This window comes from Falco peregrinus, chromosome 1 (assembly GCF_023634155.1).
Source record: "Falco peregrinus isolate bFalPer1 chromosome 1, bFalPer1.pri, whole genome shotgun sequence".
NCBI classification, from domain to species: domain Eukaryota; kingdom Metazoa; phylum Chordata; class Aves; order Falconiformes; family Falconidae; genus Falco; species Falco peregrinus.
The window spans coordinates 122,241,909-122,313,997 of record NC_073721.1 but is presented as its reverse complement, the minus strand read 5'-3'; the positions used below and the strand labels follow the sequence as shown (position 1 = coordinate 122,313,997).

Here is a 72,089-nt window from a genome sequence, read left to right as displayed (position 1 = left end):
AATACAAAGTTGATAATATGCTGAGTATAATTATAGTGAGGATTGATTAAGTTGGTAGCCAAAGTACAGTAGCTTTATATCTGAGAGAACATCATAAAAGAAAACCACATTAAAAGTTTTGGAAAAAAACTATGCACAGGGATTGACAACTAGCTCCCTAGTGAAATAACATCAAAGCTGATATATATTGTATGCAAAACAACCCACAAACAGAGAAATTATTATAATTCTTTTAAGGGTTCCATGTCAAAAACTTAAAATCTGCATACATTAGATGCTGCAAAAGAGAATAAAGTATTGACAGCTGTAGCTATTCCATGCAATTAAGCTCAATGTGCCCCCTTTTTCAGTGGCTGTTGAACAACTATGTTTGCCTTTGGAATTTTCTTATTAGTTTCACAGGAACATTTGGCAACAGAAACAATTTTTGAAGAAATCATTTCAGGAACTGATTCATCCCTGATTCTAGGGGAATTACAAGAGCTAACAGTATAAGGACTCGTTAATCCAGTCCACTGTTTTAAAGTATTTCCTCCTTTTGTTTTCTGTTTTTATTTCACATTTACCTTGCAGTCCTGCTCTGGGTCTGACATTTGCATGTGTTCTGCATTTATAACAGTGAATCAAGCTGGCTGAAGCCAGCCAAAATCTGAACATTTCACATGCCTGAGTCCTGCCTCTCTGACAGGTAGAACTCATGGATACAACTGCTTAATTATTATTTCCAAATCACGCTCACTTAAAAAAAACAAAGCAAAGAAACAAAAGATTATCTGTACCCATTGCTGTAAAGTGCAATGACCACAAAGACTTTTGAGCCTGGTTCTCTGATGGGCTGAAATACTGGTCTCAAAACAGCAGTGAACTTCTTAAGTGCCTCCCTTTGTAGAGAATTATTCCATGAGTGCAGTTGTGGATGCCAAAATTGATGGAATTATTCAGATGCTGAACTTAAAGCATCTGCTTTGAAAGACCCGCATTACCAGACCAGCTTGCTGCAGGGACAATATCATTCTAGTCTGAAGTATGAAATATATTTGTTTTCTTTCCATTTTAACTGTATAGCAGGTATGGTATATGACTGTGAAATTACAGGGGGGTTTTAGGAACCTAGGACCTTCTAGTTCAGCAAAGTCATGTCCCAGTTACTGCAGGCAACTATTTCATAAAAAACAACTTTAAAATAGTTCACAACTCATCTTAATGCTACCAAAGCACTTTCCCCCTATTCCTTCGTTCTTTGATTTCCAGCCTCAGTATATTTGTAGCTTATCATATCTATCTGTCCTACTGTTCTTCCTCTGTTCTAATACTATCCTGAGTTATGAAGACCTGGGATAATGTCTACATTTTTTAAAAAATATGCAAGAATATATCTGCATGATCAATGAACAGGTTATAACCATTTGAAAAAAATCCATGGGGCAGAAAGGATGCTAAGTGTCACTGAACTGGATATTACTGTGTTGATGTATAGATGCAGCATAAAAAAAGGTAATGTTGGCTTGTGCAGCAAAATTATATTGACACAATTAGTTCAATGCTGGTTTTAGAGTTTACAGAATATGACCTCTGGATTTTTCATCTTCAAAGGTTACTTCTAATTAGCATCCAGTGATAACATGTTAGAGATGCTTCTTTAAAAGATATCATAGCTCTAGCAATGAGTACTGACATGGTATCTATCAAAGTCTCATGGTGCCTGCAATTCTGACAAAAGGCACTCCAAAGGACTGGCACGTATCACCTCATTTGCATTTTTGCATTTCATTATGCTCATAATTGCATACCACCACAGCCATTCTTCCCCACTATCTCAGAAAACATTATCAGCAACGTCTGAAATAAATGCTTAAATGTCAACAATTGATGAGCAAGAAAAGCTGACCTTTGCAGGATCTCATTCTTTTGAGAATTGCCCTGGTATGACTCAGTCCATAACTTTCTGTTTGTGTTTGATAACACCAGAACATAGTTGCTGTATGGATTGTTTTTATGTATTGGAAATAGAAAGAAAGTCAAAGAGCTGTAAAAATACAATCCATTTATACTAGCAGTCAGCTGGGATTGACTGAACATTTGCAGTGGCAATTCTTAAAGTCACCAAAACATTAAAGTGGACATTAACATTAAGCTACAATGGAATTTCTGTGGAAATATGTGTTACATGCACATTAGAATTAAAGTTAATTTATCCATAACTGATGTTATGATAGTGAACAAAACATCCTTCCTTCCACAAACATTCTGGTTTACACATTGTGAGAAGTGTTCGAGAATTATAAATCTCTAATCTAAAACCAAGGAAAACTATTCATAGTCATCTTACATATACTGCAATATTGACTGGCCTTCACTAAATTGACCTAACATTTTACTCTAGTTTGTTTTTCTACCATCATTTCATGGCTCCATTTACCTTGATTTGCATAGCAATTTTGGTGCACATTTTTCAAAAAAACACTAATCAATTTTAGTTTAAAATAAATTACACCACCACAGAAATTGCTGCCACTGTCCAAAAATGCTAATCAATTTTGAATATCTACATCATGGCTTGCATCCCAGATTTTTTCCATCCAATCCACATCAAAAAGAAATGATAGAAAATTATGTTAACATGTTTGACTGCTTGTTTGCTTGTTTTAGTTGAGGCATTGGTTATGCTTCAATGGCAAACTAATCGCCTGTTTGGAATCTCATCCAGTTTGTGTTACTTTTTTTAATGGCAATATGGAGATACTGCGGAAGATTTCAACACAGTCCATAGTGAAAGTTGTATATTCTCTACCAGGAGCATTTTTCTACCTCATTTTCAGAGGTATTTATAGAAAGCAAATTAAACTTTTTGTTTTGACCAGTATTACATTCTTCTGTGGAAGGACTTCATTTCCCTGTATTAGAGTTTGTTCTAATGAGGCAGAGACTAGAAGAACAGTTCAATCTGAAAAATAAAGAACCAAAATCTGAGGAGTGTCATTTTTTCAAGGACTATAAAGCATCATTAGTGGGGTTTTTTTAATGTTTCAAATGAAACAATTATTTTAAGCTGCTATTTTCATCCACTTCATGTCTTTGGTACACTCATAGCTTTCAGTACCGAGTGGGTTCCTTTTCACACAGCTTTCACACAGGTTCACACTTATTCCTAATTACTATCTGTTATGGTAACAAAGCTACCTGCACCTCAGTCCCCACATCGGTTCTGTCTTGTGGCTACACCTTTTGTGAATATATAGGGACTTTTTTTCCTTACGATAGAACTATGTAGTTCAGTATCCTGTAGAAACAGCTGAGCTACTTCAAGATTAATTAACCTTAGTGAATATATGCTAACAGAGCTATTGAGCTTTGGGTACTGCAGCTAATTTCCATTTCATGGGTGCATCGCCTCCAAGTGAAACAGTGTACAGATAAAGTAAGCACCAAAGATGAGCCCAACAGTATCCACAAATCCAGAAAGAAAAAAAAATTAACTCTTGTTCTCTGCAATTAAAAGCATCTTATAGAGATTCATTTTCACAGCCAGTACTGTAGTTCAGTCTATTAACTGGTCAATCCCTATTTTGAGGAACGTTAAACAGCATTAGTATGTCAGTGTTCATACGTAGGTGTATGCTGACTTGACTTTAAGGGACCAGGATATCACCCGAGGTGACTAAGGACCTGAGAGGATCACACTCGCAGGTAGATTACTTTCTGAGGTTTTCCTGCACATTACTTTGCAGACAAAAGAGCTCTACCTTTAGAAATAACTGGTAAAAGGCATGTGGGAGAAAATCCAAGACAACTAACAGAAATATGCATTAAGATTTCATTTAAAAGTCCTATTTTGCACATGCGACAACACATGAAAGAGGATTATTCTTCCAAAACAAACCATTGTATTGCACCGAGTCCTGAGGAGCTTCCTAATTCATTGATTCACCTCTTTTGAACTACACATCTTTCCTATTGTTGTAATAAATGGCACAACCTCCAGACCTCTTTTAATATGGCTCATGTGAAATAAGGATGCACAAGCACTATATATTGCATTGTCCTTTCCTTGTTTAAATAGGGGGGGGGGGGAAAGGGAGGACAATAGCAATAGGCTTGGATCCACCAACTATATCCATCATCCTTATGCAGTATAAAATACTAGAAACATTTCAGTAGTACTGACCAGCATTTTCTAAAAAAATATGTATTGGTTCCCCTATTTTAGACATTTGAAACATCACTTTTTAAAAGCACTTCAACATGATTTCCATTTTTAAATCTCCTAGACCTCATTAAGATCGCATTCTTTGTTTCTGGCTATTGAGAGAACTTGAATAAAGCCGAGACTCCTCATTATAAAATTTTCTGCAACATGATTTAAAACAAGGCATGAAAAACTATCTATAAAAACAACTTCCCACATGGATATGATTAACAACCAAGATGGAAGCATTTCTTGTTGTCAATAACAACTTCCAGTAATGATTAAGATGGGCCATTATAAATGGGGAAAAAAACCATAAAGCAATCCCCACATAAAAAAAAATAAATCAATATTTCATATGAAAAATAGCACTGGGATTATGTAAAGCAATTCTTAGGTTTATGTCCTTTTTGTCCAAAGTTGGAAAATGAATCTTTTTTTTAGTTATGGTGTGTTTACTATAAAAACATTTGTCACTGTTCTTCATTGAGAGATAAAATGCTGGAAATACACAGTGCACTTATTGGACAATTTAACATGCTGGGGTCAGGCACTCTGAGACTTCACAGTAGCACAACAAGAACAGATATTGAAGATGCTCGAAATCCAGATTATGGCTTTCAGAAGACATGGCGTATTGTTCACCCAGGTTGAAAGCAGATGTATGTTTATATACTTTAATCTTGGCTCAGATGTGAGCTACCATGTTAACAATTTTGTTGCCATACCGCCCTGGCTTGGGATTTAAATAAAAACAAATTACAGGTCTTAACAGTGATAGATGGACTTCTCTTACATTTGTGTAGAGTATTTTTGCCTTAAGATTAAAGGCTTACGCATTTATCTGCATAAACTAACCCCTGGAGTAGGGTACTGCTGACATTTTCCAAGAAAAATGAATATCCTAACTTATTCCAAAGAGAAGACTTGGTATTTGTATGGCCAGAGTGACCTTTGCAAGTGCCCTTTCAGATTAGGTGCACTACATGGAAAATTGTGCTCTTACAGTACTCCATAAATCATACCTACCAATTTTCTTTAAAGGGGTATGTAAATATCAGTGTACCAGGTGGGTAAACAACACTAACCTCATACAAATGGCTTGAAAATTGAAGAAAAGCACCTTATTTTGCTGCTGAAATTGCTTTTGAAGCCCAGCATTGTGGCTTGGGTTGTAGAATACATGAAATGATTTGTGCACTGGGAATAGAAAATGGGTTGATGATAACCACACTCGACACAGTTCCTATGTTTCTGAGTTCTTTCGATGATCAAAGATATCATTGCTGTATATTACTTTTCTTTGCAGATCCCAAATGCATGTGAATTTCAAGTGACACACATTATCTGCGTGTTCCCAAAATGGACAGACAGCTTTTTAGTTTGTATTTCTCATTTGAGCTAGTTAATGTTTCTGGTCCAGTTTCAGTCTGAGCCTTCTTGCAATAGTTATGTAGCATTTCCATTTAACAAAAACAAGGCAGAGAAGTTCATGTGCTAAAGAAGAAAAAAATATGAAGTTACAGCCTTTGAAACTGTCAAAAGTGTTACCTGAGTAAGTACTGACTATGAAAGTGAGAAAATGTGTTAATTGTTGTTGCGCTGCAACAGGTAATAGAAAAGATTCTGGATGGAGAAAAAAGCCCTGGATTTAGACACATCAGCACGGTAACCTGTACGCCACGGATATCGCAGCACCTTGGTGAAACTCCACGAACCAACCTCAGATGTGATCCACACAGGCTGATTTCAGTTTTAACTTCCGTAACTTTTATTAAATCTGAAGGTGTCATTTCTACGCATGTGCTGTTGTCATTGCATTGCTTATCCCACAACATTCTAGATGATTTAGCATAAATATCTACAGCAAACATGGGTAACTCACTTTGTAATGATATTGTAAGAGCAGAATTTGCAGCATTCTCGGCCAAGGTCTATAATCTCAGCCTTACCTTTAAGTACCTGAAGAGACCAAATGCAACTATCTGGTTTATTGAAGGATTGCTTTGACAACTAGCAATCAGAATTCATGTAAGTCACATCCTAAATACCTTTCTAATAATTTTTCAGGCCTGATTCACCTGTGTCAATAAAATTATTCAGGATCCTCCTTTGGCATGGCAAATGGCAACAGCAGGAATGTACAAATTACATTTCCAGGAATTTCCAGTCATTTTGGCTTTATTTTTACTATAGAGATGGACAGCATTTATAAGTCCTGGGCTCGCTCACCTTCAGTTGCACCGATTGATACTCAAACCCCCTGAGGACCAGGCTTTGTGTGTCAACATGGTGCCAAACCCCAGACCAGCTCCTGGGTTGTTCTGAAGTGCGGACCTCAGTGGTGCGATTGCAATCCTAGTAGTAGTAGAAGCTGAGAGCAGACACAGGATGCCCACTTCATGACGTTGAAATAAGCAGATGAAAATTGTAATCAGCCATTTGGAAAGATGAAGTGTGAGTAAAGAATAAAAGCCATAATCCATTTTTAGCATACACTTAAGAAGGTGCCTTAGAGTTATATTGTGTATCAACATTTCCAGTGCCCTCCTTCAAAATCCTTAAATCAGCTCAGCTCAGAGTGCCTTTGGGGCATAAGACAGAAGACAGAATTGCTCACAGGAAAGTATTTGAAGCATTTCTGAAAACAGATTTATTTTTCACAAGGGGAAATAAACCCAACAACAGAGGAATATCATCTACCTCCCAAAGAAACACAACACTGGAGGGAGAAAAGAGCTGCAAATGCTGTAAAACCAAGCTTGAAGCATTTCTGGTAAATTTGTTCTCACTGAGAAGGGAAAAGAGATCACAGAGGGGAGGAGGGAAATGTCTGAGGACATCCTCAGCCTACACACTTCTGAAAAAATCAGTGTCTATCTCCCAGAGAAGCCTCCCTGCCAGCAGCAGATCACTCACTCATATTACCACTGGTCCACCCAACAACAGCTTCAGCAGGACAAGTCTACAGAGGAGATCCAACAGCAAATCCAGCATGTTTCAGGCAAGATTTAAAACCAGCTTGAAACACTTATAACATTTCCAGTCACAAAAGGCCACACAAACACCCCAGAGATACAGACTGCCTTGCTGGGAACATGCCACGTGTTTATCAGCTGTTCTCACCTCCTCGCAGCCTATGACTTGATGTGCTCAGCAGCACTCTGAACTTCCAAGAGGTTGGAGTTTGGAGAAACAGTGATACTGAATTTCTGCTCTCAACAGCCAGTATCTTAAAGGCATTTGCTTCCTGCTGCTATTCTGTTTTGGTTTGGGGGTTGTTTTGTTTTGTTTTTTTTCTATTCCTGTTTATACATTGCATTAAATAGGGTTAAAAATGCTCTGAGAAGATGTTGCAGTGTCACTAATGCACTGCGTGGAAAAACTTTGGGAACAATTCCATTGGTTTGGGGTTAACAGACAGAGGAGTTGCCATAAGTCAGGTCCTCCACTCCATCTAGAATATAAGGACTTAGAATTTCTTTAAGATTAAATCAGAGACAAGCATACTTCAAAAAGGGACAACACAGCCCTGTTTTGTTATGATAAAAGTATGCAATGCATTTAAGGAAAATATTTAATCCTCAGAGCCTTTTGTTAATGGAAGTCTCAGTTCTCATCTGTGTTTTGCACTGACGCTGATTTAAGACAAGACCAGGAATAATTAAATTCAACACAAAGACTCACATTAGTGTCTGGAAACTTGCACCATTTCATCTAGCTCTGAAAGGCCTCATTAGAACGGAGCAGTGAATTACCCTTAACTTTAGAAATCATATGGAAACACCTGAGAAAAACTCCATATTGTAGGAAAAGGAATAGTTAGTGGGGTTTTTTTCAGAAATGCCTATGTGAGTTAGGTAGTATGGGAGCTTATTAAAAACCACTGATGTTTGTATGCATGAGCAACTGAGATGTTTTTGAAAATTCCCACCTTTTACAAACATGTTAAGGTAGTAATTTTCAAAGGAGCTTATGGATTTTACAGAGATGTGTTCAGTTATTGGTAGATTTAAATTTACTCACAAGTTGTTGAGAGTTCAATGTGATTACTCTGAGGTATAAAAAGTAAGCAAGTACACACACGTTTGTAGGCTCAAGGCTGAAAACAACCCTGGACTCAGAGGCAGGCAGAATACGAATATTTTCAAGGTGACTTCTTCATGTTAGAAGCATTTTTTGAATGCAGCACAATGTTACATACGGCATAATGTTGGAGGGGCTATGGAACACGTGTTATTTTCTCTAGTGGGGACAGGAAACAAATATAATGCTATTATTAGTTATCCATTTAAAGCACTTTTGAGCTTAGGAGGAGCTGCATCATGCCAGGCTTTAGAAACGTCTATCTCCAGTCTCTCCAGCTTCCAATATTTAAGGTCTCGTTCATTATTCTAAAGCCTAACCCAGTTCCCAGCAAAGTCACTGGTTTCACCACACTGTAAGAATGCTACTGGAGCCTGCATCCAGCTTTCACAAAATCACTAATTAAAAAAGAAAGTCTGCTGGCAAAAATACCATCTTAAAATGTCTGTTCTGCAAATACCTTCGTAAGCTATAACTCACTTTCTGTTTACTGAAACCTCAAAACATCACATGACCTTGCATCTACTTGCACAACAGGGAATAAAAAAAAGAACTGTATTTGACAGGCACTGCTAATAATGAAAATGTTTTTAAATGTAAGCTCTAGCTGTGTACCAATCACTGCCTAATCAGGGTTATGCTTTTCAAATTATATTGTGTCTTCTTTCACCTCCCGCCTATTATGTGAAATAAAAAGAGAAGTGCTTAGGCAAATCCTTGATCTGTTCACATATATTTTTAATATTAATATGTCAGAGCAGTGGCAATAATGATATTAGGCAAATGACGGAATTCTCCCCCAGCTGGACATGTTAATTGAGAAGCCAAATTTTCGAGGCAAAGTTCACGTCTGTGCAGATGGCAGGACAATGCCGGATGGCAGGCCTAGGTCAGTGTCAATCCCACACCCGACTTTAATGGCTCACTTCTCTGCTTTTTCAACATCGGCTGGTCCCTGTGGGGTGTATAAGTTGGGGAAGTCTGTGTCTGCGGTTTTTTTCTGCCCTTGACTCTGGTGCACTAATTTCACGCCGAGAAGATGCCCCTGTGTGTGATAATAAAAAAAGAGGAATTTGCACTCAGAAGCTCAAACGAGAGAGGTGGGTCCAGCATTGCCCTTAGAGCTGAAGTAGCTGCCTTAAAACCAACACCATACTCTTGCTCTGGCAGCCCTTCATCCAAAGTTTGCTGACATCAAGGGGAGCATATTCCCCACTAAAATCCTGGTATTTCCTTAGTTTAGTAATATTTTTGGGGCAGGGTGGTGGGGCTGTCTTTATTTACATTTATACCTAGGCCACTTAATATTTTGGCCAGACTGGTCAGATTTCAAGATGCTTTATTCTGCTGCAAGCATATAAAGGTGTTTTGCCCTTTGTCAAAAGGACATGAATATTGTTCACAGTTATATAGGTATTATATTATATCCTTTAATGTGATCTGTGATTCTAAAGCTGGATGTATATACTTATATATTTAGAGAGATATATAGCTATACCGCGTCACAAAAAAGACTTCAGTAGTTTCAGTTTCCTAAGTGATATAATTATTTATTATCTCTAATTAAAATGCAGAGCTTGGCTTTCTGCATGAGACTAGATGAAAAGCCTTTTTAATGAAAAGAGCAACTATGAGCTCTAAACTTCTTTATGGAAAAGATAACTTATGTAATCACTAGTAACCTTTTTCAAGAATATTATCTCACTGTTTATAAAACAATACCTTCTTTACTTTAGAAATTCCCATTTACATATGAAAAAGAGCTTTATTTATTGATGCCTTTGACTGATGTGCATTCCTCTTTCAGGAATACTCTCTTTTTGCCATCTTATATATGCCAGAGCACCTACTTTCCTTTTGCCGTTACCTGCAGTGGTATCTTAAAACCATTCTCTGCTTGAATTACCAATAAGAACAAAATTAGCTCATTCTTCAAATAAAATCACCTCATATTTCCTTGGTTTATAATGTTATATTTAAATGTTTTCTATTCTTATAGGTGAAAGAATGCCACCTTTAACCACTAGAAGCAGGTATAAACAAAAGCAAAAACATATTTGTTTTCCTTTCTTATTGTATGAAAACCTTTCCTTAACACGTCCTGCAACACACACACATACACACAAACACACACACATTTCCTGGTTTTATAAATTTAACTACTTGATGCATCAGGAGGATATAAGCAACAAAGAACTGAAAGTACATTCCAGTAAAACTTGCCCACATCTACATTAAAGATGAGTAACAAACTTATATATTAACATGATTTCTTTAATTTTTATATTGATAAATTCTCCCTTTTATTTCTAAACAAAGAGGGGATGCTATCATTTATGGAAAAAAAATAAAATATTTGAAGGCTTTATGGACTAGTATTTTTCTCATATTTGTGTAATTTCCAACATGCCTACAATCCAAAGCCGACCCACATTAAGCACTGCTAACATATTTTTCTGCTAAACTTACAGCAAAAATGTCAACTAGTTTTATATTAATAAAATACAAATATACAGTATCTCATACTATAGATTGATGTGCAGCCAAATATCTTATGGACATTTCACAAACATACAAGATTTGATTCAAAGCTCACTGTAGTCAAAGGAAAAGACTTGGACTGGTTCTAATGGCCTTTCAATCAAGCTCTCGACTATGTGTATTTTTTCATGAAATGGAAAAATTCATCCTCTGAGGAATTGCCTGGTATGACTGAAGGCAGCAAATTACTTCAGTGATGCTGCATTTGTGCAAATCTGGGCAAAATTTGACCTTGTATACTGACAAACAGGAAAAGAGGTAGGCAACGTGTTTAACTAAACATCTCTGTTGTGCTGTAATCATCTGGTCTTGTGTTTCACTAATTAATGGCTGTGTAAAGCAAGACCATTCAAATAAACATCATTTTAAAATCCATTTACTCTTTTCAGCGCTTGCTTTGTAACTTTTTACTGAATATTATCTTTTAACTTACCTCCTCTCTCAAACCAGTACCTCACCATAAGTAATTCTATTTCTTTTCTCCAAAAAAGAGGGCAACAATTTTGCTTAAGGACATAGTACCAGCCAGTGCAGATTTTATGCAACAGACTCCTAGTTATCTGACTTATATTTTTCGGGACCTCCTGTAAAGCTTCTGTAGCCCTCTCTGGGTGTGAATATCTATAAGCAAAGTACGTATGTTTTCAAGCATATACGTGCATGTACTCCATGACATTATATAGCCAATTGCACCATGTTTAATCTTACAACTAATCTAGTCAGCAAATGGAAAATAATAATCTATGTACATCAGTTTAAACTTGGATAGTCAATCAGAACAACACTGTACACAGGAAACAGTATGCATTGATAAAACAAACATTTAACACTGGTTCACAGGCAGCAGATGGGTTTATATTAAGTTGTTCTTAATTTAATTCACAATATTGTTAACAACATTTTATTCTACTAATGAAAATATAACCATATATCTTCAGGAAGGACAACCAACATCCGGGAAAACAGATCAAAAGAGCACAGAGTAATGTAAAAGCCATTCAAGTGAACAGAAAATAAAGACAGCTACTATTTACTTTTGAAAGTATTATTTAGATCAGTGATATTTTTATGTCTTCTTCAGATAGTTAAAAAACATATATGTGCATATTCAAGATGAACGGGGAGGGGGGAATCTTTCAGTAGTCATTCTGCGTACGTGGTGAAAGACAGACCTGATGCAATGCCCCAGCAGTCAGTAAAAAGCCTCTAACTCCAGTGGGCTTTAGATTGGTACTAAAACTACTTGACTTCCAAAATGGGTCCCACATAACTGATTCATGTATTTAGAGCTGTACATCTTTGAAAGAGTTCTATCAGATAGCATCCACTAACTACAGGCAGCTTTGCTTCAATTGTTCTTAATATTGTAACCGAACCTCATCCAGTTCATCGCATTTTCCTCTCCTATTAAAAGCCCTAAAGGTTAAATTCATCCCCTCCAATAATAAACTATCTTCGTAATTCACTTTAAGATGAGAGGTAAAGGATGGGCTTTGCATAGGACCATTAAGTTTACATTTGCAAACGCCTGGCTCACTCACGCAGGTTACTGCCAGCACATGTTGTTAGCTAGCATATAAACTTAGCTGTGAGTAAGCATGTGTTCATAACTGCATTCACTTAAACTGAAAAACCTCTAGTAAATTATGCTGGTCTGTTATGGGTCTGCTATTATTGTATAATAATTCAGATTCCACTACTTTTTGCGATTGAAGTCTTAAAAAATTTCCCGGTCAATTTAGTTAGGAGGAATCCATACACTAGAACTACTCAGGTTTGAGTTAATCTCAGATGATGCAGATTTGTAAAATCACACCACGAGCCAAAAAAAACCCAGGCAATCCAAGGAAATTTGGGGAAATTCAGACCATTCTTTCCATTTATAATTCAAAATAACATTACACAAGCTTAATATCTGACATCATCAGATACTTTCCAGCCTTTTTTCTGTTCCTGTTACTCTTAGCAACTGTGTTGAACACTAATGCAGTTTGTGTGTTATTACCAACAGGAAATCCCTGGCATCAAAGGATTAATTTTAGTCTTTGTCTTGCTTTAGTAATAGGAAATAAATTTTACCTAGTCATTGTCCTAGTCAAGTCAAATAAAGAAACTGTATCTGCTGACAAGCCGTTATTATCACAGTCAAATAGATTAGCATTGATTTACTGTAGGTAAGAGCTATTGAAGGGTCCGTTCTGTATGTGCTCTGTAGCAGCATGATTATTTACTGTAAACCTACCCTCTGATTTTCTCCTTAGGCTAGTATTGTTATTATTAAAGCTAATTCACATGAAATTATGGTAGCTCTCCTGGTCTACAGTCTTTGGTCAGAGACCTAAGCAGGTGTTTGCTTAATAATTTGGTCAAAGATCAGTGAGTGAAAGGTTAGGCCATAGAGGGGAAGAATGGAGAGGTCAGAGCACTTGCAGGAGGGGTCTGAGACTTGATCTTCCTGAGTCTGGAACGGTCGAACCTCAAGGTCACCCATTAGTGATCTTGCTTTAACGGACTGTGAGATGTCGACCATAAATTCACCATGCCAGCACCTTTAACCCTATTAATACTTCGACTACTGGAAATAAAAGCAAGGACCCAGAAGGAACCAGCCCATGGAGAATTATTCACAAAATGTCTATGAGATTAAATTTATCTAATAAACCTTACAACTCTCAATACAGCTCTCCAAGGAAAAAACTTTTCTTCATGTTACCCTCTTATGGAGATTCATTACATTCTATATAAAGATTGTAGATAAATAAAGACCCTTCACACACAACATGCACGTACATGTGATAGTCTCTAAATAAATATAAACATACTTTGCAATATAAGATTTTCTCAGATAATAGAATGAAAAATAATGGAAGCAGAAACAAAACAGAACCATCTGTTCCCAAAAGCTGTACCTGTCCATGTACAAATAGTCAAAATTTTGTAATGATCATCCAGAATCAGAGGCTAACAGATAAGAAGTCACCTGCCTATCGGAAGCAGACATGTTTTGTCTTTCATTGAATCAGTAACTATGTTTTAATGGTCAAGGATTTTCACATGTAGAAGTCTGGGATCACCAAACTGTAACTGTCAATTGGGAAAAATGATACTGCCTACTTAGGAGTTTCACCTTGAAAAGCACTTCTTCCACTCTCCAGCTCCACTTCAAGGTGGAGGCATTCATACTTGCTGAATCAGTCCTGAGCTGCAGGGATTCAAATATTTTTAATATCTTGGAACCAAACTGTTCAGACTACTTCAGCATTTCAAACAATTTCAGTTCAAAAATATGTGAAGCCACTTACTACCACCATATACCACAACTCCCTTTGGATCATCCCACATCTCCAGACCCTGGGAGAGTCACCTTTTAATGTGTCCAGGATCTTCTGGACTGCATGTGGCCAGAATGAGTTTATATTATTAATAGAAATTGTGCTAAATGTGGGCATAGCACTCCTCAGAAAAAATACAGATCCTAGTTTATCTAGAAGAGATTACAATCTACCTTAGAGCCAGAACAGTATGTGGTGACTGTTCACACAGAGGAAGTACTAAGGGATAGCTGATGGAAGGATTTCTCAGCCATCTGAGAAATCAGGGTATTCGGCTTGTAAAAGAAGTAACATCACAGGCCAGGCTAGGCAAATGTTTACTGCTGTTATGATTAGGATGTCCATGGGACAATGAGACAAAAGCAACAGACTGCTTCCCCAGAGAGTTCCCAGGGATTCCTGGCAAGCAGCTCCTTCCATTGCAGGATGAGGACATAAGAACTTACAGGCATCAAAGTATCATGAAAGGGAGCAGAAGGGTAGGAAGGGTGAGACATAAAGGAACCATCCACTTGAGATAAATGAAGACATCACAGCAGAGTAAAAAGAGATAACAACAGACAGTTAGGTGCAGAGTGCTAATTGGGAGTCTGAACTGAATCAGTGGCCCCAGCCCAGCATTAATGAAATATTCATGGACGGCCACACAACACACTGTCAGTAAAGGACAGGTTGCTTTGCCTTTTAGTAAGAAGAATTTTACTATATCACAGTCCCTTCTTTTCCCTACCCTCACAACTCTGAGGCTGTAGTAAGGAAAGGCATGCAATTGCTGTAAAGTGTGTTTTCTCCATGAAAATTTCATATTGGGTACCTTGGCTGTCGAGGAATAAAAAAAAATTAATTATATCATCCATAAAGGCCAACTACACCAGAAACTGAAACATCCTAGAACTTCACAGATATCTTTACTGAATGTCTAGTCATCTTTTCTTTGCCTTTTAGCAGATTTTAGCTTCCAGGTCTTTCTATCTCATGAAACCTCTGCAGACATCTGAACAGAAAAAGTTTTTCATATGTGGACAGGAGGGAACATGGTGTTTCAACAGAAAAGTAGCCTTCCTATGGACAAAAATTCGTGGGTATTTCAAACTGAGAAACTAAACCTGACAGAGGCTGTCATCTTTTACATGGTATAAAGTGCCCACAATCCCTACAAAGGATCAACAGGTTCTGGGCTCCATCCAGAGCCCCTCGGAACTGAGCCCTTCAGCCAGAATACTTGGCTTCAATTCGTATCACTTGAGCTCACATTGTTCAGATGAGCTTAAATCTTTACATAAACTGTTTGCTCAATTGCACTGCATACCGTGCATGCTGCTGTGTGCACCTGTTTGTTTTGATAGCAAGCACAATAGGATATTTTGTGGGTTGAAATGATCCACTGTAACAAAACAGTCTTTTTAATTAAAAACAATTCTGGAAATGAAGACACAAAGAGAATATGTAGAAAAAATCCTTTTCTAATGACTGAAAAGTAAAATGTGTCAAAATATTTTTAGAACCTTGCAAGCATTTTGGTGACAGAAAGTCAGTTTTCAGAGAGGAGTTCTGGTTTTAATGGGCATAAGCTTCTGTCTTTTAAATGATCTCTAAAAGATATTCTAAGTAAATCATTAAAGTATTCTGTTTTTTAAATAAAGATAAATTAATTATTAAAGGAGACTCTGTACTTACTGTGTTCCATGTTCTGCTTGCTAATTAGGAAGGAAATGCACTTTTAAAAAATCTGATCAGGAGATAAGATTTCCAGTCTACTTAATCAGTATGGGTTGGAATCTACTCACAGAAAGCCATATCTCATAATACTTCTCCATGTTGAGCTTTCATTAATTAAAAGAGGAATAACATACACAAAGCCTAAGCTGAAAGACAGACTGACCATGTTCATCTTTAACATGAAATCTTATACTTCAGGGGTTCTGTTTATAACTGCAAGTAAACAGTACCTTAAGCCCCGAGTTTTACACAGAACTCTACAATACATGAGGTCAAAATACAAAGCTAATGATAATCATGAATAATTATTTCCTACGAATCATTTAATATACTTCGTACCACCGTGCATTTAAACATGAATTAACACAGAAAACAGAGAAAATGATTCATGTAGCGTGTTGTTGCAATAGGTCATCTCATCCTATTCAGTGATGGTAGAACAGTCATTTGGACACTTGTGTACAGCAAGATCTTGAAATAGAAAATACCTATACAGGCATGGAGCTGTAAGGATGCATTAGTTTCCCTTCTAGATTATAGGCCAGAGATGAATAGCCATCTCAGAAATCTTTGAAATGACAGAGATAAAATTCTCTAATTTTCCTAATGCTCACCACAGAGGTAACATTAATCCAAGCTTGGAAGAGGACAGCAGAAGACAGAGAGAAATGTCAGCCCCAGCCCCGTGTCAGCCGTAAGGCAGAAGCTCCTGGCTCTGTAAGGCAGAACCATCGGCACAATGTAACCTCTCGCTACATCAGGGAAGGTGGATTAGCCACAAACCAGGATAGGTGATGTTCTATGGATTTGTTGCTTTCTTTAGAGTAGAGGAGACCGGTGTTGTCTTCCAGAAATCAGTTCACTGCCCAGCACAAAAGCTTTGCCCTTTTGCCCCCTTTGCACGCAGAGAGAGGGGATGCTAACATGGTAAAATTCACTCCTGGGCAAGAGGCCAGAACAGGGCCTATGTACTATTAAGCCTTCAAAATAGGGTTTAAGTGGGACTTAAGTGGTGCATGAGCCTTTTGTTGGCTTTCTGCCCAGAAATGAACTTTACCCACAGAGAATATTACATGTTGTCCATGCATTGTCTACCATATATGGGAGCAATGTAATTCCCCTTTGTCACCCTGACAAAACGCCCAGCATCACTTAAACTGAGTTGTTCTGAATGGTCCAGAGTAAATTATGCCTGCTGCACATAACGCAACCAAGCAAAGTACTACTAATGCAGGAAGCAAGTATGCCTTGATGGTGAAGGAAATTTCATCTTCTCAGGACTGCCATGCCAACATGGTAGACAGTATGGGCCCTTATTATAGAAGGATATGGTTTCCAGCATTTACATGTATAAAACAGCGTATAGATTTTCTGCAGGTCTTTATTTTGACCTTACAAACCAAAAGGAATCTCATACTATTATGTTTATGTAGCATTCTTCATTTTAAAATGTAGCTAGACATATTCCCACATTCTTCAGTGTGCTTAATTTTATGCACATGAGTAGCCTTTCAGCTTCAATAGAATTGCACAGGCAGTAGAAATAAATTAAAACACCGTGTACGTCTCTCAAGGAGCAAGGCCCAAAGTTGTACTTGCATTCCCGAAGTGAAAGCTTTTCACTTTTTTCATTTTATTTCTATGGTTTTTTGCTTTGGCACTAGGGCTGTCTCTTTCCTGATTGACTCATTTTCCTTTGAGAGTTGTTTAGATAGGTTACTAAGGAGGTTAGAAAAGACAAGAAACAAAATGACTTGCAAAATTATGCACAATATAAGAGAAATACATACACCCTGGACATTTCCCAGCCAGATACGGTCTTAACTGGAAAAGGGATGACAGGGAGGAAAGCAGAATTGGGAACAGAAACATCAGATGTCCTGGAAGGAATGATAAATCATTATTTGCTATTGTAAATTCTACTGGCAGCTTTTAAAAGTGACCACAAGTAGTCTCTCTGACATATAGTGAAGGCATCCAAAACTGCTGACAGGTTCGTGTATACCAAATTAATTAATACTTTGTATTACATAGACAATTATTAAGGGCTTTGAGTTAGAGTTCCTACATTGCTCTTACTTCGAAGCAAGCAGCTGCATTTTTTTTCCTGATTACACTTTCTGTAAACGGCATGTGGAACCTGATGATTATCATTCATTTTTATTTAGTTAGCAGATGGCTTCCAGCAGCAATTCCTTAAAAGTTTCCTCATTTATAAAATATGAAGTGGCTGACCTAAGTTAAACCAATTAGTAACTTTCCTTTATCATTTTTCCAGGTGCTTTCTTCATTAGAAGATATCAATCAACTGCAGGGCAGTAAACATGCTAGTTCTGGTATTTGTGGAATGCTCAGATCATCAATTGAAGTACACACAGTTCAAATCTGAAATATTAGCAGTTCAAAAATCCATTAAGATCAGTATCAGATGAGTTGTTACAATAGCCATATTGAAATGTGTTGCACAGAATCAGCTTGCGACACCTTGGAACTGAAAGAAAATATTTCCTGTTACTACAATGTTCATACAAAAACTCTAGATTGCATTCAGTGGGCAAGATAAAATGTTTTTCACCTGGAAAATGTTCTCTTTTAGTAATACCATCTTCATTAAAAATGTTCAGATTAGTTTCTTCAGCTGCTCTGTATCTCCCGATACAGAAGGCAGAGAAAATGTTTTAGGATGAAAGTATTCTTATGCAGTACAACTGAAAAGTGATTATCTATTTGTTAAAAACAGACAAAGATTTTAGCTTCTTTCTACAACCAGGATCTTTCAAGAAGATACCAGTTTTCGTTTCAAAAAAACCCAAAGCCACATTATTTGAAATAATGTACATGACTCAGACTTTTACCCAGTCTAAATTAATAACCCGAGATGTGCTTCTGTCAGTATTTCTGCATAACTGTATCATATACCTCTATAGTCTGAAAATTTCAACTATCCTTCCAATCACTCTGGAGTGGAATGCAGTTACAAGATTTTGTATCAAGTAGAAAAGAAAATAACCTGTATACTTTCTGAACTGAGGAATATTAGAAAAGACCAAAATCCTGATTCTGTAAATCTACACCATCAGGTAAAGCTTCAACTCATATGAGTAGGACCCTGGCAGGACCAGGCCAACCATTCACCAGAAATGTTGATGTAATAAATTTCTGTTTTGCAAAAAAAGCAGGTTAAAATTATAAATGTCAAATATTAGTAGTTCTTTTTAAAAAGGCATCTTCCCTGACACTTCACCCTCATCCCTTGCTCTCCTCCCCACGGATGGCAATGAGGTGCACAGTAAAAGAAATTAAGATGATAGTGTTTTGACAGGAGCAAGGACACTCCAGTTTTCATCCCTGCAGACAACAGAAATGACATCACATCTCCTCAAACTGACACATTAATAAATTTAGTATCACCTGAACTTTTCTGGAAAAGAGAACCTTTTACACCAGCAAGTTATCTGGTGTCAGTAATAATAGGATTCTGTATCATATTCTGCTCCATATATGATGGCAGAATTACCTTTTGGGCCCTAACAAGTTGACAGGGGTTCATTTTGCTTCCTCTTTTAATGACATCTTCTTTGCAGGTGAACTGCAGATGTAATGACTTCCTCTTTTGCTTCTGAATACTCTCGAAATGTCATCATGACCCAAGACATCTCAATCTGGCTTAATGCAAACGGGAAGCAAAGGGTTTTTAAAGGTGAAACTGATCTTGCTAATGAAGAAGTATCACTCTTCATCTGGACAGGGAGCACAAAGCTTGTTAGATCGAGCTAGGTGAATGTCACAGGTTAGAGTTCAAGCATAACACAGAATTGTGACTAAAGATGTTATCGTCTATTTATGTAGAGATGCACAATCAAAACAAAGTAATAGAAGTCTAAATCTAAGTATTTTGGAATGACCCAGCAAGATATGAAATAAGCAGTTTTTTGGAGAGGTCAGCATTTTGAGGACCTTAATCATGAAAAGTTCAAACATTTTAAAAAAGAAGACAATAAACACGTAAGAATATGTTTTACAAAAAGAGAAGGAATAAACAGCAAAGGGAGGATATTGGATGCTAGTGTAGCCCATTCATTGCTCCAAGCTGGAGAATTAATGCAAAGGTATCTGATTTGTATGTTTAGCTACAGCATTTCAGTTGATAAAAATGCTTTGTATTTGCCACTAAGTTGGATTATTCCCAAAGTATATACATATATATTTTTAATGCACAGGAGAGCCAATTAGGAGGCTCAAGCAATGTGAGGACTGTTTTTCAGTGCAAGTGGAAAGCAGCTTGCTCTTCAGACATACAAAAAGTTTCTTGAAGCCATTGGAAGCTTCTGGGAGGAGCGGGGGGGGGCGGGGGGGGGGGGGGGGGGGGGGGCTGGGTTGTAAACCAAAAACCAAAAACCCACAAATACCAAATGCAGTCAGATTACCTTTGCTGGCTGAAAGCAGGCATACCCGTACTGCCTCATCATCATCACCTTTGTGGGAGATGGCAGTCCTCTCGCTGAGGGATCTGCTGGGCTGTGGGAAGCATTAACTTTCAAAGCCTTTGCTGACTGTATAGAAATGGTAGTGGTAACAAAATTCAGCTTGCCTCTTTGCAGATGTTTCTTACATGTTTAAACCATTTAATAATGTTTTGCTTACAGTCCAGGTCCTGGTGATACTTTTCTATTTAAAGCAGCCCACTGTTTGCGGGATGTCTCAGATGGACACATTGTGTGAATGGGCCCAGATTGAAGCTAAGGCAGAAATTGTTCAATGATTCACCAAGAGGAAATAAAAAACAAAAGCCTACTGGATTCAAACGCTTGTCTGAATCAGGGAACATTTCAAAAAACACCACATGAATATTTTAAGTGCCAAAACTAAAATGGAGATTTGCAAATAAAGGCTCAGATTTTTGAAGGAATATTTGCACCATTCATGCAATCTTCCTGTCTGCTTGAAAACAAAAACTATTATTTTTATTATGAAGGTATATTTGAGATGATCTGATTTAAGTTTTTGAGCAGTTTTTTCACAGAAAAAGCAAAATATGTTTGCACTACATTTTGGTTTAGACACACTGTTTTATAAGAGCTTTTCTTTATTTACTCTTGCTTTCCCAAAGATGCTTAGTGGCGTTTACTAATATAGAATATAAAATCAGATAGGAGAAGGTCTAAAAAGAAGATTGATTGGTTTTAAAAACAATATCTATAACTATGATGAGCCCAGTCCCTGACTGAAATCCATTAAGATCCTCAGACAGAAGATACTACATAAATTAAACTACATCGTAGTAAATTTTACCCAAAACAACAGTCAGTGTTTACATTAAAAATAAAAAAAAAACCATGGTGTATCAAGTCTTAATACTAAAGGACTCAGATGAACCAAATGGAACAACTAGAGGTTATGCTCCATAGCAGTGGGTCAACTTTGCAAAAACTACTCAGCAGAGTTCACTAGAGGTCACCACAAAAGAAAAAAAAAAAAGACAGGTGAAAGAACAGTGGGTTCAAGAATCCAAACTCAATTATGGAGTCCAGAAACCTGCTGGCTGGCTTCTCCACACCATGTAGACAAAAAATGGCTCAAAATATATCAGAATTTCATACAAGCAGTGTAGTTTCTTATTACACAACTAGAAACAAAGGACAGCTTTTATGCAACAGCGAAAACTTCCAGGCAATACATCATGCAGTGGATTGATGCTAAGATTGTTTGCTGGAGGACAGCCTTTATTCATTCTAAATCAATGAGTGCTACAGAATGGATGATAAACTCGCACATCAAACTCTGAAGTTGCTATTCAAGTTCTTTTTCGAAAAAAGGTGGTTGAATAGATTTGATTATCTAATACCCAACACAACACAGAAAATGCAGTACCTTCTTTCTCACATGTAGAGAAATTGGCTAATGAGTTTAATCCACTTACCTTGAAAGAAAAAGTAAAGTATTTGCAAATAAGTTTAAATGAATTTTCAATTAAAATATTTATGAGTCACGGCCTCTGTGTTATTTTAGGAAAAACAAGCAATTACACTTAGTTCTAACAGGTGGAATAATGACTTCTTCACCTGTCAACTGACAGCTTAAAATTCCCACACATGTAGACCATTTCTGTTTCATCTTTTCTTTGAATTTCAGCTGCTTTGCTTTTCAATGCCTGTGCTTTGCTGGTGTCTCCTTTGTGTCTGAAACTCTCACACTGAGTTCCGCCTCTTTGGTGCTGGGCTTTCTTTTCACAGTGACATTTCAACATAAACAGTCAATATTCATTACCTCAAAGGAGACTTCCCTCCTATTGCTGACCAATTAAATACCAGCTGAGTTAGGCAGACAAAGGTAAAGAAGCTGTAACACAAGGCTAGCTTGGAGCATAGTTCTTCTCTCCTTAACAGAAAAAAAATGTATTCAAAACAAAGAATTGATATTGGGAAAATCCGAAGCAGAGCAAAACAGTTTCTTCAGAAGTTTATGCTCCTCCTTTTTATCTTACATGGTCCTTTCCTAGTGTTATTTAGTCTGTAGGCAGGAATAAAGATGCATATGTATCACAGGGACAAAGACAGATCACAGGTATTTCTCTACAATCCCACGTTTGATGAAATAACAAGGATGTAACAAAAAATAACATCTAATGTTTGATGCCACAAGGAAGGGGTTTTCCCTTTTCTTTTCTGAGATGTGAATAAGATTCAGATGTGGCTTGAATGTTATTGTATTATATACAGTTCAGTAAAGGCTGTTTAATTTTGTGCTATGTAAGGTTCAACTCTGAGAAGGAAAATGTCCACCTAAATAGATCATGAGCAAGGGTGAAGAGGTGCACTAAACTTACGGCTGATGAGAACAGCCTGCTGACAGATCGCCTGGAGGCTGATAAACCTCCTTCTCTTCCACAGAGTGGGAGGGGATGGGCATCAGTGTCATTCACTGTCTCCAAAATGTAGGTACAGCCTTTAGGGGAAGGAACAGTTCTACCCATGGCAATGCAATTCAGGCATGCACGTAGTTTCACCTCCAAAGTGCAGGAGCACTGAATCATAAAAATACCTAGCTGAAAAGGACTCGGAGAGATCATCTATACTGCATACCTGCCTCGAGGCAGGATCAGATACCTGAACTATTCCTGACAAGTTTGTCCGACCTCTTGTTGAAAACCTCCAGCAGCAGAGACACTACAGCTCCCTTGGCAATCCATGCCAGTGCTTAACTGTGGCTACAAGTTATTAAGTTCTTCTTACTGTCTAAACTAGATCTTTTTTGCTATGAATTAAGCCTGCATACACCCAAATTGGCACATACCCAAATGGAATCCAGAAAGAAGACCAGTGGTATTTTGTCCCATAATATTTTTCAAAGACCTTAAGCATATGCAGTAGGTATTGGGTGATGAGGATGTTCAGAGAACAATTTTTAAAAATACAGTAATGATTCATAATCTGAATCCAGAAACTTAATTATTTGTCTTAAGGAATGTATTAGTAGAATAACCTAGCAAAGACAATGAAACAGTTCGGAATATGAGGCTACAAAGATCGGTACCAAACGTGGTGCTAACAAAAATTAGTCTGAAATCAAAGGATTTAATGATTGGACAGTACAAGATCAGGCTGAATTGTCACAGTCTGAAATAGCGTGCTTAATGATATTAAATAGTTAGTGCATTTTTATATGAACATATAAGCATGTTTTGTTCCTTCTTGTGAAATAAAGAGATATTTCCATAGCACAAAGGGGCCCAATCCCACAGCCTATCCTCAGTGGGCAGTTTGCTTAAGCAAGAAATGCAATGTCCAGCTTTCTCAGAGGATAGAGACAATACAAAGAATTGGTGTAGACGCCTTATGTAAAGGTAACAGCTTGAATCCCTGAAAGCATCCAAACGATTTTTACTTAAATGGAAGTGACGCTGCCAAGAAAGAAACTTTATCCTCATGAGAGATCTTTATTAGCCAGGGTACTTAACCCTAAAGATGAGGAGAATTTAATAATCACAGGGTTGTTTTCTTCCTCTTTCTTTCATTTGTGCAACCAGCAGCTAGAGGGCACAAAAGAATGCTTTTACCTTATGATCTATTATATAAAAGAGCTCTACAGACTGAATAAACAAAAAAAGAAATCAGCGCTAATATCATAGTATACGACATATTTTGTTTGGAATCTTAATCTGTATTCTCTTGCGCAAGAAGCAGTAGCGGTTCAGATAGACAATGGCATGACAACAGAAGACTAATCAAAGACCTTTATCCCACTAAGAATATGTACTTAAACCCCAGAACATAGCAGGTATTTCACGCCGCAGACACTCTCTGTGAATATGGTCATCATTACTTGCCTTAACTGTTTTGCAAAGCTCTTTGTTTAAAACTAATATAAACACGTATTTAACCTCCTTCATTCTTACATCTTAAATATTAATGCTGGCTGTGATTCCGCATTAATAACAGCTATTATTTTTGCATTAATAAGGAGCTTACAAGAATAAACATGGAAGTCATAGTGCAGTCTTCCTGTCAATTAAAAAGAGAGTCAGTTGTAGTTGCAGAGTGCTTTATCTTATCATTTCACTCAGGACATTCCCAGGTTCGTGGATCTGATCTGAACAGCTCCAGTGATAACAAACATGTACGTACACAAAAAACCATCATGGCAAGAAAGCCACAAAGGAGGTTATCAGTGAGTTGCCAGTTTTGGAATCCCTCTACTTTGGAAAGAGCGTTATCACCATAAATTAGGTCATTTATGTGGACAGTGTGAGCACAGAGCTTGACATTTTTCCACCAGAGATCCTAATAACCCCAGGAGGGGTCACAACTGTTGCTGTGCTATAAAATGGGGTGGACCTTAATAGCAACGTGTGTATTTGTATGTGTGTATATATATACATATAGTTAAAAAGCAAAGCAAAACAAAGACCCTTTCCCTTCACCCCTAATGAACTGCACCAACCCCCTAGGCTGAAATGACTTGGATCCGGATAGAGTGCCATTTGCCAAATTGTAAATTGCCTACATTTATTTTGGGAGTGCACTAAACAGAGTGCTAATTGCCTTGTTTAGCACTTTCCCTTCTTTCATTTGCACTGGTGTAAAATCTTAGTAAATTAACTCAGGATTTTATTATGTAGGTAGCATTTGAACAACTGAATCAGTGAGAAAGCAGCATCAAAGGACTGATAAAAGAGGAGTTGACTCTACCCAGAATGCCATTTATATGTCCCTTGAATTAAAAAGGATGAAATTAACTTTTAATCCTTTTGCTTTTCATATAGCTGATCTTAACATAACATGTATTACTCAGTCATTTTATTTGCATTTACTCATTTTAAAATGTTAATAACTGTGGTTGCAAGCTTACTGTATGGGAATGTGCAATTGCTTGTATTCATATACATAAGTGTGTAGGATTCCTTAGTAATTTTTTTGAACTGCAGCCAAACACAGACTTGAGGCTTCTGTTTATTGTCAAAGAGAACACCCTGAAGAGCAATTCCCATCTAACTGTTCAGTGGGCTATGCAAAATTAGCTGGTGGCCTCACACTTGCCCACAGCACCAACGGTATCTTAGTTTTATACAAAGTCCAAAGAAAAAAGGGGGGCGGGTGGGGGGTGGAGGTGGTGATCACCATATTCTCACCTCTACAATAATCATCTTTCCCATAGGGAAATGAGAAATATATCATTTATGCTGGGAACAAATTCAATGACATTATATATAAAAAGGGTATTTTAGATTGAAATCTTGCACCAGAAACATTTCCTCTTAAAAGCCACAGGCTGAGGACTTCAGCGTGGTAGCACTATTGCTTGTGAACACAACTTCATCACAAAAGAATGCAGACTGAAGACCACAGAGTCAGCAGTGAGTCAATCTGGGCTCTGTTCTGAACACACCTGCTGGACAATTGCTCTCTTTAGATGATGGATTTCAGCAGTGAGGAAGTATCTGCAGTGTTCCACTGACAGAACCTTAATTTTCCTAAGTTCAGAAAACCTGGAACTTTTGGCCAAAAGCCTCATCGGTACAGAAATTATAGATAAAAGCCTGTTTGTTGCTGTCAGTAAAACACTGTTCTTCTCAAAATTTTATTTACTCTTTTCTCCTTTCAGTTTACTGTCTTTTCAAATCATGTATTTGCATAAGTGAGGAGCCCAGAATCATAAAATATATAAATTGATTTATTAAAGTTAGAACAAATTTAAGAAACTATTAAAACTCAATAAGTTTTCCTAGTTTCTGATAGATTTTTTTAAAGGCTGCTTTGCTGATTATTTTCCCCTCAGTACTTCTGATTGTAATGGGAACAGGTGACAAAAAACAAGTTAGTATCAGAAGTCAGCGAGTCCTGAATCCTTAGCTTCATAGGTAACTTTGAGTAAATAATGCATCATATAATTACAGGTACCCAAACCTCTATACATTAAGGTACCTTATCCAACAGAAAAAAAGGGTTTGATCTACAAAGCAGCTTTTTTAGTGATATTTTTAAATTCTGTTTCCAGACCAGCATTCTTTGGGAGGGTTCCAAAGAAGTATCTGAACTTTTGGATGCTTCTCCCAGCTGAACCGCCAAACCATTTGATGCAACTCTATTATTATTTAACACCTGGCTGCACTGCTATTAAGTGCTGTGTAAATAAAATAAGATATGATTTAGTGTGTGCTGGCAACTATTTGCTAACAAAACAAATGTTTTCTAATGATTCGCTGTGCATAATTTTATGATAAAGGACCAGAACTACTCCTTACTTTACAAAGGTGAATATGCCATGTTTCTATGACTGCACATCCAGGCACACTATTTAGGACCACATCTTCTTGCTGCAAGAGTTAGTGAGTAGGAAAGAACTAAGTTATACATTTATTTTTATCTGTGCAAGAATATCATGTTTAATTAGGATGTGATATTCTTGTTAATGTTGTGGGGGTTTGTGGGGTTTTTTTGCATTACAGGTAACATATAGCACTCATTCAAGCACTAGAACTCCAGGATGTTTCCTGCTGATAACACATGTAATGAAAATTTACTCTACATCTAGAACTTTTTCATTGTAATCTGAAAGCGGTTAAATTTAAAGTATTGAAGAACAGCTACAATGGACACCAGAGGCAAAGTAGCCACAGAATACATAAAGCTCATAAGCACAGTCTTTCCTCAAGTTGCTGTATAAATCTAGCAAAGGTTAAGTCGGTTCTGCCAATTCAGTGAAGTGAGCTACTAAGCCCATAAAGCAGGTAAGTACGTTTACTACAGAAGGAAGATCTAGGACATGGGTTGAATAGTCCTGAAAAAGGAGTAGTCAGGAACCTAAGGAAAGGATTTTGTTTTTAACTAGTCCAATGTTTGACCACCCTGGCCTCACAGTTTCAGGAATATGCTTTTAATTAATTAATCTAATACTGAAAAAGAAACTGGACAAAACAGCTGCTTTCAAGTCCTTTATACTTTTGTATTTAATCACAAAAACAGTTAATGCAGAAGAAAAAATACACAAAGGGGAAATCCTCTATGAATATAGTACAAAGATTTTTAGGTTCTAATATAGTCCCTGATCTCAGGTAAAATGAATATGCTGAAGATTCTCCACCAAAAGATTACATGCAGAGGAGCTGGCTACCATTAATGTTTCAAGCAAATGCTGCCCAGCTCCACTTTGTAACAGAAGACCATTAATAAAAAATATATATTATTACAGCTAGAAAGTGCAAAGAACTTTACAAGTCTATCAGTATAGTACCTTCTCCACAACAATTTTTACTTCATATTACCAACAGGATTTTCTCAAAAGACATAGTCTTCAAAATAGAAACAATCCAGGCATGATGGTTACACTAAGAACATAAAACTAACCCTGCCCAGGTATCCCACAGGCACCAATTTTGATATTCCTTCCTTGTTCAACATTTCTGTTGGCAAGTTAATTTTCAGAATCAGTTCTAGGATTAGAGCTTCCTCCATCGCCACTCCTAAGCAAACACTCTGCTGGAGCACAAGGTATTTCCTTTCTGAAACAAATTTCTGAAGTTCATTTATAGAACAGAAGTGAATAAATAGGTATGAACTTGAAGATTTTCTCAGAATCTGTTAGTGGTTCTTTTATATTTACATTTTACTTACAAGCATCTCTAGCAACTACCGCAACATATCCCTATTTAGTATATATATACATCCCTATTTAGTATGTATATATATATATATATATATACATCCCTGTTCAGTACATATATATACACACAGGGCATGCATGTAGATGCAAAAAAAACCTAATGGCGTGGGTTTTACATAGTGTCAGATTTGTGGGTGGCATTTCCCTTCGCCTGTGAAGGATGCATGCTAGTCTTAGAGTACCAATCACATAGTACTTTCTGCATAAGATCATGATCTTGCTCATGGTGAAATCTTCTACAATAATATGGCTAAAGGACATTCTACATGTCAATAAAATGAAACTTTTGTCTTAGCCTTATTCTCTAAGCACCATTTTATTTCAACTTTTAAACAAAATTAGTGTAATCTGGATGTAGAGGGAAAATATTTTGTTAAAATATTTAAAAGTCTAAGTCACGAACTAACAATGCTATAATGTAAAGTCTTAAGAACCTGAGGCATGAGTGCTGCTGAGAGAAAAGCCTACTGTGAGAATAAAATAATAAATACACCTGCTACTGTTGGATCAATCTTTTGTTGATAGTAAAGGATACAGGAGTAACTCAGTGAGGAGTCATTGTGTAGTGGCTCTTCCACCCACCTGGGCTTTTAGTGATGTTTTCCATCTTGCCACAGCCTTCCTCCTTGACTCCCCTGGTTCAGCTTCATACAGATAACTTTAACTCATTCAAATCATCATGGTAACTGGAAAATAAAGCACTCATTTTTAATCAGTCTTAGTACTTGTGACACTGAGTCAGCAGAACTTTGAGATGACTCTGCCTGCATCTTTTTCTTTAAAGGGAGCACACCAAGAACCCAGCACTATCTGTAAACACCACAGTTTTTCTTAAACCAGACACAAGAACGGTGAACTTCTTCAAATGGAAGAAACCTCAGAAAAAATAAGGAACACGGAAAAAGGAATGAAAAACTTGGCAAAATTCTCTCCCTGCCTCCTGTGTCCTTACAAGGTGGGTCCTTTCTCTCAGGCTTGCTCTCAGATCAGCAGCTCAGTGACTTTCTAAATTCTGACAACTTGCATGCAGTCCCCCGGCTCCTTATGAAGCACTGTGCTTTCACTGCCTCAAAGTCCTGTCTACTCCCCATCCTCAGCAGCATCTCAGCCTTAGCCCTTGCTGAAGGGTCCCTTTTCCCATGCCTCATCTTCTGTGATCATGCCCAGATGCTCCTGGGGAAGGAATGATCTCCCCTCAGTCCAGAGAGCTGACGCAGAGGACAGCAGTCAGAAGTTAAACACCTCCCTAAGGGAGCCTCACAGGCCAAACACACATACTGGCTCACACATAATAAACTCCAATAAAACAGGTATAATACAATGCAGTACCTCTAGGCTATTATTTCATAAATTATAACCTTTAAGAGATACCGTTTCAGTTTTACAAGTCTGCAGGAAAGCAGCTTTCCCCAACAGTCCTGCTGGAAATCCTGCCTCGACCTGGAGCCCCAGGGATGCTTGTGGGCAACCTCGGGGGAGCCTGGACTTCCCTTACTGCTCTCATCAGGTTCTTACACATCAAAACTAGCTAAGAGATCAAGTCACCACATCACCTCCATACAATACTGTCACACAAAACAGGACTGTTTTTCACCCACAAAGTGCTTCGCTGTAGAAATGCAATATATTAATGGAGAGTATTGGTGAAAGTGCTTGGTATTATTTACCATATTTCATGTCTGCAAATGTTGGCACAAATTTTAAATTATTTACCCAGTGCTGGAAACAGATTAGTGACAGAAACACAGTGGCACCCATAGGTCCTTACACCCATTTCTGACCACCCAGCAGCAGCCAGCGGTCCCTCCCAGGTAAACACTGGCAGCATTTGATGTCAGTCACAAATGATGGCAGCACCAGTGAGAAACAGCTAAAGGAGGTTTGATATTTCATTTCGGTGGGCAGGAAAATTAAATCCGCAGTTTGTGACTCTTAGGAAATTAAGTTTCTATTAGGAAAGGGTTAAAGACAGATTATGTAAATAGGGATATTGTTATTTGTCCCATATGTAGCACTGTGAAGACTGCTTTCTCTCCCTCCCTCCCTTCTTTTTTTTTTTTTTTTCAGTTTTTCTTTTCCACAAATTGAGAGATTAACCTGGTCTCAATTGAAATGGCAGCCCATATCATACCTTCCCTTGATCTCACAGCATGGCTAATAACAGCTGGGGCCTACCAAGCAGGCTTCTTTATTTTTCCTTTATTGTTCCAGGCCACACAACCGTGAACCTTCAGCATGTTATGTACTTAAGCATGGTCAGGTTGATGTCATTATTTTCTTATTGTTGTGGAGCTCCCTGGGTGTTTGCCCATATTCATAGAGAGGGGCTTGTGTGCTCTTTGTAGGTTAACCTTTTAAAAAGGAGATGCTCGACCACTTGCAAATGTAGCCCAGGGCTGTGACATTGCACTAGACCGATTGGTACGCTTCAAAACACATATTAGCACCACTTGTGCTATTTCATCTTTCTTTTTAATTTTAGCCCAGTCTTGTTAGATAAATCTTATCTGCACCACAAGTAAATGCTTGATAGAGCACATTTTTAAAGCCTTTAGAAGGAGGAGGGGGGGAAAGCGTGGTTTGTCTGGGTCACTGTGTGCTTTGTCTTAAGTTTCGGCATAGCTATTTGCCAGTTTATCTGTCCATCGTCCCTCCATCTCTCTCCAGCTACCTCGCAGCAAACAAGCCACGAGCATTAGCGCTGAATTGTGAGAGCTACAGGGGAAAGTGCTTCTCTGCATGAACCATAGCCACATTTAGCTTTTACAATCCTATAAAAATTGGTCTACTTGCTATCAGTTCAGCCTGGAAAGCAAGCAGTGGCTCTCAATTGCCTCCAGCTTTGATGTAAGCACCCCACAATATTCCCATTTAAACTGCAGTGGATAGAAGACACCTATAAAAATATTAATTAGCTCCAGTTGACACCAGATGCAGTTAACATACTGTGCGCCAGCTCTGAAATACTAGAGTTTTTATTAGGTAAGCTAATGTTTATTGCAATCATTAAAGCCTGAGTCATAAAAGGCTGAGCACAAGAAAGATGTTTCAGGTATTATTCCTTTCACGTATCAAACATAAGTTTGCTAAATCCTACTTCCAGGATTAATTATTTTGGAAGTCATATTGCAAATACTATCCTTCAAAGACTTTGGCCAGATTTTTTCATGTGCTTAGCGGGGCCGAATGTAAATGAGTAAGGGGGTGAATCTCCACTGGTTTCAATGAATTTTGGCCTTGTAACTTTAAATGAAGCAGATACAAACAGCAGCACAGATTACAGGCTTAATGTCTGAATTACTTCAGTAGTGTCAATTATGATAATGATAGTCCTGACACCAATGTATCCTTTGCTACACTTTCTTTTGTAGACTGGTTGATCCTTTGCTTTTTTAAACTAAGAGGTCAGGAAGGTGAGCTGTACAGCTGGGCAGCAAGCAGCCTTATGTATCTGGGTCAGTGTCAGTGCCCCAAAGGTGTATCTTAAGTTACTCGTGTAATGGGAAGCGGAAGGCTGCCTGTGCTCGTATGCATGAGGATTAGGTTTATGGTTACCACCAGTCTGGATGCACGACTTGCCCCTTCTGTAAAACCTGTGCTGCACAGGCAGGAGGGGAAACAAAATGATGTAGAGATCTTTATAAGACGGAGGCGGGCTACAATGGGTTTCACAGACCTAATGACACCTTTGGAACCTCCTTGTGTCTTTACTGGATACAATCCAAATTGTCCCATTAACATTTCTTCCTGCAGAAAAGAAAACCAACAATTAGGCTTAATTTTTTATAATTTTGGGGGTCCTTATTTATAACAGAGTTCTGACTTCATAAGCTACCTCAGTACGTATGTGTGTATGTCCAAGCAATAAGGATAGGTTTGTCTGAATCCTTTGCACATGACCACGCAGTGTGTTTGGCTGTAAGGAGCATGGCTGTGTTGCCTTACTCTTTGACTTGAGTTTATTGAGCCAAACAGAGCCAACCAGTTCTCTCTCTTCTGTCCATAAGGAAAGAGGTTGAATGTGAGCCACTTCTATCACACATACAAATCTCCCTGGACACCCTGGCTTATTCCAGAGTGCAGCTAGGAGGATAGCCAACATCAAAAAAGTTTGAATGGCCAGGGAGTTCAAGCCTGATGGCAGTCTCAAGTCCCAAGCCAACACGGAGGTGAAGGCAATACCAAACTAGCACTGTCATTCCCCTTTTTTATTTTCTGACTTTATTTTTTTGTCAAAAGCCCTTGTTTAGTCCACAAGACATTACAAATTTAGTAATACACTAAATTCATTTTTCTCTGATGTTTTGTACCTTAGCAATTTCACTTTTGCAGTGCAAGTAAACTTAAGTTCAGGTACAATAGTTATTTTCGTTTGAAACTGAAGCTGAATATTCCTTTCTATAATGAGACATTCTGAGTAAATGTTTTCATTTCCCAAAATGTGTATGTATATATTTGTAGGTATAGACACACATTTATGCCTCTGAAATATTAATGTGCAAAACATATCCTTACTTCAGTTTTCTTTAAGCAAATTTATAATCATAATCACAAGCGAATAGAAGTAAAATAAAATTAAGATCTCCCCAGATATAGATTTTAATGGTGTAGCTGTAGAGAATGACACACTGGCTTTTGGAGTACAGCAATGAACTGCGAATTCATTAAAACCTCATCAGTCTAATCTTTTATTATCTTAAGCAAGGTGGTATCCCCTGAATTGTTCTTTGTACATTTAAAATAATCCATTTACCTGAAGCTCAGTTTTTAAAACTACTTTAATCTATTCCCAGATAAGCACGGTTCAGCTATGTAAAACAGCACGTTGCATTAACACAGGTTTTATGTTGACTGAAGCCCTTCAGTATGTTGTTATGCCAAAATCTAGGGTCATATTGCCTGGTGTACGAAGCCCATAAAAATTAAATAAACCTGTAGGAAAATCAAGGCTTTCTTTCAAAACGTATTATCCTTATAAATTTTCTTATTTTTTGTGGACCAAAAAATATTCTGAATTTCACTGAGAAATCTCCAGTGTCTCTTTTGAAATCTTTTAGTTCCATCAAAAATGAAGAAACGCAACACTGTCAGAAGACATTATTTACTATGAACCATGGGCTACCATTTGGAAAATATGACTTGAACAGGATGTCCTTTCAGATAGCAGTGTGCTCTGGTTATGATTCCATAAGATCTTTACATATTTTAAATGATATTCAGAAATATGCTTATGCTTTTTTTTTTTAAGATCTTATTTTCTTACCTGAACTCTTTTAACAAAAGTATTACGGTAAGTATAAAAGCTGTCCAATTTTTTTCCAACCTTTTGCTTCTTTCTAAACCACAGTCATTTTGTTAGACATTGAAAATGTCTTGATTTAGTTGTCTTGCTATTTTGGGCCTGTCCTGCCCCCTGCAGTGGTAATAAGGATGGGGCTTCCTGCTGGGTCCTGAAGAATACCATTTCACGGCCGCCACATAGCTGGCGGCTTTTATTTATGGAGCCAAGAAAATGAATGGGTATTAGTGTCCAAACATTTCAACATGCTCCTGTGGCCATGCACAAAAGGGACTGATTTGCAGCAAATTTCCACTTATTTTCCAAAAGTATTTACCTTGCAGAAGCTTGGCTGATCGCTATAATGGCATAGCAGAGGGGAAAAATGACCATTTCAGAACCCAATTTTTATATATGTTTCTGAACCTTAAAAGTGCTATACTTCTGAATAAAGATAATACTCTTGGTTGCTAGGCTTTTATGGATATGTGGCTAATGCCAGCCCTTTTTTCTTGTGTGTCTTTACAGCAGATGAAATAGGCATTACCTAAGAGCAGAAAGCTTACTCTGCGATGGGGACTACATGGGTGAAGGTTCTTGCAAAAGACCAAAGTTAAGGTCCTTTTAAGCACTGTGAAGGCACTCAGCATGGCACATCGAAGAGGTGGTTTCGACACCTGTACTTTTACCTGCCTGCTGAGGGCAGCACAGGGTGTATTTTACATCTTTGCTAAACTACCCCAGGAAAGCTGGGGGAGATTTTCAGTCGGTGTTCTGCTGTGCGACGGCATGAAAAACCTGCATCACACTACTACACTGACAGAAACTGGTGACATCCGCACCACAATACTATCCTGACAAAAACGGGAAAGATCCACACCACAATACTATACCAAGAAAAATTGGCGAGATTTGCATGCGCCCTGTAAATCACTGAAATGCAATAACCACGAGAGGTTATTGAGATACGGTTGCTGAAAGTTCTGACCAGACTCTACAAAGTTCAGGAATGCAATTCAAAGTCTTGTGCTCATGTCCTCTTAAATAGTTCCAGATGAGCCTTGTGGCAGCAAACTTTAACTGCAGCCATCATGTGGGTGCTAGGTGATACAAAGGCTTTGTTAAATAAAATGAAGACTGTCCTTAGTTCTGCAGGTGTTTGCAGCTACCAAATTTCAGGTGCAGTTCCATGTATACACACACACAGGTGGAGATTGTGTATGCCTGAAGATCCCCACCATAATATTTCTAGGAAAGCCACAACAAAAAGGAAAGCTGAATTTCTTGTACTGTAACATCATTTCTTGGAAGTTCCCAGCAGGTAAGATGTGAACTCTGGATAACAGAATCACAACAGTACACTAGCTGCTATACAAGTTTATGCAGGTCACCAGATATTGCAGTCTGCAACCCCTGACTCTGAAAGAAAGACTTCTCAATGACAATATCTTTGCAGTATTTTTTCCATTTTATAATTTTTTTTATTAAGATATTTTTTCTAAATATGAACCACATCATTACTGTTTATGGTTGGCTCACTGCATTGAAATGGAAAACTATCAAATTATTTCCAAATTGAATAGTTCCTTGTTGTTATCTGTATTTGTTGCCTTTCATGCTGGAAAGTTATCTGGCAGTTACAACAACACTCCTGATTTAGCTCCTGATCTTAAGTGTACCTCTCTTTCCCCTAAAATCTGTTTACATAAATGACAAAACCAAAGTGTTATATTTTACCATAGTGTCTGAATACCTTATAAACAGACCCATAAGGAAAAAATTCTGAAATCCTAGATGTGTAACAGCACATCTGGAGCTGCTTCATAGTTACAGCAATTGCTCCTTATTCCTTTGCTTCCTATTTAGATTCGTTCTACTCAGGGTATCCATCTAAATCTATTCTCATTCAGGCAATCCCAAAGAAACAGTACACAATGTGGGTAAATCCTCTGCAACAAACGACTCTACCTCCTCCTGTTACCCTACCTTCAACTGCTGGTATCAGTTTCACTATATATATGAAAAAACAATGGAGGAATGAAGTGTTGGAATAGAGAGCAGATAAATAACCTCATCTGTTTCAACATCCTTTAAACTATGCATGAGGCATACCAAGAGAAAGAGCAATGGATACGTGAGAGATGCTTTTACCGTTTCTCGCTCCTAGGGTTTTACAGGATTTTGCTCCTCTTCACATTGCATGGCAGAATATGCCACACACCAGGACACTGTGTTGGAAGGAATAAACAAAAGGTGCTTCTGGAAGAATATTGACAAGTCTCTAGGAAAGGAAAGACCCTTTTTGCAGGCCTCAGTTTCCCCCACTAGAGAATGAATATAATAAGGCTCACAAGAGATTTTTGCGAGGGCTGCTATGAATTCTGGACACACTGAGTATTTTTGAAAGTTCCTACTCAGTGTCTGGTCCCTCTGTAGGTGTGTATGATAATGAAAACCTTAGAACACCTTTAGAAACTACAAATTACTTCACAGCTAATGTAACAATTTCATTTTCAGAAGCAATCAAGGCCAGTCAAATATCAGACATAAGTGACCTGTTTTATAACAAACTATAATCTTAAAAATTTTAAAAATAAGAATATGCCATTAATCCCCCTAGCTCATAACAGTGCAATTAAGACTGTGAATTGGTGAATTATTGTATTTTAATCTGGTTAAGAATAAACTGTCCTGAAAACTCTCATATCAAAGCTTGTACTTCCCACTAAGACTTGATCTCGTTCCTTTGTAATGAAGCAGGCAAACTTTAACAAAAAGAATACCTTGCATTCTTTTGTCCCCTTTTTTAATATATCTTGGTTTAGTCAATGATTGAGGAAGTCTATCAAACACTGCTCAAGGTCCTTTTTTCAATCATTAGATTTGAATCATACTTAAAGCCCCTCTCATTAAAAAAAGGTTTAATCTTGTCAGGTTAGCAAAAAAAATAAATAAGTAAATAAAAAAGAGAGAAAGAGAGAGAGAAAGAAGAAGAAAGGAAGAAAGAAAGAGAAAGAAAGGAAGAAAGGAAGAAAGAAAGAGAAAAAAGAAAAAGAAAGAAAAAGAAAGAGAGAAAGAAAGAAAGAAAAGAAAGAGAGAAAGAGAAAAGGAGAGAAAGAGAGAAAGAAAAGAAAAAGAAAGAGAAAAGGAGAGAAAGAGAGAAAGAAAAAAGAGAAAAAAGAGGGAAAGGGAGAAAGAAAGAAAGAAAGAAAGAAAGAAAGAAATTTTGCTTTTTTTCCTGGGGTTAAACATTACTTTTATCCGACAATGGCTTTGCATGTTACGGTATTAATTTTGCAATAAATTATAGTGCAGGTAGGTGGAATTACTCACATTGCTTGACCAAAGTGTCTGACCTAGCCAGACCTCTGATTGATGAATAGTTTTTCATTTTGTTCTACTAGTCCTATCAGACAAAATCGAAAAACTGGGTGAAAAAGATCCTATTTCATGTAATAGCATTTTGTTATATATCATTAGCACTTAATTCTGTCACCAGTGCCATGTCTGTGTTAACTAGGCCTTTCAACTTAATCCTTTCACACCTCAGTGTGACATACAAGGATGCCATGAGGTTATGCAGGGAGAAAATTAGAAGGGCCAAAGCCCAACTAGAACTTAATTTGGCTACTGCCAAAAGACAATAAAAAAGTGTTTCTATAAATACATTAGCAACAAAAAGAGGGCTAAGGAGAAACTCCATCCTTTATTGGATGTAGGGGAAACATAGTGAGAAAGGGTGAGGAAAAGGCTGAGGTATTAATGTCCTCTTTGCCTCAGTCTTTCATAGTAAGACCAGTTGTTCTCTGTGTCCTCAGCCCCCTGAGCTGGAAGGCAGGGACAGGGAACAGAATGAAGCCCCCATAAATCCAAAGGGAAATGGTCAGTGACCTGCTACACCACTTAGACACACACAAGTCTATGGGGCCAGGTGGGATCCACGCAAGGGTACCGAGGGAGCTGATACAAGTGCTTACCAAGCTGCTTTCCAGCTTTCCATCACTTACCAGCAGCCGTGGCTAACCAGGGAGGTCCCAGTTGACTGGAAGTTAGAAAATGTGATACCCATCTACAAGAAGGGCCAGGAGCATCCAGGGAACTTGAGACCTTACTGCTTTCTGCAGCTACCTGAAAAGTTGTAGCAGGGTGGGTGTCCGTCTCTTCTCCCAAGTAACAAGCGATAGGACAAGAGGAAATGGTCTTAAGTTGTGTCAAGAGAGGTTTAGATTGGATATTAGGAAAATTTCTTCACCAAAATAGCTGTCAAGCATTGGAACAGGCTTCCCAGGGAAGTGGTTGAGTGACCAGACCTGGAAGTATTTAAAAGACATGTAGAAGTGATGCTTGGGGATATGGTTTAGTGGTGGGCTTGGCAGTGTTAGGTTTACAGTTGCATTCAATGATCTTACAGGTCTTTTCCAACCTAAACAATTCTATGATTCATCTTGGACAATCAATGCACCAAAACTCTTGGTCCCAAGGAGACAATTCATAAAATACTGCTATTTAGCAGCTCAGTCCATGCCTCCAAGGAGAGGTCTCTTAGAAAATTAAAACTATGATTAGAGCATGATTAGAGCTACCTTTGGTCTAAGTTCCTTAAGTGTTAGTACCAGTGTATTCTCAATAGCTGCTTTAGGAAAGACTGCGTTCAAGCCCATGCAACTTTGGATATTCACCTGAGCAGCTATTGCATACTGAAGTTCAGGTGGGTGTTACTTCCCTATTATTGTTATCCAAGATACTCAGAGTTAATTCAGTTCAGATACATGTATCTGTAGTATAACACATATTTATGGCTGTAGACAGTGTCAAAAGTTTAGGCTTGTTCAGGACCTCTTTTTGGCATAGCTATTACATATTGGTGAACTTTGTGGTTACACATTGATTGTTTCTTCTGGGCCAGAACTCATGCTTAAGTCCAAGCTTTCCTTATAAGCACAACATTTAAACCACAGCCTGAAATCAGGCGTGGGCCTGGAAGAAGGTCTAGAGTACTATGAGTAAGTTCAGACTCACACTACCCCCCAACATGTTGTGGCTCTTGTCACGCTGCTCCAACCAGCAGTGTGGATAAGACAATCATACACATGGCTGTGGATGGTCACCTTGAAACTTTCATCTTTTACCTCATAAAGCTTCGTGGCAACATCACAAGCTCTACATGGTTTGCTTTACAAACTGGGTAACCATGAGAATGAAACTCTAATGCAAGTAGGTCTCATATTAGGGCTTACCAGTGACTTACATGAAACCTTGCTCCTTCTGCAGGTGTTATAAACTGAGTTAAATTTCAGTCAAGACAGATGAAGGGCAAAATAGTCAATGATCTGCCTTTGCTTTGAAGCTGCAGTTTTGTTATTGTCAATCTTACTACTTGCAAGAGGAGAATGAAGCAGCAACTAATAAACTAATAAGAGCACACAGTTCTGGTAGTGGGGATTTGAGTGGGTGGCAAAGCTAATCAGAAGATAGAAAATAGGTTTGTGAAACTTTCAGTGTTCTGTGTCAAAGGACTCAAAACTTACCAGTTTTTCATCTTTGTCAACATTTCCATGACAGTTAATCAGAATCACAAAGTACATGTAAGAATTATTTATGTTCTGCAGAAAAATATATTTGTCTTTTTATATGTAGTTTTACATATGCATAGTACATAACAATTTCTCATAGATTTAAACTACTAGATCATGTTTGTATTGTGATACTACTTGTGCAGATTATCCTTGGTGCATGGCATACCCTCTCACAGTTATTATGTCAAATCATCCCAGAGACATGTCTCATTCTAATTTCGCTTCCAAAGCATCTCCCTCAAGAAGCGACTTAACAAAACTGTTTTCTTCTTTGGAAGAAATTTGGTTGCTCTCAAAACTCTCTCAGAGTTCGTGGAAAAGGCAAGGATCAATTCAAATGACCTAATTACAGGATTGGGGCCCTAATTTGTGAGAAGTTTTTATTTTTACATTTCATGCTACAACAGCATTTAACCATGTTTTGCACATGCTTTTGCTTTTCAACCAAGGACTATTGTTATGGTGTCCCTATCTTTGTCCCCTTCCTCACTGTTTTGATGCCAGCACACTGGGTCATGTGCTATTTGGACTGCAAGTTCTTTGAAGCATAAGCTGGATATTCCTTAACTAACCAATGATACATTTAGTAAAAACAGGAGGTAGGTGGCAGGCAAAAACAATGTCATAGAGACATATTTTTTTCATCCTTCTCTCTACAGAAGTAGCTACAGTTAATTTTGAAGGTCCTGTTTCTGACTTTTATCCTAAGTATAATTTCTTGTTTGGTTGTGCTCTTTTGTTGTTGGGTTGTTTTTGTTGCTATTGTGGTTTTTTTATACCTGGAATCTCTCTGGAATCTTTAGTCTGAATTAAAGTTACATTGCCATTGCCTTACCTCAGTCGCAGTGAATGTATATCCAGAGACATTCCATGGTTCCATTGGCATCAGTCCATCTGTGCACAACTGTAAATGACATGAAAAAAATCTGGCCTCTGATATGAAAAAGGCTATTTATGCACTTTCACAAAGGAAAAAAGTCTTATAACTTTGGGTCTACACAGAAATGAGACACAAATATGTTAGTGAAAAGCCCCAAGTTTTCTAAATGTAGATGAGCACAGATTAAGAAAGCAGTAATTAATTTCCTTTGACCTCAAGCTGAAATTCCTTTCTAAAGCTGTCATAAAGAGAAAGAGGCCAGAGAGAAGAAGTGAAACTGTGTAACAATGCAATTAAACCCTTGTAATGAGGTCAGCCATTGGACTTGTTGCAACTGATATCATTATAGCAATGAGAAGGCATTATACAATGGCCTGATTTTTTACAGGATTCATTTTTTCTTTAACTCTTTAACAGTCAGATATGTATTCTATAGCATTATAAAATAATTGTTGTTAGCGACCAGAAGAGTAGGCACAAGCTTTATTGTCTTACTAACACTATTTCATAAGTTCTGCTAATGAATGCATGAAAAAACTCAGTGACCACAGGACAACTTTGATACAGGCAACCCTTCACTCAGACTCTGTGTCGTATTTGCTGTTAGAGCTTCCTCCCAGAAAGCAACTCCACTCCCTCCAATTATGGAAGAGAGTAATTTTTAGCAACCCACTGACAAATGGTGATGGATAGCATTTGACTCATGTGGGAGTTGTGGTGCTCAAAGAAAACATAAGCAGACCTGTAGGACTAACCTGAACCACAAAGAGTCCTAAGTAGTCTCAATCTCACTTGAAACTTGCTCATCCATTGAGGGTTCTGGGAAAAGAATTTGCTCCACTGGAAGAGTATTCATTGGTTTCATGTGGTCTGCAAACCTAAGTTTTAATTGTCTGGTTAGGCATTAAAAAGAAATAGAGTTGTGAAACTCAGATTTTGGCCCACTTCAATGAGATTTAGATAGGGCATATTTTACATAAAGTTTTCATTAGATAAACAGTTTTTCAGGTGGAAATTCAAACTTAAGACATTTTGTCTTTCTGGAGGGAGTGTCCTAAGTATTGGACCTGCAGATGACAACCAGCTCTGCTATTACCTCTCTGACTCACTTGGACCCCCTACAACTGACCTCACATTACCCATTTCCTCAGCATCTATTCACAGATTGGTAAGTAAGAAGTCGTGGTTCTTCCTTCAGCATGTTTATATGAGCAAATCCTTCCTAGTGCTTGTAAGATAAGCCTTGGGTGCTTAGGTTTAAGAGGTGGGGCAGGGTTATGAATCCAAAGTGGCTGCAGATATTTCCATCTTCTCAGAATATTTCAGTCATACCCCTTTCTCTGTTTCCATAGTTATTAGTTTAGGTGTCCCCTTGCTCGGTATGCTGGTTCCTACCTTGAGATGCCTTGCAATAGCATAGAGAATATACACACTGAATTCAGGGATGTGTATTCAACGATGGAAACAAGGGAACACCAAACTTACATCTTGCAGCAACTAAATCCATTGATTTATCTTAGAATCACTTATTTCTATTCACATACCAAGGAAGTGTTTGAATTAATCCAGATTTTATCCCAGTGCTTTGCCCTTTCCCCATGAAGTTTTTATGGGGTCAGCAAACTGTATGTAAAGCTGAAGAAAGGTGCCTGCACCAGAAGCAGGCGCTACTTTATCCTGTTGGGATTGCTGGGCAGAATTAAACTACCTTACATGTGGGAAAGGCTCTCAAAAAAGCAAGAGATAGCCTACCGTAGTTACTGTTCTAGCTGGAGGAATACATTTGCAGAGTAAGGAGGGAAAAAGTTAAAGGAGAAAAATATTAGCTTATTGGGCCCTAATTAGTCATACTCCATTTATTCCTTAAAAAACAATTGGACTAAGCCCGAAAAGAAATGAACTGGGGCATTTATATAATTCCATGGAGAGGAGATGATTGCTTGATGAAAAGTCTGTTCATTGACTTCAGTGGGGCAAGGAGATTTCAGACCTGAGCTGTCTCTTTCTTGAGGCCTAAGTTCTTCTGGTCCTTGAAAATGTCAATGTGTATATGAGCATAAAAAAGAAATTCAAACTGATACCAAATATTTCTAACTCTTCCCTCCACATTCCTCAAATTGTTCAGCTTAAACCATGTTGAAACAAAAGTTTCAAGTACTTTTACCTTTTCTGAACAAGTTCAACATTCCTTGTATATACATTATACTTCTAAAAGAACTATTAGAAGATGGATTACTAGTTGGAAATAAAGGCACTATTTTCTTGCAGTCAGAGGACTGAGTCACCAGTTCAGATCCCCTTCCTTTCACTGGTGTACTGAGTAATCGTGTGCCTCAGTTTCCCCTCAGTGAGTATATTTTTACTTATATACACTTACTGACCTCTGCAGAGAGCTGCAAGCTTTCTATGAACCTCTGTATTAAGTGCAAAGCCATAGCATTATTAAAGGTATTTTATATGGAGACAGCCGAGTGATGTCCTATAAACTGTCATTTCTCTCCAAATGGACCACAATATAATATTTCCTCCAGAAATGCATTTATTATTTAACACTTTTCCTTGAAAGGTTTCTTTTACATTGCAAATGCTCAGAGTTCTTTCATAGGTCTTAGACTATTGACCCTTTACCTTAAAACATGTTATTAATGCTTAACGTTGTTATTAGTATTCAGGGAAGTAATGATTCGTACTAAAATGGAAATGTACAGCAAAAACACCTTCTATTTTGTAAAATAATTATGTAGCCTAATAATTATTTCATACGATTCTTTTTGATTGATAGGGAAAGGGCACCAAGAAGTTTGGAATCATGATTCTTTAAGGTCTACACTCAAATTGCAGCCACCAACACCATTGTTTCCAACAGTTACATTTTATAAGAACGGCAACAGGATGATCCCTGGTTCTGTTTGGATGAGGGTTACATCAGATAAGGTATACTTAATTAGCTTGCTTTTTTTTTTTTTTTTTTTTTTTTTGAATGGCATGGAATTATAATTCTATAAAGGGCAATACAGCATTCTTGCAATTTCCAAGTCAGTCACTGGTACCCTGGAGGTCAAATATAGTTCAAGTCTGCAGTGAAGTGAGACTACCTCCTTCCACTCTGCTGTCATCGCACCTGACCCTAACCTGGTAAAAGCATCCCCAGTGGTGCCGAAGAGGCCTTTCCATTCTCTGTGTACTAGCTACACTGGTCTTTCACATTTAACGCTGCCAGATAAATGTCAAATTGCAATGTTCTTACAATGCTTAATGGGAACCAGGCTGAGAGTGCTTGAACTTGTTTCACTTTGGAGAAGTTTTTGTCACTTTGGCTTAGATGGAAAAACAAGTTCTGGATCAATAATGTTCATAAATGAAGTAAATTCACTGAACTGGGCTTTCTTAGTTGATTTGCTGCTTGCTAAAAAACTGGAAAACCTATCTAGTTGCATGTGTCTGTGTTAGTACAGAAATAGCTACAAGATTATTGTTCCATGTTTTACAACGATGGCTAGTTATAGTGTTATTCTTTTTTGAGTGCATATAATATTAGAAACTTTAATAGTTTTCATCACAGATTTTTAGACCCTGAGACAGCTATAGCTGGGTGTCTGTATACATGTAGAACTATTTAAAATCATTTTTCTTGGCCTGTTTTGTTGCCAATTTTTCCTTCAAACACAGTATAAAAGTTGAAAATAATAAACTGAAGCCAGGTTTTACTATTCAGAGTACTACAGCAATGAACTGCAAATGAAAGGAAAATTACAGCTGCAAATAAGTAGTATACATGTACACAGCTAAACTAATTGTAAAAAATTTTAAACAAACGTTAACATGAATTTGGAAGAAGTACTGAGAAGTCTTTTCCATTGTAGTGCTAATGAAGAGAAGGGCTGCTGACCTCTTTCCCTCTATCCTTCCCAGCACAGATCCCTAAGCAGGGAGAGAAAGGAGCCAACACCTACCATCACTAAGAATCCTGCCCATCAATCGGCTGACCTGGGAGCTATTCAGATATTAAAGTGATAACTGTCACAATAAAACTTCAAGAGTTGTGGTGGAGAGGAAGAGAGGAGACATTCCTGTTAATCCCACCTCAGCTACGCAGCCACAAATGCACTGAGTGGAGCACAGCTACTTTCCTGGATTCCTACTTCAGTTCCTACAGGGCTACCAAAAGACATCAGCAGTGCCAATAAAAGTAGTAAAACACCAGCAGCATCAGCAGTAGGAGCAACAGCTGGCCAGATACAAGAAAGGAAATAAAATGTACCATCTGAGGGTAATCAAAGGATTAGTTATAACTCGTGAGTCACAACTCCTTTCTGGACAGACTCCTGCTTTGATCTAGCTACATATGGCCCTTTGCTCTGGTTCTCTGCTAGAAAGAGCAAAAAGAGAAACACAGGAAGTAAGTGTTAAATGGAAGCAGTAGGTGTGATGTATTCAAAGCTATTTATGTATTAACTACTTTGAGACAATTAGGTGGATTCAAAATTACATGTTTTACTACATAATTAAAATTCAGGTAAGTATTTACTTTGTAGAAGAGGTTACAAAATTAATAAAGAAGAATGTCAGTCATCCACCTAAGACATTACCAATGACATTAGTAAGTGAGATGGGAGACAGGAATAAAGGAAATTTCAGATGTTTTATGAATGTTTTGTTACATCTCTCTTTAATAATATTGTGGTAAGTAATGAACAAATGAAAGAACTGCCTTATTTCAAGGCTAAATTTTTCTGGTTTAACTTCTATTAGCTCTAATCATCCTGGCTTTTAAGCTATGGGAAAAGCCTTTTGTTAGCTGTTAGAAACGTCTTGCAGACCATGAGTAAGCTTCTAAGCTTCTATCAGGCAAGTGTAGTAAACTCTCTAAGTTCCTCAATAGGAAGAGTATTTTTGAGATCTCAAATAATTTCTCTTTCTCAGAATGCTCTTAAATGTTTTTTTGTTTAGTTTTTAAGTAACTTTACTCTTTTTCAGTGTTCCCTTTCTTGTACACCCAAGGAATCTCACCTTCTTGTACTAACTCTTGTGTTCCATTGTGACTAACATGAGTCTTTTTCAGAAGTCCCCCTTTCTCCAAGTTTATAAATGTAATTTACGTTCCTGTTCCTAGATGCACGACTCTACATTTACATTTAACTGTGATAATATAATGTATCAACTATATAACTAACCCATTATTATTGTTATTTACAACTTAGCATTTGCAAATTCTGTTGAAAGGTTTAACTTTTCTCCAAAACATTAACTTCATGCTATATGCATTTCTATGTGGAACCATAATAAAAATACTCCAGCGAATTATGATTTCTCATTTAGAACAGATTTTTAGATCAACTAATCAATTTTAAATCTGCTTAGTACGGACTACATTGATTTTTGTATTACATTAACTTTTGTAAGGAAGTCATGCAGTGTCAAATCAGTAACAAAATTTTCATTCTTTCAGAGCAATTACTTTTACCTGTTGGAGTTGATATAAATTCTAAAATGTTTAATGACATTATAAGTCTGTCCTGACAATGTTGTGATTTCTGTTGGACCTGAAACTAGTTCACAAATATGTAGGAGGCTTTTTTCAGTGCTATAGCACACATTAACACTCCTCCTACAGCTTATGCAATGATGCAAATGTACATTCCAATAATAACAGTATAGATGTGTTTTCATATATGCCAAATATATAGAGAGCCTATATATAGAGAAGGGATATATTTAGCCTCTGCTTCCATCACCCTGTGAATGTAATGCCAGAGGGAATAATTAAGGGGCAGGACTGGTTGACCTAGACATTGGTTGACCCACCCGACAGGCTTTCAGACTGAATTCTCTGGTCTGCTAAAGAAGAATGCCTCACAAAGTGTCTTTAAAGCATCCATGGAAGACAAGAAGAGGGTTCCCTCGCGACTCTGTGATGATGTAAGTCTGTCAGAGATGGCTCAGCTATTTGCCATCAGAAGGCATTTCTGCCTCCAGCATAACAGGACAATCATATATGGAAGGCAGAATGGGAACTGAATATAGTGAACTTCACTACCTTAGATCCTTTAACAGCAAAAGTTGACTTTCGCCTGTGTAACCAGAACCATGTGAAACTGAATCTCCAGACCCTTGTGGCTTCCCACTTTGTTCTGTGGCTTTGACATACTAGGAAAATGTGGCTTGATGGTCTTATTACCCAAACAATAAATCCATCACAAGCAACAATCTGTCAGACTTCTATTAAATCTGATTTATATGACACTGACCTGGTTTCAAAATGGTTATCTGCCACAACCCAGTCAAACAAGAGGACTGCCACCAGTAAAACTTGTTTTGTCCCTCCAATTAATTTGTTCCTGAGTCCCTATGCTGAATCTGTGCCAGAAATACTGCTCGGAGGTGGCACTGGGGTTTGACCATAAGGCTTGTGAGGAAGCTATTCGTTTCACACAGGCTACTGACAAGTCATCAGATACTAAAAAATTCAGTTTGCTGATCGATACAGTCTGAATACAACCTCCAAATCTACTGCAGAGATGAAAGTCCCTGTGTCAATTCATTAGTCACCTTCTCTTTATTATTAGGAAATGCAAAACAGTAAGTTTTCAGGAAAGATATTCATTACTAGATCCCAGCTGGAGCCTTTCAAGATCAGGGATTAAAAAGCACATAAACTCACTGTTTCCAATTAGGCACAAATGTCTTTTTCTTCTCTCTTCCTCAACAATCATGAGACTTACACTGAATGTGGCTAAAATGACACGTTTTGCCAAACCACTTGACAACTTTTTTGACCAGATAACTGATAGATTCAGGTTATTAATTTCTGACATGATTTAACCCCAGTTAGCATGACTCCACAAAAAGACTTGTACAATCCTCCTTTTCCAAAGCGTGCCATACCCTTTACAGTGTAACCTTTTCCTGCACTCCCTAGCAATTCCCATCTCAGGGACTGAATGTAGAACATAGAGCAGAAGACAGTCAGATCTAAAAAACAAAAAGCTGGAACCTCCACAAGCCCAGTTGCCTTGCAATGAAAATTCAGGTGCCCAAGATTTCCACAGCAGGTAATCTCCAAATGACATGCAAGACCATACATCAGATCTCAGGCATGAATAGTACAAGATCTTTTCCCCATTCTCACCACATTCTTATGACTCCTCCTACTGTACCTAAAGTGTTCGGGGAGGTTCCCCATTTAAAGCCGCATGGCTTATACAGTCCAACTTTCTTTAGAGCAGGTCACCATATTTCAAAGGCACAATTTTTAAGTCTGCTTAGAAACCTCTCTTAAGGAAACTCGGTGCCAAATTCTGCCTTACCACTAAAGCTGAATTCCAATGGATACTCACTCATGATCCCCGTAGAGTCAATGAGACTTCTGCAACTATCATCAAGTTCCAGTTCTTTGTATATTGCAAATATTTTTACAGTAGATTTTTTAAAAGTCTGTTTTCAAGTGAAGGATAAGGTTCAAAAGAAAATGTTAATGCTTTTCTTTCTTGAATGTCTGATCAGACTGGCTGGGAAGAAGAAATTGGTGTACAATTTTGTTCCTGTTAATTTTGTGAATAGTCTTGTGCTGCGACTTGTCTAAATGCTTTGTGACTAGTGCTGGTCTTTTTTTTTTTTTCCCACTGACATGCTCTTGCCAAGGATATCATTATGACATTCTGTAGTAACAAGCATTCTTCTGTTCAAATTTATATCAATTAGTTTGGGACAGTAATTCAATCGGACGGCCCACTGGATTTTGAAAGACTCGCAACGATGTCAAAGTGGCGACCTTTTTCCTCCACTCTCAGCCAAAAGCCATTTTTTAACAAGGAGCTCTTGAAAAGAAATGCCACTTTGATAATTAGTTATTGATCACGGACAATGCGGCGACGAATACCATCGGATTAGCCAGACGCCAGTGGGTCGCGACACGAGGGTTTCCTTATCGCAATAATCTATGAAAAGAAATATAGAATAAAGGTCATTAAGGCTTCTGTTTTGGGAACATAACCCAGATAACGTAACTTCCTTATTAAAAATAAAAATACCATAGCATTGTGGACATGATTAGTTTTGTAATGAACCTGTTAAACTTCCAGCTAAAGAAAATTTGGGAAGTTACACTCTTTAGACAACGACACTTAAAATTATTTTAATAAATTAACCCTGCTTTGGCCAGCAGTCTTACCTCCCTAAAACACCATTATCCTTCCCACCCTAAAATGTCCATTAGAAACTATTTTGGATCTGTGCATAAAAACACCAGAACAATTATTGACTTAAAAAATAATGGATTTTTTTTTTCATCTAATTTAGGAAGCACTTCAAGGCCTGCCTGAAATTGCTTCATGTAAGTTATTTAATGGAGAAAAAATGGAAAAGAACAATTTTATTGCACTTAAAAGAGCAGAAAAGAGGAAGGAATCCATTAGTTCTAGGGTTTCTTTCCAGAATATTAATGAAACATAGCTTTGCTGAAATGTGCGAGAATATACAACCACCTGTGCTATAATTTTGGCTGACTTGAGAGACTATTAGGTAAGTACTGAAGTAATACAACTATTTTTGAGGTATGGGGGATAACATTAGAGTCCTGTTGTAATTGAACTCTTTATAACAACATAGGTAATACCCATACATGATTGGACTACCTAGTGCTTTACATTAATAAATATATTACTTATAGATCATCACTTCAAATTCAGCGCAGGGCTTTATTACTTTATACGCTTGCCTAGAATAGTTATAATTTCAGCATGCCAATGAGACAGAGAAAAAACATTATGGTCACAAAAATAAAAGTCCAGAATGACTGACTTACATAATGTCACATAGGATATCAGAAGTCTGCAAGTCTAAAAATCAAACCCAGATTACCTTGTTTCTCATCAGACAAAATGGTTTTCTTATAAACTGATGACTAATGGCACTTAAAGCAGTGTGAGTAGTCTGATACTAGTCAACATTCTCCAAATTACACTGGTATTATATCCACTTACTATTGCATAATTCCTGTCTGTTTCAGCACACAAAATAATGACAAAATGGACACTAAGACAAGATGAACCTCTCAAATCTGAAAAGTTTTTTCACATAGATGAGGAGTCACGTTGATGGGGAAGAGTAACGTACCCATTTCATGGGTAGCAAGCATTCATTCATTCCAGGGAAAAAGAACTTCACATTATTAGACTGATGAAACCTGTCATAAACACAATATTAATTTATTTTTTTAATTCAATATTATTTTCATTATTAATACAGTTCATTATTAATACAGTGTCATTTTATTGATATTATTAAATTACTATTATTTTAATTTATTATAAATTAGCTTTTTTAAGAGCTTCCAGAGCTTAAGTTTTATACTGCAGTGTGTATGAAAACATTCTAAAAATGTATGCAAGATAACAATTAGAACAGTTACTCATTAGCTTCATAAAGGTAATCTGTTCTAACTTTCATGGTCTGAAGGTTATTTCATTTTTATTGCTGTGACTGCATGAAATACAGTCTTAAGAAGGAAACTAAGTTGAGGGTACTGTGTGTCCACGTGAAAGGTAACATGATACAAAAGTTTTGCTGTTGGCGAACAAGGATAATTCTGCAAGGCGGATGCTTCATGACCCTTTTCTGTTGTTATCTTGTTATGGGGACTTTGGCAACATAATTCACTTTTAGGTGGCTTGTTTTTCTGCCTGTCTATTGTGAACTGTTATTTTATGGTTTGGATTAAGAACATTAAACGAATAACTGTAACACTGTTCTGAGCTGCTAAGGGAGAAACACTTCACCTGACAGCATGCAGATGGTTTCTGGTCTTCCCAGTTTTCCTTTTGTAAGCAGGAAAGACCTACTATCACAGTCTTCAGGCAAGCAGTGGTACCCTTTTTCCAATGTACAGATTAACATTAGTACCTCTTACTTAATCTCTATAATTTATGCCTGAAAGCTTTCAGTGCATACTATGAGATCCACAGAGGATATGTGCGCATGCAGAACCTCTTCTTGTGAGTGTAGGGTAAGGAGGACAAACTACTCCAGCACAGCGTACCCATCCAGTACACAATTCAGTTTACTAGTTCTTCTCTGCTTTTTAATAGCTGGATCCTGAATATTCCAGAAACCTCTCCTTTTCCTGACATGCAGACAGGCCATTCAGGGACAGTGGAGCTGACCTTTCCCGTGAAGAAAGACCACAAATGCAGTGGGACATCTCTCCTTCCCGACCACTGGCCACAATCTCTGGAAATCTTCTGAACAGGATAATAGTATTACTATAGATATCATCACTGTTAAAATAAAGCATCAGATACATCTCTTCAGATAAGCTTACACCTTGCAATCTCACCTCAGTACATCATTAGGCAATGGAAAGAATACTGTCCGTCAGAGTGGTTGTGTAGATACCATGGTGATGGGCATGTGATAAGATACAGTTTATTTTTACAACACGGCAATAATTATTACTTGCCTATTTCCCACAGGGTGTTCTAAGGACTTATCAGTTAGTGTTCGCTCAAATCTGTAAAAGGCCGTATAAGTACTGAGTAGTAGTAGCATTATTACCTTATTATGATATTGACTTCATGGCATTGAACTGCGGTACGCTTCTCTGCTTAGGTGTAATATCACCATGAAGTGTTTATATTCCTTTAATGTAAATGCTTCCTTTTGAAGGTGAGTCAAACAGCTTGTTGTTACACGTGACCCACAACATAATTTATTTACATGAGCCAGGAGACTCTAAAAATATATTCTAGGGACCTTTCCATTTAGACTTATGCTTTTACATTCTCAGTTTGTCCTGAACAGTGTTTGTTGACATGCATTTCCGAAAACCTGTTTGGCCAATCCATACAGCCCTCTAGGGCCCTGTGTTTTGCTGCACCAGTAGGCATGCTGTCATTACTTTGGCACTGAAATATAGCTGACTGTAAAAGCTGGGCTACTGTTCTGTTGCTGAATTCACCTGATTTGGACGTGTCTAGCCTTGTCCTGAGACCAAAGACTTAACAACTGTACAAAGTCAAACCTGCAGTCCTGTGCACTGATTAACACTTAAACCAAGTGCAAGCCCGCCCCCCACTCTCCCCCCCAAAAAAACCCTCAGAGCCACCTGATCTGTCAAGTTTGCTCTTAGTACCCATATTCCAAGGTGACAGATATTTACTCTCCTCCCCCCAGCCCTTACATCTGGATCAATGGGGACAGGCTTTCCACCCCTCAGAAGATTCACTTACATTAAGTGGTGAGGTGGAAGCAGTGAATGAACAATAGACGGCTGTCAGGCTCGACAGCAGGGCATGGATGTACGAGCGTGGAGCTGACAGCGAGGGCCTCAGAGGGTAAACTGCTTTGCTGGAACTAATTAAACAGATGAAATTATTACATGAATATGCAGATGTTGTTTACATTTTACCATATGGTATTATTTCAGGTAATAACTCGCAGGAGGATCCCTTCCTCTCATCAAGAGGAAATGAGTTGAAAAGGAGGCTCCACGTGTCACCTTTCAGTTGCTAGGCAGACATTGATATGGCAGGCTTCTCTCAGAGTCATGGGGAAACTCTTCTCCTTGTAGCTATATGACACCAGAGAGGATTTGCATTCTTCCTGCTATGCAGTGTTGGAAGACATTATCTTTCACTAAGCGCAAATGTTAGGGTTGAAAAATCTTTTCAGTTATGCATAGAAAGCACGCACTTTTCCAAACGCTGATTCCCATTTTGTGCTTTACACCCAAGATGCTGCCAATTCATAGTCCATAGGTAAGAACTGACAGATCTGTCCAAATATGTAGAGGCTGGAAGTACGACAAAGTCTGACATGTGGCTGTGCTGGTTAGCACTTACTGCTCTGCAAACCTGAAGTGTTGATAACAGAGGCATTCCTTTTCAATAAGTTTCCATTTATCACACTGAAAAAGTTGTTCTCTAGAATTAGAGGCACAGGACTACCACAACCAACAGTATCAAAAATAAATAATTATGTGATTTTGATGGGTAGTCAGCTAGAATCTGACACAACAAAATTGCTGTACAACCTAGGTTGCCTATGATACGCACTGTGAACAAGCAACACTGCAAACGTTTCTGAAAGTGTTAATTATGGAAGCACAACAGTGAGAGACCATAGCCAACACAGTGCTGGAACCCCCTGCTTTGGGAGCTACTTGTTCCTAGATAAATGGAAGGATAACTGCAGAAATGTAGTCATACTTATGCTACCTGCATCCAGTCCCTGATGAAAAAATATCACAAATCTTGAACAAGTAAATATGGAAGTAATTGCCAAACAAGACTAACAACCCTGCTCGTGAACAGATCATTTTGCATCATTCTTAAAGACTAACATGCAACTGTCCTGTCATTTTATTACTAGATTATTCAAAACTCTTATCCTAAACCAATATTAATGCAAGCAATACCTCTTTCAGGCTGATTCAGCATCTCATTTCTACATTGACCATTTTCATACTCTCTAAGAGATCAATGGCACCACCTTTTTTATTAGATGCACAAAATATCTGTTTTACTCCCTTTATTGCTTCTGAATGTTCCTAGCTGATATGTGGACTGACTGTATTGATCTTTCCCCAAAGGCTCAAGTACCAGATACATTTCCGCAGCTCATTGATAGGGGATAATGCCAAATTACATCACCACTGCACTGACAGATCGGTTGCACATTGCCACTGATACATTTGGCTTCCAAATATCTTTCTTAGGTACATCATTTTAATAGAACATTGGGGTCACGGGCGACATATATCATTTAAGATGCAAAGACATGATGTCAGTGGTGCAAAATGTGGTCTTGATCAAGCTATCATACTGTATTTTTGAAATAAGAAAAATGTTTTCTCTTTACCACTATTTCCCCTGTAAAAATCCAACTGAATAGCCATTATAACTGCCTCTGGCCAATCTGAGTGCACAAACAAGATAAAAAACAACCAGGTCTCCTTGACTTAAAGATAGATAGCTTTATACAGAGCTAGTGTTGTAAGTGCAGAAAGGATTTCTTTTACTTCATCTTCTGACATAAACATTTAGCAGTATAACATATATATCAAAACAAACCAGAACAGTTCACTTTATGTACATTCCCTTTGGAGAGGAGGTGAGAAAACAAACACAGAACAGATGTTAGTCATGCTTAATGTACTACTGGAGGGTACTTGGATACTAAGGTGATGAATATGGTAAAAGAAATGAGTATTCTCTTCTGCAACTGCTACTCCAAACTGACAAAAAAGCACTGAGAAGTGGTTCATTGCTCTGCTCATCAATGCACCACCTAAGAACCAAACACTGAAGATAAACACTCTGGGTTTTCCTCAGGAAACTAGCACACACAACAAACATTGCTACTAATTGCTGACTGATATTCACCTTTCTCTCTTCATTTGGTATTGTTGAAAGTTAGCTTTGATCACTCAAAAAAACACATTCTTCTGCAATAAATTAAATCACTGCAGCAGTTGTGAAAAGTTTCTGTAAATTCCTACAGATTAACTTGTCAAAGTCTTTGTCTTTCTTGTTTCGCTCATAACGTTATATATGATATTATACAAAGAAATCTTATTTTAGAAAACTACTAATTTTTCAATAGAAAATAGTCCTCTGGGTTGCAGGGAAAGCCACGGGTTTTGTTGGGCACATAGGGGGTCCATTTATCTCATCCCTGCCTGAGACCTGCCACAGCACATTTTTGTATAACCACGGGCACGTCTTTCCTGCTAACAAAAACACCAGGTTGCGGAGCAGTTCTGATCTCTTGTTATGAAGCCTATTGTCTGCCCACAATGTATACTATGTTTCCTGGACCTACTGAAAAAGAACCCAGGGGGGGTAGAAAGGCAACAGCATGGAAATAAATTCAAGAACTTCAGTATCAGCGTAACAGAACTTGCTGCGAGTGATCAGAGGTGTGGATGAGGGAACAAATGAAACAAGTGTTACAACAGGAGCTGAGAACGTTCTGTTGTTGACATCACAGGAGGTGGAGAGCAACTGCACACAGATCACTGAGCAGCCACTGCCTAAGGCTGTTACTGCTGAGCAGAAATCATGATACAGCTATTATTAATAATAGTATAATGGCGCTCAGAGGTCTCTCAATGGTGTTAGAAGCAGCAAATGAGACACCAGATGAGGCCTGGAGAATAAGGTCCTGCCTTATGCCTTTCCATCTTTCCCCATTTACCTCCATCAGACAGGCTTTCTGCAAGTCTGTGTTACTTCAAAGGCCTGTATGTTCTATAATTTGAATACAGCATATGTAAGTAAAGTATAAATGAAGTACATAAGTATATACATCTATCTAGTATTCCTAAAATTTACCTTTTCTTCTATTTACTACAACAGTGAATCACTACAAGTCATTCGCTGGACTTTCTTTCCTCACTTGTTAACGTGTCCAAAATTCCCCATCTCAGCCTTCTGGCTGTCATGCAGTTCCTTTAGTATTACTGTACCGCTCTCCTTGGCTCACTGTCTGAGTACTGTGAACTCATGTGGACACAACCGTGCTTTCTTTATGTTTGGAAAATGTCCAGCACATTAGTGTTACTGAAAAAAACAAAGTTGGTAAACTTTGTCTTCATTTGTTCTTACTCTTCTTTTGTTCTTCCAAGAAATCAGCTTCACTTGGCAGGCACTAACTGTGTAAGATAACTTACTAATACTGCAAGACATACAATTAAAAATAGCGTGTTCATCAAACACACATGTGATTTATCATGCAGGGTTGAGCTAAACTGCAGTTTCTTGCCTCCACTAGAAAGTCCCAGGAAGCAAAGGGCAACAGAATGTCCATTTGCTTTCCTCATACCAGATTGTTTCAGTTTCATACTTCAGTATTTTGCCACCTGAGGTTTAAACTTTCCCCCATGCATGCAAAATGAAGTAAAACGAGTCATAGCAAAGACAGATTTGGCCTGAAGCCTCTTGGACAAAAGCCCAAACCTAATAGCAGAAATAATTCAGATAACTTTGCATTCAAAATAAAGCTATATAAAGGAACTGGTATGTTCCCAACATGGAAAAGCCACAACTGTGTAACATTTCACTTGTCCAAACTCCATGATGATCTGTGTTAAAGAGAAAAAACTAATGCCAGTTCTGGAGCTGTGTTATTTCCTTTATAGTATTTCACTTTAACAGATGTGATATATCAATGAGGATTTTGTCTTGGTTTTTTTCTATAAATGTTATTGTGTTGATATCTAGGAGGGAAGAGAGATACTTTGAGTTTCATATATTATGTAGAATTGTTTTCAGATTGTGCTAAATCACTAAACAAAACAGAAATCTGCAAAACATTCCCATTTCCTGAAATACCAATCCCCAAATTTCCAAGCCTTTTCACAGTTGCCTTTCGTCTTTCCATCAAGTGAAAGCATCTTCAGATTCCTAGAAAACAGCAAAAAGATATTTCTTAAGCTATACGGGGAGGAGAGAGGGTTTCAGATATGAAGCAACAAATAAGCAAAAATTGCAGACAAACACAAGAAGAAAATAATTTAAAAGTGCTTTGGTTTAGAGAGAGGTTTGAGGACCAGCTTCTGTTTGAAAGCCCATAAATTATGACCCTTAGTGTTTCAGCATCCTCATGCTGCAAAGAATTCAAGCACATGTAGTCCTGCTAAAGCTCACCAAGGAACCTACCCACACACAGCTCAGAGCAAGACCAGGCCCCTTGCCCTTGTTTTGTGGAGTTTAGTCCTAAAAGTAGCTAGGAGGCAGATATCTGGGAAGCTAAGTCAGGGCTATTGGCACTACCTGCTCATCTGCCCATAGACACAGTCAGCTGCTTTATGAAAACTGCTTCCCAAGGATGCACCACTGATACAGACACAGAGAAATACCTTACCACTGCTTAATATGTTTTGTGTTTCCAAATAACATGAGTTAACAGCTGTGTCCTACATTTCTTTTTGGGGTAGAATATTGTTGAAAGGTGAAATAACATGTAGGAGGGGAAGCGATCCATGTGTGGTATCTATTTTACAGGCCCCTGGCACACTTCTTGCTGTTCATGCTCTAAAATGACTCTACTCGTAGAGGTTACCAAGAACTCTCTACTGAGAAGGTGATCCATATGCATTCATATATGTCTGAATAGTTGCTATGTCCATTTGACTAATAAATTTACTTCAACTTATTTTAGGAATAGTCTAGAGGTACTCAAGAACAGCAGACACAGTACTAATCTGAACAAGGTAGGAGGGAAAAGGAAAACTCTGCCTAGCAGGCATAACCCTATGATACGCTCCAGGCGAAAATGCCATGCAGCCCAGATGTAATCCAGGAGACAGGCACTAAAACTCCCTTAGTCCCATCCCCAGGGTCTCCATGGTTCACACCAAAAGGGTTTTCATCTGAGGTTTAGTTGTCCCAGAAAATAAAAAAAAAATCGTGTAGGTATAAATATATGATCAGTTATTTCCTACATGCTAATCCTTTCTCCCTTCATTTCAGAAGATCCTCCTCCTATTAGTGGTCTATACAAGGCTCAGCTTCCCAGACCTGTGGACTGCAAAGCTGTGGATTTAATTTCCCATTCAAGTTCCTGTTAGTGCTTAACCTCATCTGAGATAATTATTTAACCAAGTTTATTTTTTGCACCTATACATTTCCTATTTTTCCATTGTACAACCATATAAACAAAAAACAGAGCACAACCTATGGGCTTTTAAAGACTGCAGCATACACATGGCATATACTTAAAAGTCTGAGTGACAAGTTCTGCAAACAGACACAGGCACTCTTCAGCAGCAGGAGTACAATGAGGAGAGCCCAGATGTCTCACTGACCTGCTCTGTTATTTGGCATAGCAGAGCTGCTATTACATTGACTTCTTGTGGCAGATAACTGACTGTCCCTTTGGTGCTCAAAACCATGATAAACACAAACCTGTGGAGATGCCATCACAAGTATCTCCAGCCTTAAAATGTCAAAGAAAATCTTTGTGCTATTGCAAGATGTAAATTTGTGGAAAGACTTCGCTGCATGAAGGACATGTTACTGCAAAACTCTTCAAGCATCAACATGTCTCACTGAAAACAACACGTATTTGTTTCTTGCTGGATACCATTCTCTGGTCTATGCCAGTCTGAAGACATCTTTGAAATTATCTGAGTACTAATTGCATACATGTACTGTAACAGTGGCACTGTTGCACAGGTCACGAGTCACACTGAAGCCATCCTCCTTACCAGTATTTTTCAAAAAATCTTCCAAATCAAAAACTATAACTTTTTAATGGAGTGAAAGAAGCTGTGGAGATATTGTTATCTTTGTTAAGTTTCTACTCAAGTACAATCACAAATACCAAAAGAATATTTCTGGCAGCATTTTACACGGTGACTAATGCAAAATATTTCAGCTGTGTCAGCATCCATCCAATCCCAGATTACATTTTGGCATTTCAGACAAAAGACATCCTGGCAAAAATTAAACTGAGGAACAAGTAATACGATTATGACAATTTATATTTGTAACAGTTGTGAATGGTAGCATCAGTGCTTGCTAATCCTTTGATAAATTCTTGTTACCTTTCAGTTCCCAAACATATCTATGCAAGTATAAAGCATATTGGAGGCAGATGCTGCAGCAGATGAATGTGCTTGCCAAGTGGTGTTTTGTTTGTTGGGGTTTTTTCATCTAGGTATTCTTAACTGTCATGTTACATGCACCAAATGGTTCCTACTGCTGGCACACTTCATGCAATGTTCTGGACACTGATTAATACAGCTGTTTTTTTCCCCATTTTTCTCCCTGTTTTCTTTCCCACATCATCATGTTAGGCCTCATCTTGCAGCCTTTACTCAGACGAGTAATATAATTTACTCCAGTGGCACTACTTACATGAGTAAAAGAAACAGCAATAAGCTTGAATGAACTGCAGAGTCATTATTTTTGAGCTGATCCAGTAAAGCTTTGAGGTTTTTTTCCTTTCTTAACCTTGAAACATCACAATGGAATATAATAAAACAGGGAAAAAAAACCTGATTTCATGACAATCACATTTAAAATTGGGTTTCTTTTACAACAACTCACATTAACAGGAGCAGAGCATCTGCTCAGTTCTTTTAAGTCTTATAGGCAAGAGCATAAAAGAACCCTGGAAATCTTTACTTTTGCTTATTACTTGAATTTGGAGAAACTTTAGATATCAATAATGTTGTACCTTTTTGTAGTTTTATGCTGTCTCCCACCATTAAAAAATCAGAATATTTTTACCTTAATTTAATAGGAAGGGAGTTTCACGTTGTCTCTGATATTCACCTGGTTTGCTCCTTAAATATCTGTAGGGGCTTGAGTTTGTATTTTTATAAGTTTGGGAATGCATTCATTGTTACTGTTATTATCTTCTGAAATTATAGAGGGGTTGGCTGGCTTCATACTGAACATAGAAGAGGGCATCAATGTCATGCATTACTTTGCAGGCTGTTCCTGTTTTTGAAAGGAGTGAGTGTACACATGTGTGCATGCAGGTATGTATCTTTACGAGAGCATGGATGTATGCAAACAATATTGTCATATAAAAAGGCTGGAAAGGTTTGGGAGCTCAAAAGCAGTATCTTTCCCCTCTAAACTGCTTTATTACTGGCATTCCCTCCCTCCTGGGCATGTGTTCAGCTGAGACTAGGCCAAATTGGCAGTCATTTTCGAAGTGCTTGGCAGCCCCATGATCCCTGGGAGTTTTCAGCTGACATCTCTCTCTCTCAACCAGACTACGCAAGGGTCAGTGGGAGACCTGACTCCCAGGCCCGGGCTTGCTCTGACTGTGTCATGAGTCAGGACCAATATAAATTAAAACCTTAAAGCCATACTGTGAAGGCATTCTTTACCCCCTGAGGTTTTTTATTTTTTTCCCTGTGACAGATTGCCTTTCTACCAGTTTCCTATTTTTTTAATCTTAGATAATACAGTAGCAAGTATGTTCCTCTGAGTTGAAGAAAGGGGGAACATCTGGCAAAGAGACAGTTAAACTTCCACCAAATTTTTAATATTTTTGGTAGATTTGTTGATGCTCAAGAAGCAGGAGTGAAATAATAATAATACTAGGAGCTGCTTATCACTTACAAACAATAGTCCAATGACAATGTTCACACTGACGGAAAAAATGGGAGTAGAAATTAATAGTGACAGTCCTGCAGGAAACAAGGGAGAAATTGGATACCAAGTTATAAAATACAGACTAACCCAATAGGCACATGCTGCTGTTATTATATTAATATTGTTAAAAATATCAAAGCACTTTAAAAATGGAATTGTACTGTAGGTAGACAGTATTATTTCCACATTCTTTTAAATAGAAATTTTCACTCCTTGTTTGGCTTGGAGGCATGGATGTAATTTGTTGCTCAAAAAACAGTAGCTGAACGCTGTGAAAAATAAGACTCAGGATTAAAGTCTCTCATCTGAAGGACAGAATCAGGCTACACCGAGAGCTCTCTCTGTTATTAACAAAACCATCTGAGTCACTGCAGATATGGATTTCACTGATGTTGTTCAAAAGTGGGGTGGGCTGTGTTTGTTTAGTTAGTTAGAGAACAGGAAGAGATTGTTTTTCCTTCATGCAAAAATAAACAGAGAAAAAAATGATCAAACTCATGTAAATAAGGAAGCAAATGTGAACCTCAACCCATCTCACCCACTGATGAACCTAATCCCACAGCCCAGGCTCAGACAGGTACGATCCCTCTAAAAAAATCACCAGACTTCTCCCCATAGATAAAGTGCATAATATGAGCTGTACATCCAGAAGGAAACTACCACAACGTCAGCATTAGCTACTCAAGATGTTACTGCAGCGCTGCGTTCTCCTGCTATGTTTGTACAGCACCTAGCACAGTGGAGGCCGATCCCTGACGCGCGCAGCACAGCCTGGATAATATGACACCTGGCAGTAGTGTAATTTCAGCTAAAATCAGAGGGTTAGGGAATCAATGTGGCTTCAGATAATGTCTCAAGAAGGAAGGGGTTGCCTGGGAGAGTGCAAGATAGCCCTACAAGAGTCTTCTCCTCCATGTAGTCCCCAGGTAAAGATGAAGGATGCCCGTGGCCTTTGCTTCTCCCCGATGTGAGAGGCTGAAAGGCGAAGCGAGCAGCAGCACGGGTGCCCAAGGCAGGGTGATGGAGGCAGCCCCAAGAGCAGCCCAGCGCCCAGCCCTGCTGCTGCTCCCTCCAGCCCCAGTGCCTGGTGCTGATTAAAAGACCCCACCAAAACCCACAAATCAAATGCTTGACATTGCCCAAGAGCATGTTCTCTTTTTCAGCTGATCGCAGACAAAAATATCTTTTCTCTCACAGTGGCTTCAAGCAAAACCCACAATCCATTTTCCTTCAAAGAGGTTTCTCCATGCAAATAAATTCACCCCCTGTTTTTAGCCAGGATGTGTTCTCTCCCCTCTCAGCACTCCGTGAGACAGACCTTCATTTTCTACCAGACAGCAAGACTTGACTTAATAAGCAACGGGGGTAAAATATCCACTCTTTACACATAGGGTATCCTGAGGTACATACAAGCATCGCTCTAAGATGTGATAAAGTAATCTAAAGCCAGGCCCAGCCTGCCAGTTCAAGCCTAAAGGGATTTGATTCAGTGTCAAAACCTTTGGCTCAGGAGGTCACTCTCTCTTCTTGCTTTTCTTATAACAAAGGCAGAGGGTTGGGGGGGGGAGGGTTTCCTCCTCCTCTTTTTTTTTTTTTTTTTTTTTTTTCTTGTCTTGTGAATTCATCAACTGTTGTTTGTTGAGCAGCGGGCCTTTATTCAGCCTACTGAAACATTTTCATTAGATGGAGGCCTCTGAAGTACGCTGGCGGCTGGGACCGTGCGAGGACAAAATCTTAGGCCTCTCCAGAAGCCGGCTGATTGAAATCAGCACTGTGTCAGGGGCTGTCATATCTCAGAAAAGACATAAAACACACGGAAACATCAATAAGCAACAAGCCTCTGACAGCTCTGAGACATTCCAGATGACAAGAAGAGAAAAGGGGTAAGGTTAGGGCTCATGGGGGATATTTAAAATGCCTAACAGCCAGCCGAAGTGTTGGCAGGCTTCAGGGAGGCCCAGAAAAGACAAGATAAAGTCTATCAGGTTATCACCTGGTTCGAGACGGATCCCTCACAGCAAGGCCACAGGGATGAGACAATGACACTACAGCTTTTTTTTTTTTTTTTTTACTATTATTATTATTATTCTTTTATTATTTATTTTAAAATGTATCAGAGAAACAGACTGCATTTACACTGAGGTTACCCAGACAACGTTTGTGCTGGAGAAGATTAAAAAAAAAAAAAAAGAAGAAGAAGAAAAAGGAAAAGAAATGTAAAAGAGGGAGGACAAAAAGAGAATCCTGTGAGTTAAAGAATTCTGCTTCCAGCTACCATGTACAGAAATCAAAAAGGATTAACAAGTTTTTTTTTTTCATTTAATTTCCTGTACACCAGACGCTTTTGTTAAGAGATCAGAGATATTGCTATTTATTGAATTTTTAATATGATCTTTATTAAAAGGCAGCACACATGTTTGGTTTTCTATTTTATTTTTTTAAAAAAAAACATGCATGGGTATAAAAATCAAAGCACAGGAATGAACCATGGTTGTTTGATTTTGGTTTCTTTATATTACAGTGATTCAGACTCTTATTTAAATTTTAAAATAATAAAAACCCAACCCACACAGAAACGGCTCCTCATCCTCCTTTTAATTCACATCTATTCTGCCAAGTAAGCCATGGGCCCAGAGCAGCACTTTGACCAATCAGATAATGAATTCTGCCTTTGGAGTCAGCATAACAGCAAGAAATGAGGTGTGTAGCAGAGTAAAAAAGGCTATGTGTAATTATTTTACATTTATAGATCACTAATCACATGTTCAAAATTTCACCATCAGCTTGCAAATCTGTAATCACTGTTGTACATGCATTTGTTACACACACTACGCCCAGGTTAGTCCTCAGCATGGATTGTATTGCTAATTAAAGGATTAAAACCCAAACTATATGACCCCCTCCCACCCCATGGTTCTGGGTGCTAAGGAACAGAATGAATTTTGTCCTGGAAGAGCCCAGATTGATGAAGCAGAACCTGTTCTTCCCAGTCATTTACAAAATGCATGAAACCATCCTCTCAAGTGATAATCAACAGCAGCAGCAATTCCAGCCTCTCCTTAAATATTTGACGTGACAGAAGTATGATGATTTCTTAAGGTTAGCCTTGTGCTAAGACCTAAGCAAACTCAAGAAGGAACAAAAACATATCCTGACCAAATGACTGCATACTTTCTTTACTATCTGCAGCTCTACAGTTTTTCTTTAGAACCTGTAACTACATTCTGCAACCATTTAAAAACCAGATTAGCCTCAGACTTCATCAAATAGACTACTTGTTTCTTTGTTACCCTGCTCATATTGGTGTAAATCCATAGGATTCAACAAAGTGTTACTGGGTATAAATATTTTTGTGCTAGCCTGAACCTTGGGAAACCGAGGCTCAAATGCTTTCTTCTGCCAAACTTCAGTCTGTACAACCTGTGCATCACTTGGTCTCTTTGGCAAAACCTTCTGTAACCCGAGATGATGGACCTCAAGGCTGAAGCTGGACATGAGCCTTGCCACCTCGTGTTTAATTTCACTTTCAGGCAAGGCTTTCCCCTTCTGGCATGTCAACTGGATTTCATACAAGCAGTGTAATTACATCTTTGTGGTAGACTGTGTCGGGAAACTTCATGATGACAGCCTTGTGGGTTTTGTTGACCATAACACCATAGTATGGCATGCAAACTAGAGGGAAAACAGTGGTGCAGCCACAAAAAGCCAGAGACTGTCCCATAGAGAGCTCTGAGGAAACTTCAGACAGACTTTTCTTTCTCTTTTCTACAGGTTGCTGTTGTACAGCAGTGTAAATACAGCCTCTGGGCTTCACCTTCTAAAATATGAACTGGGAGTAAAAGTTCCCCATCCTGTGGCACTCATTTGTTGTGAAAACAAATTAATTGTTCAGTTTAAAATCTCCGGACAGTGTGAGTCATATAATTTAGATGGAGATAACGCCTGGAGTTCTCTGTAGCGCCTCACGCAATAGAGCAAGAGCTCAGCGTTGGCTTAAAGACCTGCTCCAGTATCTAGAAAGAGGCGTAGTCAGCATTATATATAATCAAGGGAAAACAGGCAGAGTAAAATAAGGTGTATTCAAATAAAATGTACTTACATAAAACATTTCTACACAGGCATCAGGTTTATGAAAGAAAATTAATAAGAAGCCAGCAATTCCTACTTATGAAAGACAAAGGTACGATTTTTCCTCATTTGCTGGAAGGGTATATTCTGCTGACTAGCACAGCACAAAGTTACAAACACCAGAGGATGTCTATCTCCCAGGTTCTTTTCACCACCCTTTTAGACCAAAAGCATTCTTACAAAAGGTGTCCTGAGCCTGAAGTGAGGACAAGTAAAGTCTCTTCACTGAATGCAGCATGTGGCAACCTGGACACCCTCTAACCCACCATGTTACTTCTACTTCTGGCACTAAGAATTCCAGACAGGAGACCTCATCTGTGGTCTTTTCTTTTTAATGGAAAGTTGGAGGTATATCTAACATCAGAAGTAATTACTCACTGTATCAATAATTGTGAAGGGTGGTATGCAAATCACAGATGGCCTGTGGGGAGCAGCAGGCATAGACAGAATGGTCCAGGTGCTACTTGATGTTGGTAGAAGTTAGAGCCATCTTCCAGTTTGGCACAAGAGAATTTTTCAAGATTACAGGAGTGCAAACGTGGGCTTTCATATACTCCCACACTTGACCTGTGCTTTCTAAAAACCACCTCTATCTCAGGATCTAGCCAAAAATATGAACTGATATGGGCTGTTGAATTTTTTCCCCCCTACAGACTTTTCTGCCAAGTATTTTTCCAGTTGTGTATTTCACAACTTTCCAGTGGAAACTAGTTTTTCTATAGTTCATAACAAAAAGTAAATGTTCATTTTTTCCAGTGTTTTGATCAGGAAGTTTGTTTCAGGTACAGTGGTCAAAACAGGGTTCTCTTCTTTCACTGAAGAAAAGAACACCAGGCTTATTTTTTTCCTCTTTTGTCCTTCCCTATTCTTCTTTTGAACACATTTTTGAAGGCAAAAAAATATCAAGCAAAAGACTTTTTTTTCCCCTTGAGATAAAAAATAATGGTACCAGAACTCCTTACTTCTTAAAGGAAGTCCACAAGATGAACTTAAATACTGAGGTTTTTGTTCCTCTGTGTAAAGACTCAGTCTGTGCAAGTTGCACTGAAAACCTGCCAAAGAGCCTTCTAAGACTGAAAAATCAGGTTCACTGATCACTTCCTTTCAAGTGTATCTGGCAACCAGTACTATTTTTATGACTCAGAAAACCGATTTGTAAGTAGTCTATAACTATTAGGCATTTAAAATCCCCTAGTAAGCGTTTGCCCACTATGAGATACAGAGTTGCCTCTGACCGCAGTAATAAAAATCTCTTTTGAGCCAGTGGATCCTCAGAAACTCAAGTAGCTCAACTTGAGACTGCAGCATCAATGAGCTCCAACTTGTTTCAACTGAGGAATTTTATAGGGAAGTTTACAGAATTATGTACTGAAAACTTAAGTGGGTAATTAACAAGCTTACAAATAATAACAATAGGCTAACAGCTTACTTGTGTGTCAGTGGGATTTAAACACAATAAAGAACTGTGCTGAAATTTTAAACTCTCAGGGGAAGCCAGACTGAAATGTGACAGTAGGTACCACAAATGGGATATGTAGCAGACTGGAAGTGGCTTGATTCCTTTTACAGTAATGACGAAGTGATTTCATTAGAGGTCAACATGGTTCATTAACACCTATCATTATGTATTAATACAGGGTAATATAGTCAGAAGTGGTTTTTTTCTCCCTCTTTCCTTCAACGCATGGAAATGTATGGTCTGAACTGTGGTGACCATCTAGATGATCAGTGCTTGGTCTGAATGTCAATATATATTCAGTCCCAGAAGTGAAAACACTATGGGCATAAACAAATTACTGGCTCTGTCCTTGCACTGACTTCTCATGCATATCAGCAGAACTTCTGGGCACGTATCTGCTGCTTCTTAGAGGTATAGTAAGTCTCTAGGATCTTTTCCCCCAGAGATCTGTAGAACAACTCTGCCTTGCTAGGCACAGGGAGAATCATGGGAAGGTAATGGAAGACTATTCACAATTCCAGTGATGTAGCCTGTTTCTCCATCACTCAAAGAGAATTGATCTCCAGAGGTTCTTTCCAACCCCAACCATTCTGAGATTCTGTGAGAACTGGATTTCTTATTTATAGCCAGCCCATCCTGCCAAGACCTCTAGACTACACAAAAAGCTCCCATAAATTGAGGTGAGAATAAGGGGTAAGGAACTTACAGATGAGAGTATTAGTAACTCCAGCGAAGAAGATTATGTATGCTGCTGCAGCAAGAATACATAGGCAGGGATTAGGGAAGAATTTAAAAAAAAAAAAAAAAAAGTTTCCATAGGTGAGTTCAGGATTTATGTGGTCATCTAGTCTACAACACCTAGTAAACACCCAAACTGGAATTGGTCTAGAATGAGTGCCTCCTCCTGCAAAATGCTTTCCCAGGACTTTGCAGTTTGTTGCAATGTTGTCTTTGCTTTGATTGCAAATACTGTAGCTCTTAGAGTGCCAACACTAGTAAGGTGAGCGGGATTTACTATGCCTCAAAGTAATTACATGCAGCTTCAAATTCAATGAGTCCAGTGGCAATGAAAGTCCAACAAACTATCATGTTTACAGGAACACGTGTTCATCCAGTGCAATGCTGCCATCAGAACTGTGAAAATACATTTTCTAATGTGCGCTGGGAATTAATTTTCGTGAAATGGGAGTGTAGTCCCGCTGAATTTCCCCACACAATCTGAGTATATGCCATCAAGTACCACTTCTTGAAGAAACCTGTTAGGTTAGTTAGTGCCAAAAAAAGCCACTCATCAAGTAGTGTGACTGTTGCAATTTGTGAGCTGTGCTCACTGTCCTCTATTTTTTGATTTAAGAGCATTATGAAACTATGTAATTTTGGTGTAGTCTTTTTATTCCCATGATAATTTATGTCTGTGGGTAAGCATATTATCTGAGCCATGGTGCCAGAGTTATTTTCTGAAGCTTTTGAGTTTCCCTTTGATGCCATTGAAATTAAAACCAGAGCTGCAGATAGTACCCATGCTGTTTGTCACAGAGTCAGAGGTTAGAATGCATTTGCTGCTATTTATTGTGGCTCATCAACTGCAATAGTTACTGCTACTCTTCTCATCACTGGTACAAAAATATTAATAGCAGACAACTCAAGAGTGGCATATAACTGACTTTGTCAGTCACCATCAGCATTATAAAAAACACATTACACAAGTATCAGCAAATCTCTCCATGCTGCAGTAATCTTACTTGCCTTGGGAAAACTTTAATTAAAAAAATGAATTCCAACATTAAATACTTTATTATTTAGACAAACAATTTTCATCTTCAGTAATTAAACACTAAAAGATGTCTCTGCATTCGCTGTGTATAGATGGTGTAAAATGTTTAAAAGTGCATTGTCCAGTATCAATTTATTTCTAAAATACATCAAAACTTCCTGTCTACCCAAACAGCTAATCATGTTAAGAGCTAGGCTACATATTCTTAACTACATCTAACTTTTCGTCCTGTCAGCTTGGCATATCCTTACCCTAGCCTACGTCTCAAACAGGTATGAGTGAGTGATGGCATTTTCTGAGATTTTTATCAGGAAAACATTTGGCAATGCTTACATTAATAGCTCAATAGTGGCGACTCACATGAACTCTAAGGGCAGGTCTGCAACATAGTTCAAGGTGGAGCAGCTATGAGTGATGACAGTTACAGCAGGTGTATAATATCATGGCCTTCATCATTCAGACTGTGTGCAGACCTTGCACAGACCCCTATGAAGCACCTTAGCTTATACTAGCTTGAGTGTAGAGCAGAGTAAAACTACTCCTTCAGCAGTCTGCTACGCTCCTTATGGTGTAGGAGACTTTGCAGTCACCTATAGGTGCAGGAGACCCTGCAGAATTTTAGTTTGGGATTTTAGTTTATTTACACTGTTATATTTCAAAGCAAACAGAAGATCATTGTGTTTCCGAGTCTCTACTGTGCTTCCATGGTTTTGTCCAGTGGGTAGCTTCCAGCCATCAACATTTCTTGAAGTATTCTATGGAGATTCTGGCAAAAGAAGGACTTTTCCTATTCTACCAGATGTCTTTGGTGCTCTGGGTCCTCTACCGGGAGAGAGGCACTAGTGCTTTCACCCCATGAGAGCACAATGTTCTCTGGGACCTTCACTATTTGTGCAATAACTGCATAGCATTGCCCCACAGACCAATAAAGGTCCACAAACCACAGCTTGGAAACATTGCTCTGGGACCTAACTATGAACAGTTGCCAAGAAAGGAAATAAAATGCAGTGAGAGAGGCAAGTCACAAATTTATGGAAGTAGTTTTTATAATCCCTATTCTCAGATGCCTCCATCATCTAGCCCCAGTCTTTTACCCTACAAAGGTCAGCCAGAGCAGAGAGTTTATGCAATAAACTGCAGACAGAAAAAGTAAAACACACACATCAGAAAATTAAATTGAAAACTAAGAATGAATGTACACTTTAAAATAATATATAATTAGCCCTTTTTAATTACCACTTCACTACCATTTTCAAAAAGGTGATGGAAGTTCAATAAAATGAGATGCTTTTATTGAACACTAATCAAATTAATTTACATACTCAAATTCTCTTTAATAATTCCATGACATGGTAGGTTTCTTTTATCCAAATTTTAGAATATATCTATGTAATAGTTATCTCAGACTGCAAGTATTGTTGTAAAAATTCTGATAAATTCTGGAACAGAATATTATTAGAGGAAGAAAAGTAATTTCATTACTTGCCATGAGACTGATTATGCATCCTCCAATGCAGTTAGAAGATAGAAGTGCTCTTTCCTTTTAAAAAAGAAAAGAAAAAGGGCCATCAAACCACTATACCAGATATCCCATTTTTCTAGCAAGAATATACTATCTGCAGCAAATCTGTTTCTAACCTAATCTTTTGTTGCTCTTAATTATCTAATACATCCAAGCCAAAAGCTTCTGCCTTCTCTCCATCACTGCAGAGGCATGAATATTTTCAATACCTCATATACTTTAACTCCACTAATAAGCAATATGAGACCTGTCTGTTCCATCTGAGAATACTCTATCGCATCCTTTGATGGTGAGTACCACAGACACTATTTACCTATTCTGTATTCTGTTGTCTTTACACCTAATCTTGACTGAGGTTTCAATAGCAGGATCTTGTAATAAATCTCTCTTCCTGAAGGAAAAAAAGCTGCATCTACAAGCGTTCAACTGAATGACTCTTGATACCAGTCATGAACTCAGATATGTTGTACTGCGACATAAAGAGCTGCATCTAAGCCAAATAATTTGCCTGTGATCAGCGTTACTGAAAATTTCACTTCAGCTCAATGTACAAATATATGTTTACCAGCTATCTATGCACGATAATATAATATTAATGCACCAAGTCAGAGCACAGAATAAGTGTTCTATCTAAAAGAATTTAGATAAGTTTTTTCTTGCAGTTTTTCTAGGATGCTCAATCTCTAATGCTTTTAAGAAAACATTCTGGGGAAGGGAAAATCAGTTCTCTGCACTGACTGCAGCCTTTCAATTTCTTATCAGGGCTCTACTACATAAACACTGGGAGTAGATGCCAGTAGACCAGCATGATAACAACAAAATCTGAAATTTTTTTTCCAGGAACTCTGAAGTTTCACATCTTTCTGATCCATCTTAATAGTTCCTATTTTGCTGATGACTCACATAAAGCTATGATTCAAGTAGAGCTAAAATGGAAAATATCATTAAAAGCTTTGTATTTTTTTTTAATTTGCATTTAGTTTCTGAACTGTTTCTGACCTATGATATTTTCATAAATAGAATGAGACTGATAACTGTAAGAATCTGCACATTCCTAAGGGTAGATTACAAAGAAATTCTCATTTGGAAAATGCCTAAAACCGATGAGGCTAATTTTGCCTGTATTCTATCCAACAGCATATGCCCAGCCTAACAATACCATGCCATTATAGTAGCGTAGTTTCGTTATGCTGCCGAATTTGCCACAAACACTAATATCCAACTTTTTCTAAGGTTTTCATAAAGACTTAATGTAATATTTCCACATGCACAACATGTGTATGGTTACCGATAACAAAACTAGTAGCATTCATTAAGTATTGCTATAAATCTCCCCACTGAAACAGCAATAATATCGCCTTCCAGCAAGCACAATAAATGTAATGCTTAATCTCTCTCTGTGATATTGTATAACTCTAGCCTGCAGCTAGACTTCCACTGTAGGTGGTACTGTAGAGGATAAGTCTGCAGTGACAGCACATGATGTGTTCCTCTTTTCCAGTATGTGGAAGTTCATGAGTTTGAAAGACTAGGGTTTTTTTTTCCTTTCCAGAGAGAAGCCAGGATTTAGAGGGGGTTAAGAAAGGAAAGAGAATGAAAATGTTTTAAGTGGTATAATATCACTCTTAGTAGGAACCCTATGCATTTTTTTAGATACGTTTTTTTCCTCTAAGGATGCATATTTGATCTATGTCCCTTGAAACTTCACCTTATCCTTATCTTTGCAGTCCTTTATAGTTCACTCTTTGCTTTACCCTTCTCCAGCACATTGAATGATATAACTACCAAAGCAGGTTTTGTGGGCATTCAACAATTTTTTTAAGCACATCTCTTCAGTCGCTAGTTTTGACCAAGGAAATAACAAAGGCACAAAAAAATCTTTTTCTCATGAAAGTTTTCAGTGCCGGCTTCCAGATCACAGAAGCCAAGGCAGCAGCAGAACAATATTCAATACTTCTGGGAACACTCATCCACAGCAAATACCTTCCTTTTTTTAAACGTCTGTCCATTGTCCGTCACTACAGTTCCTGTTTCCCCATGTTCCTATTTCTCACCATCAGCCATCTAAGCACAACCTTTGCTGTAAGCAGACACAAAAGCAGCTTAGTTTGATGCATCCCTGCAGCAGGTGGGACTGTCCCATGGGCGGAGATCCACACAGAGGAGATCCCAGCCCCAACATCTAAACTGGGCATCCAAATTCCCCATGAGGCTACGCAAGATGTCCATGGTGCTGATCCCTAAGGGAAAACTCCTATAGTGTTTCCCTCCCAGGGTAAAAGGTGGAGGGGGAAAACGGAAGGAAGGAGGAACAGCACTGAGCATCCCTGCGGGACAAGGGCCATCCCATTAGGGCAGGCCACGCAGCCGCACCACTGGGCACCCGTATAAACTCTGCCCTTTGAAAAGCAGCAGCTATCACCGCAGCCTCCTGCTTGCTGCAGGCTGAAGCGTGCGTGACAGCCAGCTGAGGACCTGGCCGAGGCCTCCGGCTGGCAGACCATGCCCTCCCAGAGCAGGGGCTGTCACAGTCGCTTGCTCCCCCTCCCCAGCATGTCGGGCTGTAATCGTGCCCTGCTGTTCCAAGCCTCTGAATGCAAAGCTTCCTACCTTCTGCTTTGCTCTTACCATAGGTATGTAGCACAGGGCTGGATTTGACCTAAATTTGATTTATTCATTTTTCCAATGCTTTACAGGGTACTTAAGCCCTAGGTCAGCAAAGCACTTAATCACATGCTTAACCTTAAGCACATGCTTAAGTGCTTAATCAGGGCCTTGATGCTATATAAAGCGCAAAGCTATGACTCAATTTGAAGCAACTGAGTTGAAAAATTGAGACATACACACACACCCATTCTCATTTGCTTACTTTGCTATACATGTATAAGTCAAATTACTCACATTAATGTGTTTAAATATATTCTGGTTTGAAGTCTAATTTAGGAGTTTATAATACAATCTAGAGGAATCTGAATTTTGGGGTGCCTGTAGGATTTGTGGCTATTAAGAGAATTACATTTCCGGATGCAGAAAGCGATATTATTTCATAACGTAACTGTTGACATACATTAATATTCTCTTAATTCTAATGATTGATCTAATAAGAAATAAAGTATTATCTTTAAAGGTAAAGTCAAAATGAGCAATTCACAAATACAAAGATACTACTTACAGCAAGATGCACCCATATGCACTCTACAGCTACATATGCAGTTTCAAGATTACTATTTTAAAATGTGTATGGCATCCTTATCTAACTTGTCCAGTAGGTGCAATTATTTGTAGAATTTGTTCTACAGTTCTGCAGGAAATTTTCCTTTTGCTCGAACGGTTCAGATTTGCCTCTGCTGTGATTTTCTTCTGACTAAACATCCTCTGAAACATTTTTTTGATGCTTCCTAGAATTACTGGCACGCTGATTACAATATCCTGTTGGATGGATACCATGAAAGCTGCTAGCTTTGGTAACTATATCTAAAATGTACAGAATGTCATATAAAGCAGTTTGTTGAGGGGCGAGGGCCTGGACTTTAAACCAATAATAATTTTATGTGAACCTGGAACGCTTATCAACATATTTGCTTTTTCATATTACCTTCTTCACTTATGTTTAACAGGAATATTATGCCACACACACATTTTATATCATTATTAATTAGGAATTATTGTGTTCCAGAAGTTTGAGATAGGACTGGTAAGAAACTTTCATATTTATTTTTATTTATAAAATAAATAAAATGCACTTAAAAGAACCTTCAGCCACACTAAGACAGAGCTAACATAACTAAGTCTCAGCTTCTCTGATGAAATCATCAATTCAGCATGAATATGATAAACCACTTATATTTTCCACTACTCCATCAAACTAGCATATCCTCAGCATTGTCCAGAAAACACGTGGTATTATTTCTCTGTGCTATTTCTATATCACATAACTATAGTTGCTCTTCTTCCCCTGGAATGTAAGGAAATCTGGTAACAGTATCCTAAATAGTCATTCACACTAGAAAAGTTGTCTTGTCCTGACCTCCCCTTCCACCAGTTTAAGCAGTTGTTCCAGGCTGCTATTAGCCTCTCCTAAATTTTGGTAAAATCCATTCCACTACAGTAAGATGATTACTTTGCCTCTGTAATCACACATCAGAGAATTATATGAGAAACGGGCATGAAAATGGCCACATCCTGCCTGCTACAGAAAGAAAATCACATTGTCAACATGCAGCCCAGCACCGTATTTCCTCTCTTTGCCTTCTTGCTACACACATTAACTGGGGCTTTCCAGAAAGGGCCACTGCTCTTAGCTGTCCTTGAATCAGTACTTCTCAGCAGCTTTGGGG

General features: G+C 38.2%; 1 long non-coding RNA gene across 1 annotated transcript; it reads right to left on the bottom strand.

Moving 5' to 3' along the window:
• Nucleotides 1–28,046: 28,046 nt before the first annotated feature.
• On the bottom strand, nt 28,047–47,682 carry LOC114013588 (uncharacterized). Its single transcript, XR_003556651.2, has 4 exons — nt 47,095–47,682; nt 39,713–39,781; nt 31,700–31,770; nt 28,047–28,709 (listed from the first exon to the last, which is right to left on the bottom strand). It is a non-coding gene; the product is annotated as an uncharacterized LOC114013588 (long non-coding RNA).
• Between the last annotated feature and the right edge of the window lie 24,407 nt (nt 47,683–72,089).